The 70926-nt window shown below is 47.6% G+C and overlaps 2 protein-coding genes across 6 annotated transcripts; one reads left to right on the top strand and one right to left on the bottom strand.

Moving 5' to 3' along the window:
- Positions 1-484: 484 nt before the first annotated feature.
- On the top strand, positions 485-31443 carry CYS1 (cystin 1). 2 transcript variants are annotated; one of them, XM_025184939.2, is made up of 3 exons: positions 485-1645; positions 15936-15988; positions 29867-31443. In XM_025184939.2, exons 1-3 carry the CDS (start codon positions 1241-1243, stop codon positions 30078-30080), a joined length of 672 nt encoding a protein of 223 aa, XP_025040724.2. In that variant the 5' UTR covers positions 485-1240; the 3' UTR covers positions 30081-31443. The 2 variants fall into 2 exon arrangements, with proteins under 2 accessions (XP_025040724.2, XP_006123667.2); XM_006123605.4 differs by having other exon boundaries at positions 534-1645; positions 29896-31443.
- A 3323-nt stretch (positions 31444-34766) lies between these two features.
- Positions 34767-48480, bottom strand: KLF11 (KLF transcription factor 11). Of its 4 annotated transcripts, XR_012902520.1 has the most exons (5): positions 48323-48480; positions 45523-45783; positions 41817-42813; positions 39068-39490; positions 34767-35895 (listed from the first exon to the last, which is right to left on the bottom strand). XR_012902520.1 is itself a non-coding variant. In XM_075923507.1 (4 exons), the coding sequence occupies exons 1-4, from the start codon at positions 48353-48355 to the stop codon at positions 39186-39188; spliced, it is 1596 nt and encodes a 531-aa protein (XP_075779622.1). In that variant the 5' UTR covers positions 48356-48480; the 3' UTR covers positions 34767-39185. The 4 variants fall into 4 exon arrangements, 3 of the variants coding, with proteins under 3 accessions (XP_075779622.1, XP_025040723.1, XP_075779623.1); XM_075923507.1 differs by having other exon boundaries at positions 34767-39490; XM_025184938.2 differs by lacking the exon at positions 48323-48480 and adding an exon at positions 47225-47817 and having other exon boundaries at positions 34767-39490.
- Between the last annotated feature and the right edge of the window lie 22446 nt (positions 48481-70926).

The raw sequence follows: 70926 nt of genomic DNA on the forward strand, positions 1-70926 counted from the left end.
GATTAAACATTGTTTTGTGCAGTATATGCCATTTTTTTTATACCAGTTCAGGGGAGCTACCACTGAAAATCATTTTCCATAATAGTCAGTTTCTTACGGGTTTCCAGGCTTAAAAAGAATTTGTATGACTAGCCTGTACACTTCACATCTGGAGATCCAGAACAGCCACATGAAGCCAAAGTATGAGTTTTTGGCTACATTTCCTGCATCTGGGGTGTGAACTACAGCACATAATAAAAAGGACATAATATGAAGTAATGTATTGTCCCCTTGAGAAATGTGAACCAAGGATCAATGCATATTTTGATTTGTAATTTATACATTCTTTTCATGAGTTCCTGTGTGATCTTATTTTCTCAGCCTGTTTGGCTTTTTGGTAACTATCTGATGCATATTTTAGAAAGAGCAGTTTTGAAAGAACATTTCCTGTAGTCCAAAATCCATAATTATTCTGCATTTATTCTAATCAGGGCCTTAGTTATGTGCAAGAGTCCAAATATGTTGTATAAATAGCTTGACTGTTGTCCTGCCCTTAAATGAACTGAATTTGAATGTCACAGCATGAGAGAATATGAAAACATAGGGGGAGGAAGTGAGAGAGGAAAGGGCTGTATTTCTCTGGACTACGCTGAAGTTTGAATCTAAAGTTTTTGCTCTGAGTTCTTCTCTCCTTCCACTTTATAGTCCAGGCTCACAAAAAAAAAATCCATGTTTATTTGTCATAGTTTCCACCGACTAAACCCAACAGCAGATTAAAGTTGTGAGCACTGCTTCCTGGTATTTCCTTTTTTGAAGATTTTTTTTTTCCAGGCTACTTTTGAACTGGCTCCATGTTCACACACACACGCACTGACATTCACGGCGAGGTTACACCCAGCTGGTTCCTTCTCGAGGGTAAATTCTTGGGATTCGCAGCGTCCCAACAGCCGATTTCCCTTCCTTGCTGCTGGGGGAGGCAGGTTCGCTGGTTGCTGCCTTGGTGCTCACTGGCTGCCGCTGCTGGATCTTCCCCTGGAGGAGCCCGTCGCTTCTCTTCTAAAGCAAGTGCTTTTCTTTGGGCCCCGCGAGGCGAACAAGGCGAGGCAAGGAGGGGACATAGGGGATCCGGGATCAGCCTCTCCTGCCCCAGCAGCAGCCAGGATGCTCTGAGCCGGCGGCAGCAGCTGGGCCGAGGAATCCCGCCGGACTAGGCGCCCCGTGAGGAGGCCCCGCAGCGCCGCCCGGCAGTAGCAGTAGCAGTATGGGCAGCGGCAGCAGCAGGAGGAAGCGGGGCTGCAGCCCGGGCGCGCATCGCCCCGCAGGGGGCAGGGGCAGCAGCGCCCCCAGCGGCCAGGGCGGGGAGGCCAGTGGCGGCCCGGCGCCCGCCCCCACGAAGCTGCCTAGCAGCAGCCTGCGGCGGCCGGGCGCGGAGGCGGAGGCGGAGGACTCGGACTGGGAGCTGCTGGAGGCGGTGTTGGCTGAGTGCGAGGAGCCGGACGCGCTGCTCCCCACGGCCCGGGGCTCGGCTGCCCCCATCCAGGGCCCGCCCCCTCGAGGGCCCGCCGGGGACTCCTGGACCGGCCACGGCTGGGACTCGAGGGCGGCGGAAGCAGCAGCAGCAGCAGGGAGCGGCCCGGGCAGCGGGGCCGCTGGAGGGGACCTGCGGGTAAGTGACAAGGGCGGCGGGAGCAGAGCGGAGGCGAGGGAGGGGCCCAGCCAGCCCGGGGCCCAAGTAACGCTCCCCCTCCAGTCCCAGGGGCCAGCGCCCTGGGATCCAGCCAGCCCATCCTGCCCAGGACCCATTACTCTGGGATCCAGCCAGACCATCGTCCTGGGGCCCATCACCCTGAGATCCAGTCAGCCTGGCCCCAGCCAGCCCAGCTCCCTGGGACCTATGGCCTGGGATCCAGCCAGGGCTGCTGGAACAGATTTTATAGTGGGGGTGCTGATGATGGAATTTGGCATTTGTTTTTGGTGTTTATTACTACTGCTACAGGCCTGGGGGTGCCAAGCACCCTGAAAACCCTTAATTCCAGCACTGCTGGATCCAGCCAGCCTATCTGTCCAGGGCCTCAGCCAGCCCAGCCCTGGAGGCCCATCACCCTGAGATTAAACCAGCCTAGCCCAAGTAGCCCATCGCCATGGAACCCAACCAGTCTGGCTCCCCAGGGTTCATGTAACCTGTCCCTGGGACTCCATTACCCTAGGACCTACGCAGCCTATTCCTCTGAACCTCATGGCCCTGTGGTCCATGGTCCTGGGATCTAGCCATCCTATTCCCAAGGGCTCCAGCCAGCATATCCTCCCCAGTTTCTTCATCCCCCTATCCCTTCCAACCCATCTCTCTGGGCCCATTTAAATCGCTGGGCCTTGGGTCAACTGCCCCCTTTTCCCTGCCCCTGTTAGTGGCCCTGGGATTTATGACCCAGCGAGCCCGTTCCTACTGATACCCATTCCCTGCAAGCCCATCTCCCTGGGGTTCTTCCAGCACAATCCTCCCCCTCCCAACTCCATTCTACCCCATTGCCTGAGTGGAAAGCCAGCCCAGCCAGCCACCAAGGGCCCCAAGGCTGAAGATTCCAGTCAGCCCAGCCCTGCATACCCCTGGTGCCTCCTCTGGCCCATCCCCCCCCCCCAAATCCCCAGGAACCCATGCCTTTGGGTCTGCCCCATGAAAGTTCATCACCTAATAAGTCTTTAAAGTGCTTTTAAAGTGCCTATGACTGCTTTTGGGGGGATCCAGTGAGCCCTATCCCTCCAGGATCCCATCTAAGCCATTACCCTGAGGTCTGGCTCCCCAGGGTTCATGTAAGATTTCTCTGGGACCCCATTACCCTAGGACCCACACAGCCTATTCCTCTGAACCTCATGGCCCTGTGGCCCATGGTCCTGGGATCTAGCCATCCTATTCCAAAGGGCTCCAGCCAGCATTCCCCCCCCCCCCCCCCCAGTTTGGATTCCCACTCTACCCCAATTCCCTGGGATTCAGACAGCCTACCCTCTTTGGCACTTCCCTTGTAACCCCAGCTCTCTTATTTCCCTAGCAGGTCCCTATCTATTTGATCCCTTCTGGGAGTAGCCCATCTCCTTTGGGAGGGGGGTCCGAGCCAGCCCACTTCCTTAAATTCAATGCAGAATTGATTCCTGTAATGTCCAATGTTTTCTGCAGATCAGCCTTCCAAGCTATAGCCTCTTTCCTTTTGGTAAGGAAATTTGCATAGTTTAAATCTTTTAAATTCATCCTGTTACTCCTTGTTATGGTCCCTTCCCCATCTCTCTCCTTCAGCTAAACTTGTGGTGAGTACTTAGTTCCCTTTCCCGTGCAGGTTCTCAATTTAGGCACTGTGTACATTAGAAAGGCCTATCATTGTAATATCTATCAGTGTAGCTATTGGTTTTCCAAATCATATCATAGTTCTTTTTATCTTTCCTGATAAATCACTCCCTGCAGCCCTTTTATCATTTCTGTTGCTCTTCCCTGAATTCCTTATCGCTTTTAGAGGAAATATAATCATGAACGGATTATGCCAGTCTCAGTTTTCTGTGTTCCATTAAAAGTTTTTTCTTCCTTTGATTAATTCATTGTAAAAGTATCCTGGTATCATTAAATAAAACATAAAGCACAGCTCACATTTTTCCTTTGTTCGATCATGTAAGCAATAGTTTTGAACCTGACCATATCTATAAATACAGTACCTTTTAATGTTTGCCAGTCAACTGCAGTGAAAATAATAACTGAAAAAAGTCCCTCAATTCCTATTAAGCAACTACTGAATTTTCTTGTGAACACAACTAAAATTAACAGAGTTTTCTTCCTGTCCAACAAAGACAACATTATCTTCAATTTTTTATGTATGTATGTATGTATTTATTTAATTGTTTAATTAATTAAATATTTTTACCCCATATTTTAAAATATTCGAGGCAGCTTACAAAATTTTTTAAACACAATACAAATATATATATTAACATTTAAAATTCAAGACCCCAGAGTGACACAAAATCTGCTAAAAATATTGAGAAGAGGAACATACACATACAGACTCAAACACTCTTTATTATGATGCCAAGGTCACCAAAAAAATGATCTGTTTGTTAGATGCTTCCAGGGCCCACCCACAACATTTTGGCTCCTGAGGAAGGGAGCTCAAATGACGCCCCCATGTCCCCTCGTTTGGGCCAAAACTTTGAAAGGTCTCAATTCTGCCTTCTTCCTGTTCTACTCCTCTCATGGGACTGCTCTGCTACCTACATATGCACCAGCAGCAGACACAATTGTCTACACTCTGGGTCCTAGTGGCGCCCTCCCACAATCTGGCACCTGAGGCAGCTGCCTCAGTTCGCTTCATGGTAGGGCCAGCCCTGGATGCTTCTGTAGGAGGGACTATAACAATTGCGGGAATAAGCTAATCTTATTTTTTAATCTAACAAATATTTAGAATTCAGAAAACATTCCCCATCAAATGTCTAACAACTTTTAGGTTAGGCTAAATTGGCCTGACAGTCTCACTTTAAGATATTAACATTTTCATTACAAAACTCTGTTTTTCCAAGGGATAATTATATCTTTGATATAAATTTCTTAACAGCGTAATTCTTTTGTGAATAATCAGAATGGACACATGTACAGAAAAAAACCCTCAAAAAGGAATCTTCTTTATTCATTGTGAATTCTGGAAATGGAAAAAATAGAGGTCTAATATATTTTTCTTTGTTCTTATATCTCATATATACTCAATTTAAAATTTAGGTATGATCCTAGAACCCTTACTCACATAAGTAATTCTCACAAGCAATCTTACCCTTAAAGACTAAAGAATAAAGTTCTGCATTTTTGATCCAGCATGTGCTTGGTAGTGTTTTTAAAAATAAGACAGCTCAGTTGAAATTTGCTAGTATTTTAGCCTCTTACAAGCTCCTGCTGCTCTCGTTGCAGAATTTAGCTATGAAACATTGTACCTTTCTGCTCTTTCTAACTCAGTTTTGTCAGTACACGTATCCTTTACAGAAAGCATCAAGTAAGATTTATTTTAAAGTCTTTTTTTTATCTTTTCTGTTATTTATATAATTTTTATATCAAACCCTAGTGGCTATTCATGTCAATTGGATTTTCACTTAATTATTAATGAAGAATATTGACATATACACCAACATCATTAGGCTTCAGAGTTATCAATACACTGAGATGAATCAGGGTCAGTTCACAATTCTCAAAGCAATAGTTTCAAGCTAACTCTCTACAAACAAACTCACAGTAGGCAAGATTCTGATCCTCTGATTCATGACGATGACACCTTAAAAAGCAAGATAGTTCTCAGGATAGGAGAGGATGGCACTGTCTGGCTCTAAGGCAGGTCTGCATTGGTTCAAACTGAATACTTTTATAGCATACATTCTGCAGAAAGTGAGGAGCCACAAGAAACACCCCAGTGGGTTGGAGGCACCAATAGGCAGAGGCTTGTGCACCACTGGCTTGGAATAATGGGGAGCCTAGGATGAACCTGTGATTAGCTACCCTGACTTCAGAAGCGTCACTTGTGTCTACGAGGGGGGGAGGGAGGAGAGAGAAGGGTTTTCAGTTATGTTAACCTGACTCAATTGATCTAACACAATTGAGAAAACAACAAATAGTCTTGCAGCACCTTAGAGACCAACAGAAAATGTAGATCGTATCATGAGCTTTTGCTGGCATTTTTTGTTAGTCTCTAAGGTGCTGCAAGACTATTTGTCTTTTTTAAGTGTTTCCAGTTACAGACTGATAAGGCTACCCCTCTGAAACAATTGAGAAAAGTTCTCTCATCCCCTCCCAAGTCATTTGAAGAAAATCAAACAATTATGGGGGCTTTGCAAAGAGAATTAAATCGCTGGTTTGGTCAGGGTTTTCTGTTTGTTTTTGTTTTTCCTTTGCAATTTGGAGTGCTAAGCATTTTCATTTGAAAATTCCAAGCAGTTCTTGTACCTGGACTGGTATCATTCTGACTATACAGATAGGAAAACTGAGGCTAGTAGCAGCCTTAGGAATAGAACCCAAATTTCCTGATTCTTCCTCTTTTGGGACCCCTGGATACTGTGGACAGCAGTCACCATTGCTTTTTAAACTTCCATTTCATTTCAGCCACTCGCTCACTCGCCCATCTAGAGTCCAAGCGAGCACTCTTGTTTTTCTGTCTCACTTTTCTTTGCTCAACTCAAAAAGAATATTTGTGGTTTTACAAAGGCTGCCATAGTACAGTACATGGTGGCAGCTCTCTATGGAAACCAGAAAGAACTGTGATACCATGGCCTCATTCATCATGCTCCTGGCTTCCCACCATGGAAAAATGTGCAGGCAACGTTTTTTATAATAGCTTTCCTTGCAGCTTTATAGTACCTACTTTAGAGACATAAAATGATTACAGTACATTACAATGCTGCATAGGGAATGGAATAGTTAATGGTAAATATACAGTACTTGGTAGACATGGCTCAATGGATTATAATGTACTTTTAAAAACCTGATTTAATCAGAAAGGTAGTGTGTGCTATTTACATCCAGAGAAATGCCCTTTCCATAGATTTATGTGAAACAGTGTCACCTTGTGGCTAGATAGCTAAATCGTACTTATGCTCTGTATTTTGTATGGATAGTCCAAAGAGAAGCATTGCACGAGTGTGTACATGTGTACACAAACACACTTTTTATAATATTATATCAAGATCCTTTTACATTGGTGCTAAATAGTGTTCCTTTTCTTGTTGAGATACTTATTTTTAAAGTGGAAATAAGTAATGTCTTTTATTCAACACTATTAAATGTAGTTTTCGACATTTAAAAGTTACTGGTAGTGGTCAAAAGTGTCCTCAAATCAAGTCACTCACTCCATGACCAAAAGACTAAAAAACATATTGTAGAGAATAATCCTGCATTGGCAGGGGGATGGACTAGATGACCTAATAAATAGATCTTTTCCAGATCTAACATCTGTGATTCCATCAACTCCTGGCTACAGCTGGGGGAGTAGTGGAAAATCCAAACAAATTCAGAAGTTTTCAAACTGCACAACTCCCCTACTTAATATCCAGGGTTGGATCTTGATGATCCAGAACTGAACATTTCACTTTTTGTGTGTATGGATCACAAGCTACTAGTTTTAACAGAAATTTGCACTTTGGCCAATGGATGAGCAGACTGGTAATTGTGTTCAAAAGCTTCAGAGGCTAGCCAAGTTAGTCTGTAATTGGAAAAGCTTAATTTTTGGTAATTGTGTTATCTTAACTAAAAAGAATGCTGCTTTCAAAGGCTTTATCTACACTGCAGAGTTTTTGCTCAAGAAGCTTTTGCAAGAGATCCTCCGCAAAAACTTCTTGTGCAAAAGCACATCAACACCTCAAAAATGCATCGCAAAAGCTCTGTGGTTTTGCACAAGAGAGAGTCCACACTGCATGGACACTCTTGCACAAGAAAGCTCTGATGGCCATTCACAGAATGGCCATCAGAGCACCTGTACTTTTTCTGATACGCTCTTTTTGTGCAAGAAACCCCTGCGGAGCATCCACACATGCCATTTTGCGCAAGAGCAGTAGCACAAAAATGAGTTATTCCTTGTGGGGAGTAGAATAACTCTACTGGCAAAAGCCCTCTGTCCTATCTATTTACTGTATTTTTTTTTTGCACAAAAATGCGCTTGAGGTGTGGATGCGCCGTCAGTTTTTGCACAAAAATGGCTGTGTTTGTGCAAAAACTTTGTAGTGTAGACATAGCCAAAGAGCTAATCATGTCATCTCAGCAAAGCTGTGCTGCACTGTGGCCACTGGGATGCAGTGCTACACAATGGCCATTGGGATACAGATGTAGTTTTTCTATCAACATCACTCTCTGGTCTTTAAGAAGAGTTTGGTTCACTTAGCTGCTTCTGTCCCGTAAATGATTGCTGATCTAGAGCAAAAAAAATGAAGGGTGGGAAGGAGGGTGTTTACCAGAAAAAAATTCAAAGATCTGAAACATTTGACAGGAAGGTTTCTCTGTTTGGGAGCCCCCCACATTCCCTGAGCAGAGCACCTGCCAAGCATCTTTCATTACACTCCTGGGTTGGCTGCAGGATGCATCTGCAGACTGGTGAGATGTGCCCCTTTCCAGCCTTGAGTGCTCTCATTATTGCCTGGGATTGTCACATCTGGTTACATACTAGGCAAAATTCACCCTTACAGTAACTCTGACTTCAGTGGAGTTTCACTGATCTACCCAGTTCTAATGATTTGTATCCCAGCCAAACTCAACATCATGTGCCAAAACCTTTCCCACCTGGAAATAAAATGTAAAGAAAATAAGGAGGAGGGTATGGAAGAATTAGAAGGATGGCTGAAAGCTGCATTATGTGATGCTGACATGATTTAACTTTTTACTGTAATAGGAGAGGCACCAAACAACCCAGTAATTATTTGTTTAACTGCAGTACTGAGACCCACTAGTATTCAAGCCTTGTGCATCACATTAACCCACTTAAAACATTAGTGTAAGTTAGCTGCTGCATGCGCACCATAAAAATTACAACTAACATAAACACACCTGTTGGAGTTAGATTTCATTCTATGTCTATTTCATGCCTTACTTAGTGGAACTGCTGCTAAGATCATCTCCTTCTCCTGGTCACTCTGACCATGCTATTTTGCCCATCTGGGAAGAACTGAGAGCAGACAGAAGCATGAGCAAAGACATGAGGGTGTAGACTATACTTTACCTTCCTCTCTTTTAGTTTCCCAGGAGATTACATAGCAGTAGATACCTAAGAACTAGGGGGCACCAAATTAAACTAATGGGCAGCAGGTTTAAAACAAATAAAAGGAAGTTCTTCTTCACACAGCGCATAGTCAGTCTGTGGAACTCCTTGCCTGAGGAGGTTGTGAATGCTAGGACTATAACAAGATTTAAAAGAGAACTAGATAAATTCATGGAGGTTAAGTCCATAGATGGCTATTAACCAGTACGGGTAAGGAATGGTGTCACTAGCCTCTGTTTGTCAGAGTGTGGAGATGGATGGCAGGAGAGAGATCGCTTGATCATTACCTGTTCGATTCACTCCCTCTGGGACACCTGGCATTGGCCGCTGTTGGCAGACAGGGTACTGGTCTAGATGGACCTTTGGTCTGACTCAGTATGGCCATTCTTATGTTCTTACCTATGTATACTAATACATATTTCTCTTGGGAAACAAGTATTATTGCTGAAAGATCTTTACAGAAGGTAGGAGCTAATTTGGCATCATGAAGCAGGTTTTACTAACTCAAGACAATCCTGATGACTGACTAATTCTCTCTTCTGCCCACATAACATGTTCAGGGTGGGGGAGTTAGCTACGGGGGAAGATCTATTGTGTACACACACTTAAAACATCCTGCATCCTCCTGCCTAGAAAAGTGTTGGAAGCTGGGAATGTTGGCTACATTCTCCCAGATCAAAGAGCAGTCAAATGTGCCTAGAAGTGTGTTTTCCCATTCAGTGCTCATGATTAACACTATCATTGGAATGAAGAACTCATGACAGCTTAACAACTGGGGGGAGAGATTCATGCCTGCTTGTGCCAGGAGCTGCACCCTCTCTGTCCACCCAAGGAAGGGATTAGCCTGAGAGAGAGCAGACTATTTTTAGTACTGCCTTCTTACCGGGCTACTGCAAGGGATGCCAGGTCTGTGCTGTTGGAGGGCAAGTCACAGGGCCCTTCTGTTTCTCATCCAGGAACAATGTTACCTATTCTTTGGGTGCTTTTCTGGTCCTTTGTAGTGGAGGGGGTGATGTGATGCAAAGCACCCCTTTGGCAGATTGTCTTCCTCCTATGGCCTTGCACCTGGAGTTCAGCCGGAGGCTCTGGCCCTTTGTCTCTAATGAGAATCGCCTGCGTGCTAAGATGGTACATTCCAATGTTCCACAGCAGCAGAGACAGGAAAGGGAAGGTCTCTAACTTTCCCAGACAGACGGACAGACCAGAAGCCATTGCTGCAAGTGGTGTCTAGTTCATCCAGTCGGGAAAGTTAGCAACGCTAACAGGAACTCTGGTTCTCCATTCTGAGTAACAGCTTCCTGTCAGACCATAGACACTGACTCTAGGGGTGTTCCAGGGTGTTACACAATACGTCCACAGGGCATGTGTTTCACCAAGTTTATTGTTTTTATGCCCTTTACCCGCCCCCAGTGCACCCAATATCCCTTCCACTCGAATAAGCCGGCGCCCGCCCTCGTCCGAATGAGGTTGCCGTTAGTCTCTTTTATCAGGACCGGAGTGCCGTTAGCTACCCGTGCCATAGGGGCTGTGACTCTGGTTTACCTCCATGCCACTTAGAAAGGTTTAGTTGGGGGGGGAGGGGCAGGGTAGGGGGTCCCAGGCCCACCCTCAATCCCGCGTTCTGGCCCAGGGCCCTAAGGTGGGGATCCAATCTCCCCTATCTGGCTGACGGGGGAGTCGCCCCTAAACACGTCAGCCTGCGGGCTTCACAACCCCGCCCTGGGCCACTTCCTACCCACCTCCAGAGTTCTTTCTACCTCCGTTCCCGCTTCCTCCATCTATGTCCACCTCACCTCCTTGCTCATTCTCACCCCTCGCCCTTCACTCTCCCAGTTCCAGCTGTTTCCTCCCTTTTGAATTCCCCACCGACCGCAAGCCACCAGCGGCGGGGTTCCGGCGGATCAGCTGTTCCGCCGGCGCTCCCTCCTCGTGTGATGTCATCCTCCCACGCCACCTCCCGCAGGTTCCGTGCTCACACCGCTTCTCCTGCGGCCCTGGCTGACCCCACAGTGCCAGCTTAACGCCGGTCTGAGTGAAGGGCATGTTCGCTCCATGATCCCCCTTTGCTGGGGCCGAACAGGCGCTGCGCTGCCGCCACCTCTCCCACGCCCGTGGCTGGCCACACAGCGTCAGCAGTGCACTGGCCTGAGTGCGGGGTGCACTCTCCCCGTCACACAGGGCTCAAGCATCTTCCCCCAAAAAGAGGTGCTCAGCACCCATACAGACAGATTAATCTTCTTTGGGCCCTGGTGCCTGGACTGTGCACTCCCGCCACCCCCAGCTCTGCCCACACTCTGCCCTGAGGCTCAGCATCTTCCTCCCTCCCCACCCAAAGTCCTGACCTTGAGTTCCACCCCACTTGGCCTTTTTTATTCAAGACCTTACCTGCCACTCACACTGAGGGGGAGGAGGGAGTGGAGAGGAGAATCCACTGCCAAAAGCCAAAATCAGCAGCTAGATGACAGATTGCTCCGTAAAACATTACCACCAATACCTCATCCGTGTAGAGAGTCATGGGGAGCAGTTTTCTCTGTTCTTCCATAAAATGTGTAGATGGTGCCAAATTCTCAATTTCTCCATGCAGTCCCCATCGATGGGCCTCTACTTGTGCGACTGCTTCGTGTCAGGCTAGGAAGTCTTCTCAGGCCAAACAGCATTGCTAAAAAAAAAATGTGTAATTTTCCTGGTGGCCTGTGTGAAAGAAATTGGGAGTCAGATTTTTAAAGGTCCGTAGGCACTAAGCTGCATCTTTAGACACCTAAAGACCTTTAAAAATCTGGCTCCTAGTTACTAATGGGTCGACCAGTGCCCTTATCATCAAAGCCACTGTCACCCATTTGCCTATCTTTAGGCAGTCATAGCAGAGAGAGGCCAAGGATTTGTAAGGTCATGGGGACCTGACATCCATCCCAGCCTGGAGGCAATCAGTACTCACCATTTGTCTGCATACATATTTTTCACTAGTGTAACAAAATCAGTATTTAAAACAGCAATAGTGAAGTCAGTGAACACCCCTTATGTGGTCAAAAGCTGTACTCAAACAAACTACCTCCAGGCACCGGGGTTGCCCAGATCTAACTAAATTGGGGCCAAGGTCAATTTAATTAACTTGGTGCAAAATACTCCTGTATCTGGGCTGGAATTAAAACAGGTGACTAAGGGTGTATATAACTACACTGCCATCACAGTGCGTGAATGTATTTCAAATAGATAAAAGGCCAGCTCAGATAATCAATCTGCATTGGGTACCAGAGCAGCAGAAGCAGTGCCCGTTTCTATGTGGGTTAGTCCTGTAAGTAAATTACCTGGGCTTCTGGGTAGGTTTGTACAGCCCTTGTTTCTGTAGCTTCACAGTTCAGGTAGCCTAGCTAGCAAGATTAAGAGTATATCAGTACTACAAGGCTATGTCTAGACTGGCATGATTTTCCGCAAATGCTTTTAACTGAAAAGTTTTTCCGTTAAAAGCATTTGCGGAAAAGAGCGTCTAGATTGGCACAGATGCTTTTGCACAAAAGCACTTTTTGCGGAAAAGCATCCGTGCCAATCTAGACACGGTTTTGGGCAAGAAAGCCCCGATTGCCATTTTCACCATCAGGGCTTTTTTGCGCAAAACAGTCCTCCCCTGTCCTACACTGGCCCTCTTGCGCAAATACATTTGCGCAAGAGGGCTTATCCCTGAGTGGGAGCATCATAGTATTTGCACAAGAAGACTGACAATCTTACATTAGATCGTCAGTGTTCTTGCGCAAATTCAAGCAGCCAGTCTAGACGTAGCCCATGTGTTTTAGTGGCACAAAGTAGACACTACAGTGACAGAAAGGATGTTTCATCACTGTGGGAACTCCAGCTCCTTAGCAGTAGTAGCTAAGTCAATGGAAGACACTTGACCTAGCTGCATCTACAGTAGTGATGTAATAGTATAGTTGATTAGCCAATAAGCAAAAGTTTATCAGTTAATGCTATAGACTACACGCATTCCTCCCCCCCCATCCCCAGTAATTTTTTTTAGCAGGTTGGCCAGCAGCCCAGCTTAGTTCCGGCTTACACTAGGTCTGGGACTTACCCCTACTGAGGCCCTGCATTTAAAGTGCATTAGGAGTCGAGCAGACAGGCAGCCTGGCTCAGTTCCAGCTTGGGCCAGGTCCAGGAGCTCAGACACTCCCTACCCCTGGACAGGGGCTGCTGCCACCCCATGCTACCGTCTCTGTATCAGAGGCAGCAGTGTGGGGTGACAGGCAGCCGGTCTGCAAGGGGAGCTGGTTTTTAAACTGGTTCCCGTTGGGGATCAGCTCCTGCCCAACATGCCATGCTGCTACCTCTGATACAGAGGCAACAGCATGGAATGGCAGGGAGCAACTCTGGAGTGGGGCTGGAGTGCACTGGCTGCCGCCCACCCTCGGGGACTGTAGAATAGTTGAGTAACTGATAAGAATTCATGAGGTTAACTGAATATTCAATTAACCGATATTTAACATTCCTAATCTATAGGGGGGGTGAGTTGCCCAGTGCTGCACATAACATGACATTTTTCACATTCCTGAGCTATGTAGCTAGGTCAAGCTAACATTTTAGGTGTGCCCCAGGCCTAAAGCTATCTCAAGTATGTCACACCCAGTGTAGGCGTACCCTAATGTAAGGTGCTGCACCCCAGTAAGTATATTTCAAGCCATCTCAGCCTGAAAAGCCAAGCACAGCTAAATGACAGGCTATAAAGTGGAGAGGAGGCTTTAGTGTTATGCTATAATTGTTTTCCTTTGCCCTCTCATTTTTCCAGGGAAATCCTTTTCTTTTTCCTTCTCTGGAGACAAAGCTACTTTTTCATTTTCCTGAAAAGAAAATGAAAGCTGGGGCCAAAACCTTATGCAGGTTTGTCCATTTCACCTGAGCTGGACGCTTCCTCTGAATCAGGGTTGGCCAATTCAGGACTATTGTTCAAAAATTCAGATTGGCCTGGCTGGGTAAGACTCTTACTGGAAGCCACCCAGCCTTCTGTAAGAGCAAACAGACAGAAGGAATTGGGGGAAGAAAGATGAAAAGGAACATTCTAGCTTTGACATTGTTCTCAACAGTATAGCACATCTCCATGAGGCTGCTGAATTTTCATTTTATTTCAAATCCATGTCATTGGGCCTAAACAAATCCCAGGTCTGATCATGTCTGAGTAAGTTTTAACTAATTCAGATTTGGCTGACCTCAGACTCTGTGCTTTGAGAAATCCCATGATTCATACACTCTTCAATTCTGGGAACTTGGGACCTGGGTGTTGTATTCCCAGGAGCCGTGCACGGAAAGGCCCTTGTATGAAATAGTGTAGAGTCAGAGAGTTGTGTGGTAGCACTTTCCTGAACCTCAGAGATCTACATGGGAATATAGAGCAGGTGAGAGGACAGGGACAGGCCAATTAAGGTGAGTATTCATTGTCCCACTTGCCAGTCCTGCAGAGATCCACCCAGAAGGATGCTACACTCAGATCCACCCAGAAGGATGCCAGTCCAGTATTTCAGTGCCCACTCCCACCTCCTGTGTTGAGGCTTTCTCTTAAAGGCACCCTTCAAAGACCAGCTGCTAGTTCTGAAAACCCAATGCACTGAAGTGAGAAGGCACATGGGTAGGGGGTCACTAGAACCATGGACAGCTCAGAGGGACAGGCTCTCTGCTCAGTGGTGCTCGAATAATTTTTAGAGTAGGGGTGCTGAGCTGCACCCTTCTCTTTCCCGTGTCCTCACCCCTCCCTGCTCCAAGCTGGGGCCACAGCTGGAGTCTGCTGCAGAGCCCCAGGCCTAGGTCTGGCAGCTGGGATGGGCAGCAGTGGAGAAACCAGGACTGCAGGTATCTGAGCCCCCAGGCACTGGCTGGCGGCCAGGATCACGGAGCCGCTGAGCATAGACTGGCAGCTAGGTTCCTGATGCAGGACCAGTGGTGGAGACACTGGGCCCAAAATCTGGGGATGCTACAGCACCCCCACACATCCTGATTTCTGTGCCTATGTTTTTGCTTGGATGGTTTGACTCTCTCAGGATCCATGCAGATATCTGTGGATCCCAGGATGTAGGCATTGGCCCCACACATGTTCCACAGGGAGCAAATCACCCCCCCCCCCCCGAATAAAGGGGATCCTTGCAAAGATTTCTTACCTTCTGTCCTCCCTTGTATGTTTCCTGTGGAGGGTGGGGGCCCAGTCCATCTCTAATTAAAGAAAAGATGGACTGAGAACAGGAAACTCTTACCACATCAATTTTTCTCTTTTCTCACAGAAACCAGGAATATTCAAGGCAGCTTTCTTCCTTCAATCCCTGTTCAATATACGCTCCCTAACTCTAAACAGCAACACTGCAGAACCAGGAACATGGAAGGCAGTGCTTCCATTTTTAAAAAATAGAACTGCACGGTATTGCTGCAGCATTTCAGAGAGTGTTTCCTTCACTGCTTCTGCACTGCTTGCTTCCACCTGACTCTCCAGTCGCTCTTCGCAGTAACATCCCCAAAATGTGTATTAACTGGTGCTGGACAATCATGAGAAAAAACATTTGTAAATGGGATTTCCCCTCCCTTGCACCTGCTGTCCTTTTACATTGTTTTTCATAAACATTTGTGCAAGTCAAGTTTCATCCTTTAGCAGAAAATGAATGCTGGGCCTGGTCCAAGATGTGTAGGGTCACAGATTAAGTCAGCGCTCAGCGAGAGAGTTGATGCCAGTACTGCCTGTTCAGGGCATAGCAATACAACTGTAACTATAGGTGCCAGTTGTAGGAGCGATTCATGGTTTGTACCTGGCAGGAGGTGCTTCTCCTCAGGGACATGTTCAGACTAGTCAGAGAAGAATCAGAGCAGCTTTCTTTTTAACTTTTTCTTTAATCACATCACTACTCTGAGCCTCAATTTATCCATTTTTGAACTGGGCATTATAATGTTTACTTCCCTCAAGGAAATTAGGAGGTGTAATTAATTAATTAATGTTTAATGATTTCATATCCTCAGATCAAAGGCACCTACCCAGGCTCCTTAGATGCTGAAGGTGACCTAGTGAGGTTTTTATAACTAAAAGCCAACAGACCTGTTTCTCACACCTTGGGAATCTTAATTGCCTTCACTGAGATTGCACAGAATGCTAAAGCAGGGCCTGCGTGGCTCTTCACATGCTATATATTCGCAAACATTGTATTTCAATAGCATAACATTGCTCCATTTATTCTTTCCAAGGCCTCCCTAATAAGAAGCACACAGGACCCAGAGAACAACACCTCCACCAACGTGTAAGTAGCATGTCACTGTGACGTTTGGCAGAAAGGCACATCTTCCTTTCACGTTACAACTTTAGTACCGGGTGTGGCAGTAGCAAATCACTTCAGTAGCACATAGTGTGTGTCTCAGGGTAGAGAAGGTCCCTGCCTCATCTGCCCCATGACACGTCCCTTTGGACCACCCACATCTTCACTGCTACTTCCCACCAAGCTCTGAAGGAGCACAGATCTCAGCCTCAGAGGTTTAATGAAGGCCAAAGCTAAGTGGCACTGTGACTCCATTGGCTGGGTTACAATGTCTGGGGCAGTGCCCAGCCCCATGGGACAGGAGCTGAACCATTGTTGAGGGGCAAATGCGGTTGAAAAATGTCTGTGGCTGCCTGTTCCAAAGTCAGGAGGTATATTAGTAACCCATTCAATGGAATAGGCTGAGCTTAGACATTGGCTGGAAGCAGTTGCAATTGGTTGGAAGCAGTTACAGATCCTCAACTACCTGGCCCAATGGTACATTAGAGCAGCTGAGGACCCACTTTAACTTCTGTGCCTCTAGTTATAGTGATGCAAGATCAGGATAGTAGAGCTCTGCTTTAGCTGACCAGTCCCACCCAGGCGCTGGCCCCAAAATTCTCCTGATACCCCCCATCTCTTGCTTAACACTGGAACTGGCTGATACAGGAGCTGCCAGCTTTCTTCCACCCAAGAATTCTCTTAAGCAAGAGGAATTCTCTCCTGGTCATCTCTGGCTGTTTAAGCAGCACAAAGTGGCCTTAGCAGACCAGAGAACTCAGACTTTTATAGCAGAGTGTTTCATTTCTGCAGGACAGTATCCGTTTCATCCCTATTACATTCTAGAGAACATTTCCATGAGGGTTGCGGGAAAAAGAATAAAAGGCTATGGTGCTGTTTGCCTTTTTCCAGCCTTGCCCCAGTCCAGTGGGTCTCAAACTTGGTTTTTTTGGCAGACCACTTGAAAATTGCTGATGGTCTTGGCAGACCACTTTGCGATCTTTCTAAATGTTGTTTGTACCATTAGCTAACATTGTAAAGCTCTCTGATAAATACACCATATAAAAATCTTTTAGTAATTAATGCTTTTTTGTTCTATAAATAAAAGCACACAACTCAAACTTTCGTATCAGTAGGAGTCTCTCTCCCTCACCATGGGACCCCCCAACTGGAGGCTAGGAAGGAGGCTGTCTCTCCTTGGAAGCTGCACCCCTAAAGCTGAGGAAAATCGCCTTTCTTTGGCTGCCTCAGTCCTGCATGTCCCAAATTCCTCTCACTCCAACTACCTCCTATTTTCCCTATCTCAGCTCATTACTCACTCCCAACTATCCTCTATTCCCCTTACATGTGAGGGTCCAGGCATCTAATTAGTGGAACCACATCTCTGAGCCATTAATTAGGTGGGCAGCCCTTCGTTTTCTTATGTGGCTGCCCAGGTGCTCATCATAGAGAGAACTATCTGTGGACCACCTGAATAGAGCTCATGGACCACTGGTGGCCCCCGGACCACAGCTTGAGACACTCTGCCCAACCTATCAGTGTTATGCTCCATCCTGTTCAGTCATTCATGGATGATTGTTGAAAAAGAAAAATAGTTGGCAGCTGATGTGTTTTGCAGTGTGTTGGGCTTTTTATTTAGAGAGTTTCTCTCATCTAAAGGTCACAGTGAAGACTAAGGCCATATCTACATTACCACTTATGTCAGCAAAACTTATGTTGCTTAGGGGTGTTGAAAAACACATTCCTGAGTGAAAGAAGTTTTGCCAGCATAAGTGGAAACATGTACGGTACTGTGTTAGTGGGAAAGCTTCTACCATCACAACAGCTACTGCCACTTGTTGACATATCCTAAGTTATGGAAACACTAATAGAAACAACTAAATGTTTTGTAGGTCTCCAAGTGGAAACTTGGAAATTTAGCCAGGGGCTATTCTGTATTCATATTAACCTAGCAGAGCGCCATTCACTTGGTCTGTAATCAGTAAATCACATCCCAGCTGTGGGTTTAAGTCATATTTCTATGTTTCCCCTTTCTATTGCAAAGTATTTGGGCCAGGATTACTGCTAAATACCTCTTGTTGCCAGTAAAATTTGTAGTTGAAGAAATTATGCAAAGGAAATTAACAGCCTCTCTGGTAGGAAATTCACATGACCTGTCTGCCATGCCAGTTGGCTTGTTTGAAAAAATAAAGCTCTTGTTAACATCTGTAGCTCCTGACATTTCCACAGACCGATCAGCTTTGTAGGGAATTTTTTTCCAATGGACAACTAGACAGAGGAGAATGTTTTGTTTTATAAGGGTTGACATACAATCAGTGCAATGCAATGGACCAAATTGCTTCCGAGCAATTACTGTAGGGCTGTGATTGCCATCAGGTATATGCCCCTTTTGGGGACATCATGAATGTATTCTTGTACAGGGTGAAAAACTCTGGTCCACCAATGAAAGCTAATGATATACAAAAATATTTAATCTCTTAGGGTATGTCTACACTACAGAGTTTTTTCAGAAAGAAAATTAAAAGAATAGAGGGGTTTTTCTGGCATTGGTAATCCCCTTTCTACGAGGAAGAACCCTTTTTCCAAAAGAGCTCTTTCGGAAAAAGGTGTGTGTGGACCAGGAAGAGCAAGTTCTTTCAGAAGAGGAGGAAAGAGGAAAAAGTACAGGTGCCCTGGTGGCCACTCCGTCAATAGTAATCACAGTTCAAATGGGTCCATTCAATGTGGACACTATCTTTCAAAAAAGCAGATCATTTTTTCAATGCGCTTTAGCGGTGTGGATGCTCTCTTTTGGAAGAAGTTTTTTCAGAAGATCTCTTCCAGAAAAGCTTCTTCTGAAAGAAGCCTGCAGTCTAGATATAACCTTAGGCTGTGTCTGGACTGGCCAGTTTTTCCAGAAAATCAGCCGCTTTTCCGGAAAAACTCGCCAGCTGTCTACACTGGCCGCTTGAATTTCCGCAAAAGCACTGACTTCCTACTGTAAGAAATCAGTGCTTTTTGCGGAAATACTATGCTGCTCCCGTTCGGGCAAAAGTCCCTTTTGCGCAAAACTTTTGCGCAAAAGGGTCAGTGTAGACAGCTGAGATTTGTTTTCCACAAAAAAGCCCTGATCACAAAAATGGCGATCGGGGCTTTTTTGCACAAAAGCGCGTCTAGATTGGCCAGGGACGCTTTTCCGCAAAAAGTGCTTTTGCGGAAAATCATCCGTGCCAATCTAGACGCTCTTTTCCGAAAATGCTTTTAACGGAAAACTTTTCTGTTAAAAGCATTCCGGAAAATCATGCCAGTCTAGATGTAGCCTTAGAGAATACTTCTCAGGGGAGCCTCACTGCATTTCCAATTCAGTGTGTTCCAGATGCCTCTTACTGTCCAGCATGCAAACTATCTGTGATATGGTTTCATCTGAGAGACATGCCCTCAGTTTTCCTCTCCAAAAGGTGCTAGCAGTGGCTGCAATCCATTTGTCCCTGCTTTCACACCATTGACTTAGGTTTACCAGCAGTTCTGTGTGCTTAAATTTATAGACACTGGGGAGCAAGTCCCATTTGATGGAACATTGTTGGAGCCAAACTAGTTGATATGGAAAATCTTTCTGCCTGAGTACCATATACACAGGCTGTGATGGTCTCTTTTCTATTTGTTTTTCTTCCCCTTTGGACAAATACCAAAAATAAACCCACTTCCAGTCTCTGAGAAAGCACAGATTTGTTCAGTTTGGTGAAATTAAAGCCTCTTGAGGATTAACCTATTTTATCCTTGTAATGACTTTCATGTGTAGCACTGCACTAGCAGTAACTCAGGGGGCATAGAAGCATTCACTTGGTATAGTATTGCACAAACATGTATGAATTAATGTTCCCAGCACTGCTGGAGGTGAGGTACATATTGTCCCTCTTTCACAAACTGGGAAACTGAGGCATAGATGCAAATGGACTTGCGTGAGGCCACAGAGGGCAATAATGCAAGAATAAGGAATATAATACAGGATTTATTGAACAGTCCAGTATTGTTGATGTCAAAAGTTCAAAATCATGCAATATTTTTGTAGTCTACCACATGCACACTTGCCCTTTGAATCTCACAGTACCTCTGCATATCTAGGTCCCTCACAAGTGCCTGTCTGTAGCCTATTAGCAAGGTAGAGCTGCTGCTTTAGAGCCAAAGCTGGCCCTTGTCCCCCTTTACTTTCTGGGATAACAGGATACAGGGAGTGCAGGATTGTGCATCCTTAAGAGAACACAAGCCTAAAGCTCAGGGCCAGAGTCTTGTCCCTCCAACTCTATAGCTTCAGAAAAATGTAGATTTGTTGCCTGCCCAGAAGGCTGCTGTCTGCTCCATGGAGTGGTAAAAGAGGTTTGTTTACCTGATAGAGTTAACAGTGTATGGCAAGGGCCCCTCTTACCCAGGCCACTACTGGGCAGGCCTCTTGCTCCTAACCCCAAAGTTTGGGGTTTGCAGCAGGTCTCTGTGGTAGGAAGCCTGGCAATGCTGCCTCAGACTCCCTCCCTAGCTGCTTCTGCCTAATGCTGTTATGGATTGTTCTTTCTCTACTCTGTTGCTCGCTGCCTGTGCCTCTCCTCTACCACCTCTTTTCTGTCCTCTCCCTCTCATCAGCATCCAACTGCTGAGGCTTTTAAAGGCCCTCAGTCAGCCAGCAGAGGAGTCAGCTGGCCCCAATCTGCCTGAGCCAGCTCCCTCCCAGTTGCATCTAATTGGCCTGCAGCCCTCTGCTTCTAATTACAGGATTTTTCCCTTTTAGGGCTGCCTTTTTCCCCCTCTGCACTCGGGCTCCGTGGGTGCCATTCCCCTGCCCCACTGCAACTCCTGGGAAAGAGGAGGAGGAGGAGAGGCAGCAGGGTGCAGAAGCTGCTCTCCCCCTTCTCCCCCCGCCCCCGCCCCCGCTCCCGCTCCTGCTCCTGCACCAGCCGGAGCCCTCCCCACCCACCCAGCCGCCCTCCTGCCTGCTGAGGCCTGCTTCCCTGGACACTGCTCCAGCCACAGCTGCTGCTGCTGCTTCTCACCACCACTTGCTGCTGCTGCTGCTGCCGCCTGAGGGGAGAGGGGGGGCCTGCCGGCTGCCCTTCCTCTCCCCTCCTCCACTGCTCCGGAGAAGAAGGACCCCACCAGCACCCACCACCCGGAGGCCTGCCCCACCTGGCTGCTCCCCGCCTGCTGTTGCTGCTGCTGACTACCTGCACCCCACCGAGGAGGACAAGGACTGCCGGTTGGACTGTGGAGGGGGTTTGTTTGCAAGAACTGAGCTTTTTACCTGCTCCTGGGGTGGTGGTGGACAGAGACACCAGGAGGGGGGCTGGGGGAGAGGCGCAGAGCCCTCCCCCTAGTCCAGCTGCCCCCCCTCCCCCCCCCATACCACCTGCCCCACAACCCCCTCCACCAACCCCTACACCACCAAGGAAGCGCCCCTCGGTGGGGCTGGCTGTTCCCCCCTGTTTGTGCCACCTGGGACTGTCTTTGCTGCGGCAGTGGGCGAGGACTGAGCCTCCCACAAACGCTCGTGGGCGAGCTCCCCCCCCCCTCCCTTGGACTTGGCCCCCTTCCCTCAGCAGTGTTAGGTTGGGAGCCCCCCCCCTTACCTTGGTTCCCTTGCCCTGTTCCCCACTCTGTTAGCCAGTCCTGTTCCCTTCTCCCCTCCTCAGTTTGCTGACCAGCTCAGCTTTAGTTTGTTTTCACCTGCCCCGCCCACATTCAGCTAGTGCTCTGTCTCCCAGCCCCTACTGCCCTATCCTGCCCTGCTAACCCGATGCCCCTCCTCCCCCACCCCCCCAGAAGTCCTGTAGCCCCACCCAGAGCTCTGCCCCCTGCCCGAGCGCTTGTGCCTCCCTCCCCCCCTTTTTAGTTACCCTCCCTTCACATCACCCCTGCCGCTCAACAGCCCCATAGTCCTTCTTGTACCCCAGTGCAGCCGGAGGAGCCGGCCCCCGCCCTGCACCCATTACCTTGTTCATTGCCTGCCCTGCCAGCACCCTCCTCCTCTGCTTCCAGCCTTGCAGGGAGGACAGGTTGCTGGCCTCTTAGGTTTCCAGTCTACTACTCCTGGTAGAGCCCTCCCTCCCTGAAATCAGTTAGTGGGAGGGAGTGGTTGGTTCCCCCCCTCCCCCTCCTTCCCTCTCCCTCTCCTCCTCCCCAATTGTGTACCCCCCCTTTTCCCTCGCGTGCCCCCTCCCTTGCAATAGCGCCCTCCTCCTCTGCCCTAGTCTCAGCAGGGAGGAGTGGCTGCTAACCCTTCCCTTTTACGGTTGCCCTTCCTTGGACCCAGTGCCCCCCCCCTCCTTCCAACCCCCCCCCCCCCTTCCATTGATGCCCTCCGCCCCTGCCTGCTGTTTGGTGGGGAGGAGTGGTTAACCCCCGCCCCCCCCGCCCACAGTTTGCCATTTGCACCTCCCTCCACCCACTCCCCAGGATGGAGGAGACCCCCGTCCCTGATGGTCCCTCGGTCCCATCAGTGCCATCGGCCCAAGCAACTGCTGCGGCCGACCTCCCTACCCCCGACCCGAGCTCTGCTGCTGCCACGGCTGCTGCCCCCCCTGACAAGGGTGGATCCTCTGCCTCGGCCGGCAAGAAAAATCGGGGAGGGAAGAAAGGCAAGGGCCCGGCCCGGAAAGCCGACCCCTCCGTGGCCAAAACTGCCCCGCCCGCTGCAGCCCCGACACCGGCTGCAGCTCCCCCCCTCCCTGCTGTTCCCCCCACCGGCTCTGGGGGCGCTCCACCTCCAGCCCCCAGAGCGTACGCCCAGGTGGCCGCTGCCGCCCCCCCACGTGCCGGGTCATCCGCCCCGACTACTGCCTCCAGCTCCACCCCTGGCGGCCGGGGCCCCTTTCCCGCCATGACCAGGAGGCACGGCGTCCGCTGCCTCCTGGTCGCCGCCTCGCCCCACATGGAAACCTACGTGCGGGCGATGGCGAGGGTGGTGGGGGCCTCGGCCGTGGTGGCGGCCTCTAAGATGTACGGCAAGGCGGTGTTCTTCCTTGCCTCGGAGGCCGCCGCCCAGGAGGCGGTGGAGAGGGGCCTGGCGGTGGGGGGCGTGCACGTGCCCCTCGAACCTCTGGAGGACCTGGGCGTACGGGTGGTCCTTACCTCCGTCCCGCCCTTCCTCCCTAATGCCGCCCTGTTACCTTCCCTCTCCACTCTGGGGAAGCCCATCTCGACCATCAGCCCTCTCCCGCTGGGCTGCAAGGACCCCGCCCTCCGCCACGTCCTATCCTTCCGCCGGCAGGTACAGCTGCAACTGCCGCCGGCGGCGCGTGGCGGGGAGGCGCTCGAGGGGTCCTTTATGGTGCCCTACCAGGGGGCTCTCTATCGAGTCCACTACTCCTCGGGGGAGACCCGGTGCTTCCTCTGCCGGGCGACGGGGCACGCCCGGAGGGACTGTCCCTTGGCCCGGTCGGGGGAGGCGTCCGGGACCTCCGGGGTCCGTGAGGACAGTGGCCCCACCACCGCCAGTCCCCCTGGTAGTCTGGCCTCCGCGGCCGCCCCTCCTCCAACCGACGGCCCTGCTCGGGAGCCGGAGGCGCCCCCTCCGACGTGCCCGAGCGGGCAGGCGGGCCCCGCCTCTACTCAATCTGTCCCTGCGGGGCCCGAGGAGGAGAGGGTGGCGCGGTTGCCGCCGGGCAAGGGAGAGGGCCCTCCCCAGGTGGAGGTATCCCCCTCCTTCCCTCCTGTGCCACAACGCCCTCCCCGAAAATCAAACGTGCCCCCCAGCCTTGCCCCTGCTGACCAGCCCTCCACCTCCACCTCGGAGGACTGGACGCTCGTCCGGGGGAAGCGCAAAGCCCGCCGTTCGCGGGCTTCCTCTCCCCCCTCCGATGCGGAGGGCGGGAAGGCCCCCCGAAAGATCCCGAGGGGGGCCAGCGCTGTCAAAATCCCCCCCGGCGAGCGTCAGCAGGAGGCGCCGGCCGAGGAAGCCGTGGCAGCGAGGGGGGACAACCATGTCCCCCCTGAGGAGCCTATCCACGAGGAGGCCTCTGATGGAGCCCCCCCGGCCCTGGGTTCAACCGAGGCCCCCTCCGTCCCCGCCGAGGTAATTGGTGCCTTGGCGGCCGGAGGGGAAGGCTCCGGGGCCGAGGGGATGGAGTTGAGCTCCATCTTTGAGGAGATCGAGGCCCTGGGTCTGACCCCGCTCACCCAGGGGGAGGACGACCCTCCGCCAGCGGGCCTCGGTCTGGGCGGCGACTCCGTGGCGCCGCCCCCTCCTCTCCCCAACCCCGTGTCCCAGGTGGCCGACCCCATCCTCACGCTCGGGGCACCCCTGATACTGCCCACTGGCCCGGCCGACTCGAGCGCCGGAACGGATGCTGCCGAGCCCCCCGGGGCGACAGCTGGCGCCGAGCGACCGAGTCCAGGGGCTGAGGGTGCCCCCCCTCCAGTAACCGGGGTGGGGCGGTCATCCTCCCTTCCCGTTGGGGGCCCACCACAAGATACCATACTGGCCGACGCCGAGGCACTAATACTAGCTTTTCCATCTGAGCCCGGCGTCGGCGCGGACCCCCCCGTTCCTGTTCCTGATCCTGACCCCCAGGTCCCCATTCGAGAGACACCGCAGTCTGGTGGAACGGCCACGGGGGACCCCTTCCCAGACCCTGCCTGGGATTCCGATGCCCCCCCACGTCCCGATCCTCCCCCCACCTCTGTTCCTGCCCTTTACGAACCCATCTCCAGTACCGAACCCTCCCCTGTTCCCGATCCCTCTCCTACCCCTATGTCTGCCCCTTCCCCCAACCCTGACCCATCGTCCAGCCTAGAGCCCACCCTCCCCCCCACCCCTACCGTGGAAAACACCCTTCCGTTGCTGTCCCCCCACCCTTTTCCCATCCCGGTCCCAGTCGTGTCACCCGATTCATCCCTACCACCTCCCCAAATGTCCGCTAGTGCCACCCCCGCGAGGGCCGTCTCATTCCCGCTAGCTATGGGCGGCCCTCGGGGGGTTGTTTTTGTATCCCCAGTCCCCGATCTGTTAGGGGCTGCCGTGTTCCCTCCGCCGCCTCCTCCCTTGCCGGGGTCGGGGGCGGGCAGCTCGGCGCCAGCCGTGTCGGCGCAGCAGCGGGGATCGGACCCCTGTCTGCCCGCCTCCGCAGCCCGTGAGCTCCACCTGGGGGCCCGGACGGAGGAAAACCCCGGTTCCCCCTCGGCGCTGAGGAGCGAGCTGCGCCAATTCCTCGCGGACAACCGCGGGGCAAGAGGAAAGGTGCAGCTCGCCCTCCAGCGCTGGGGGGACTTTCACTCCATCCTTCAGGCCACTAGAGCCTTGTTGCAGCAGGGGAGAGGGGCCGATAGGCAGGACGACGCGGCCTTCCGCCGGGCCCGCAAGTTTCGAGACTCTCTCCTGACCTTCGGGTCGGGGAGCGGTCTGCTGCCGGGCCCGCGGGGGGCCGCCGACTCACCTGCCCGCAAGGATCCACCCCAGCCCTCAGTATGACTTACGCCACCATCGCGACACTGAACGCCCGGGGCTGTAGGGCGGGTCTCCGCAGGAGCCGGGTGCTCTCCTTCCTCCGGGAGGGGGGGTACTCGGTGGTTTTCCTGCAGGAGACCCACACGACTCCAGCCGTCGAGGCTGGCTGGCGGCTGGAGTGGGGGGACGGGGTGTATTTTAGCCACCTCAGCGCTCGCTCGGCCGGGGTGGTCACCCTGTTCTCCCCTGCCCTACGGCCCGAGGTGCTGGGGACCGCCGAGGTTGTCCCGGGCCGCCTGCTGCACGTCCGGGCCCGCGTGGAGGGGCAGACGTTGAACCTCGTCAACGTCTACGCCCCGAACGCGGGCCCGGACCAGGTCACCTTTTATCAGCAGGCGGCCACCTTCCTCGGCACTTTGGATCCTCGCGAGTGCCTGGTCCTGGGCGGGGACTTTAACACCATCCTCGATGACCGGGACCGTGTAGGACTCGCGAACTGCCAGGCCGCGGCGGACGTCCTCAGGGAGATCGTGGAACATCACTCCCTGGTGGACGTCTGGCGGGACCACCACCCGGACGACAGTACCACCTTCACTTACGTCCGGGTGGGGAACGAGCGGTCGAGCCACTCCCGGTTGGATCGCATCTACCTTTCGCGATTCCATCTGGCACGAGCCCACTCCTCCAGCGTCCGGCCGGCCCCGTTCACGGACCACCATTTGGTGGCCGTGAAAGCCTCTCTGACGGCGGAGAGGCTGGGGCCGGCCTACTGGCACTTCAACAATAGCCTGCTGGAGGATGCGGGCTTCGTGGCGTCCTTCCGGGAGTTCTGGCAGGCCTGGCGGGGGCAGCGGCCCGCCTTTCCCTCGGCGCGGCGCTGGTGGGACGTGGGGAAGGTGCGCGCCCGGCTCTTCTGCCGTGACTACTCCCGGGGCGCCAGCCGGCGGAGGGATGCGGCGATAGAGCAGTTGGAACGGGAGGTGTTGAAGCTGGAGGGGCGCCTGGCGTCCGCCCCCGAGGATCCACTCCTCCGCGAGGCGTACCGGGGGAAGCGGGAGGAGCTCCGGGCCCTGGAAGATCACAGAGCCCGGGGCGCTTTTGTTCGATCTCGCATCCACCTCCTTCGGGAGATGGATCGCGGCTCCCGTTTCTTCTATGCCCTGGAGAAAAGGAGGGGGGCTAAAAAGCACGTCACCTGCCTCTTGGCGGAGGACGGCACCCCCCTCACGGACCCGGCGGAGATGCGCGGAAGGGCCAGGGCCTTCTACGCCAGTTTGTTCTCCCCGGATCCGACCGAAGCCGACGCCTGCAGGGCGCTCTGGACCGAGCTCCCGACGGTCAGCGCGGGCGACCGAGACCGGCTGGAGCTGCCTCTCACTCTGGCCGAGTTCTCGGAAGCCCTCCGTCTCATGCCCAACAATAAAACCCCGGGCATGGACGGGCTGACCGTGGAGTTCTACCGCGTGTTCTGGGACGTCCTCGGCCCGGACCTCGTCACCGTCTGGGCCGAGTCCTTGGAGAGCGGGGTCCTCCCTCTGTCGTGCAGGCGAGCGGTGCTCGCCTTGCTGCCGAAGAAGGGGGACCTCCGCGACCTACGGAATTGGCGTCCCGTCTCGCTCCTCAGCACGGACTACAAGATCGTAGCGAAAGCCATCTCGCTGCGACTGCGGTCCGTGCTGGCGGACGTGATCCATCCCGACCAGACCTACACCGTCCCGGGCCGTAGTATATTCGATAACTTGTATTTGGTCCGGGATCTCTTGGAGCTCGGGCGTAGGGATGGCTTGTCGTTCGCCCTCCTGTCCCTGGACCAGGAGAAGGCGTTCGACAGGATGGACCACGGGTATCTCCTGGGCACCCTGCAGGCCTTCGGCTTCGGGCCCCGGTTTGTGGGTTTTCTCCGGGTGCTGTACGCCCTCGCGGAGTGTCTGGTCAGGCTCAACTGGACCCTGACCGAGCCGGTCAGCTTCGGGCGGGGGGTGCGTCAGGGGTGTCCGCTGTCGGGCCAGCTGTACGCTCTGGCGATCGAGCCCTTCCTCTGTCTCCTCCGTAGGAGGTTGACGGGGTTGGTGCTTCGGGAGCCGGAGCTGCGGCTGGTCCTGTCGGCGTACGCCGATGACGTGCTCCTCGTGGTCCGGGACCCGGGCGACCTGGCGCGGGTGGAGGCTTGCCAAGCCGTCTACTCGGCAGCCTCCTCCGCCCGGGTCAACTGGGTCAAGAGCTCTGGCCTGGTGGTCGGGGACGGGTGGCGGGCCGGCCCCCTCCCACCCGCGCTTCAGGCCATCAGGTGGAGCGCGGGTCCGCTGCTCTATCTGGGCGTCTATTTATCCGCCACGCATCCTTCTCCGCCGGAAAACTGGCAAGGTTTGGAGGCCAGGGTGGGTGAGCGGCTGCGGAGATGGACAGGACTGCTCCGGTGCCTCTCCCTTCGTGGGAGGGCGCTGGTGCTCAATCAGCTGGTCCTGTCCATGCTCTGGCACCGGCTCAACACCCTGCGCCCGCACCCGGAGGTCCCGGCCAAGCTCCAGAGGGCAGCTTTGGGGTTCCTTTGGCCGGGACTGCACTGGGTCTCTGCAGGGGTCTTGTCCCTCCCCCTGGAGGAGGGGGGCCAGGGCCTGGTCTGCGTGCGCAGCCAGGTCCGGACCTTCCGCCTCCAGGCCCTGCAGAGACTCCTCTTTAGTGCAGGTAGTCCGGCATGGAGCATTTTGGGGCACGCCTTCCTCCGCCGCCTCCGAGGGCTCCGATACGACCGGCAGCTCTTTTTTATCCACCCGAGGGGTCTTCCGCGAGACCTCTCAGAACTGCCGGAATTCTACCAGGACCTCCTCCAGACCTGGAAGCTCTTCTCGGCGACCAGGTCCGTTGTGGCCTCCGAGGGAGCAGACCTCCTCGCGGAGCCCCTGCTCCACAATCCAGCCTTGTGCGTGCAGGTGGCGGAGTCTCCCTCGGTGCGCCGAAGGCTGATCCTGGCAGAAACCACCATGGTCGGGGACCTCCTGGACTACGACAGGGGGGACTGGGTGGATCCCCGAGCGCTCGCTCAACGCATGGGGCTCTCCACCCTTCGAACCCCCCTGCGCCTACTCCAGGAGGTGAAGGCGGCTTTGTCGCAGCCCGCTCGCGATCTCCTACAGAGAGCCCTGCGAGAGGGAACGCTCCGCCCCTCCCCTCCTGCAAAGCCTCCGTCCCTCTTTATTGGGCCCCTGTCCCGCGGGCCCCCCCGGCCTCCCCACCCTTGGACCCCCAGCCGGCTGCAAAATCTGCAGCCGGTCTGTTTCCGGACCGCGCCCAGGGAACAGCTGTACACGCTCGTGCTCCACGCTTTGCATTTCCCCACCCTCGTGTCCCGCCCCGATACAAAGTGGCGGGACTACCTCAGACCTATAGAGGGTGGGGAACCCCGATGGGCCAGCGTTTATTCGACCTTAATTCCGCGGCCCGTCGGGGACATCAGTTGGCGGCTCCTCCACGGAGCCGTGAGCACGGGCGTGTACTTGGCGCGGTTCACCCCTATCCCAGACACCTGCCCCTTTTGCGGCGTGAGGGAGAACCTGGCGCACGCCTACCTTGAATGCGCCAGGTTGCAGCCCCTATTCCGGCTCCTCCAGAACCTCTTATTGAGGTTCTGGCTGCACTTTTCCCCTCACCTTTTTATTTATGCACACCCAATCCGTGGCCCCACAAAGTCGCGAGACCTCCTCGTCAACCTCCTCCTGGCCTTGGCGAAAGTTGCCATCTACAACAGCAGGAGGAGGATGCTAGACGAGGGGGTTCTCTGCGACTGTGGGGCCTATTTCCGCTCCTCCCTCGTGTCACGAATCCGGGCAGAGTTCCTCTGGGCGGCGTCCACTGGCTCCATCGACAGCTTTGAGGAGCAGTGGGCGCTGTCCGGGGTTCTCTGCTCGGTGTCCCCATCCGGCTCCCTTATTTTGAACCTCTAGCCCGCACTTCTTGATCCTTTAGTCATTATTTGTCCCAAGAAATCAATTGAACATGGGTCCAGTGTCCCTCCCATAAGGTTGGGGAGGGGCTTTTAGAAGGTGGGCGGGCTTCGCCCGCCCACCATCCCATGATTTCAAATAGGCCCCCTCTGCAGTAGCTCCCTGGCCTGACTCTGCCACATGTGTCTGTGGTAACTTTTGCAAAGTCAAAACCTCTCCACTGTTCTCCCACCCCTCCTAACCTAGGCACGAAAGAACAGGATTGAATTCTAAGATCGTCAGCATCCATAATATGAACATTCCATTTCTGATTATACCAGTGAAAGTCATTCCAGTTTCAAAGATCATTGTTTCTCATCTATCACTAATAAGATCTTTTGGGTCAGAAAACTATTTACCATTACAGAATTCATGGTGCAGTAAGATGAGTGGGTTTGTTTTGACTTTTTTCACACACAAATAAACACTGTTGCTCATTCCCTGTTACAGATAAAAGGCTTCCTGTGCTTCACAGAACTTGATTTTCTTTTACAGTAAAGATACTCCGTTGTGTCACTCTGCAGGTGTCCAGTCAGAAATAACAAGAAGTCCGAGATGCAATCCCCAATATCGTATGATTACTCTGAAGAAGAGCTCATGGCGACTATTGAACGAGAGTACTGCCGCTAAGAGCCAATGCTGTATGATTGCAGCTGACAGTGGCACATGTGAGCGAGGCTTCTGCAAACCAAATAACCGTGCAAAATAGTGAGATTGTTCTGAACACATGGAAAAGATGAAAATGAAAGGAGAGAAAATGTTACCACTCAGGAAGCTGTAGTATTGTAGGACTTCGTTAATCAGTGCTCTTGCTCAACACTTGCCAAAAAGGAGTTCTTCAAAGGAACCCTCATTGACCAGTGAACAAAAGCAATGTGGTAGAGGGGAAAATAAGTACTTATTGCATTCCTCATATGAATTAATATTTAAAAGCCAGTTTCTAAGTAGCACTTGTGTATGAAGGCTTAATGGTATTGTAGGGGTGAACTGTGCCATTTTGACAGAGTGATTTCAGTCAGAGAAGTGCAGCAAATCAGTCCAATAAATTTTTACTTGGTAGGCTAGATCCAAAATTTACCTCTCCTGACACTAAGCTATGGGTCAGATTCAGAGCTACTGTAAGCAGCTTGCAACTTTTTACACCAGGTATGAATTTCCCCCCACTTTTTAAAAAATATTCCACAATACAGATAAAGGGGAGGAAAGGAATCAATCCTTCCAAACTTAGGCTGCAGGATTTAAGAGTTCAAATCCCAGTTCTCTAGATGGGTGTCCCTCCACTATCGCAGAACACGTGTGGGGTTTGTTCTGGTTATGGACGTGACTCTGTAGCTCTCCTTTTCAAGAGAGGCAGGACACTGAAGTGGTCATGAGTCCTTTCTTCCTTAAAAAGACAAGATTATTGTCTAGTTTCTTACCTACTGGCTTACTGAAATGGAAGCTACAGAAAATCAGAAGGACAGAGTGACATGCACACACTGGACCAATGCAAAATGTTTGGCCTGTTGGGTCACCCACTTTGAAATGGGCTTTAAAATTATCGTAGAGCAATATTTCACAAATCAGCATGCTAGCACTGGGCGTTAGGTTTAAATTTACTGCTTCTCGCTTACACAGGCATTTTCATTAGTACTTAATTTAAAAAATAACACTATCATTTGTCACTGTAATATCACTATTATAGAAAAGTAAAACAAACCAAAAAAAATCTCCTTGTGAACCCACAGTCTCAGAGATTTTTAGTGTGACTGACAGTGAAGCCTTATACTTTTAAATTAAGGTTTCTGGCCCTGGTTTGTTTGGGTTTGGGTTTTTTTTTTAAAGCCTGATCTACTTGGAGTAGCTGCTTTATCATCAAAATTAGAAACAAAACTTTTCTGTTTCCTGGTGGAATATAGAACATATCACATGAAAGTTCAAGGGCAAACAGATGAGGTAGATGCTAATGAGAACAGTGGGATATACCTTTAAGATGTCAATGTTTGACTTTGTACTTTGGTATAGATTTGTTTCAATTTCACAAATATATATGTACCACATAATTCTCAATAAAAGGCAAATTGTCAGTTTGAGAGAGAATGAATGATCAATCTTCTGTGTGTCTATTATTTTTCATGGAGGTATCCAGTAGAGTATTTAAAATGTTATGACTGTGTATGATTTCTTTTTCCTAATGAGGCATCCACCAGTCAGAAGTTAATGGGACACTCAGAGCATATGGTTGCATCTCTGACTCTTTAGCTAATAGCCACCGATGGGCTTATCCTCCATTAACTTATCTAATTGTTTTTTGAACCCAGTTATATTTTTGGCCTTCACAATAGGGATGCAAGAGACTAGTTGACCAGTGATGTGACTAGTCACTTCCCCCTCCCTTGCTGCCTCTGTCAGAGAGAGGCAGCAAGGGGGGGGGGGGGGTAACAGGAGCCGGTGCTGGGGGGAACCAGCTTAAAAGCCGGTTCACCTCAGCACCATCTCCATGGGGGGCAAGGGAGGTAGAGACACAATGGAAACGGCATGAGCAGGGACTGAAGCAGTCTCCGCTTGCACCGCTTCTGCTGAGATTCTGCTTTTAAAGTGTAGGAGAGCCCCACTGGGGATTCCCCCGCTGGCCCTGCTCTCCCTGCCTGGCTTCCTTTTGAAATGTACAACAGCCCCACCAGAGTTCTTGTACATTTTAAAGGCTGAGGCCCTGTAGGGAGCGCAGGGCCAGAGGGGTCTCCCGGTGGTCTCACGCTCCCTCTGGGGATTCCTTTTGAAATGTATAGTATGTGGCTCTTGTACATTTCAAAAGGAAGCCTTGCGCTCTCTGCCGGGCTTCCGCTTTTGAACTGTAGCAAGAGCCCAGCAGGGCAAAGGCGCCCTTATAGACTAATCAAATAGTCGATGGAAATCCCATCAACTACTCAGTTAATTAATCTAAATTTAACATCTCAAATCAACTTCCTATCCATTTAATTGAGTTACCCCTGGTTCTTTTTATATAAAGGGGAATACAAACACTTCCTTGTTCACCTTCGCTACACTATTCATGATTTAATAGATAGCTATCATATTACAATTTCCTACTGCTTGTACAATCTTCCTCCCTCGCTACAGCTAGGGTTACCAGGTGGCTTAAAAAAAATACCAGACACACTTGATCTCTTCCGCAAAAAGCTTCTTGCGCAAAAAGCCTGCAGTGTAGCCGTAGTCTGAAGGTTTTACTATAGGGCTATGTCTACACTGGCAACTTCTTGAGCAAGAACAGCTGTTCTTGCACAAAAACTTGCCTGCTGTCTACACTGCACACATATTCTTGTGCGAGTAAATTTACAGTATAGCATTGTAAAACAGGGCTTATTCCAGAAGAGTTATTCCTCTCAGCATGAGAAATAAGCCCTGTTGCGCAAAAGCTCTTCCACAAGAGAGCAGTGTAGACAGGCAACATAAATTTCTTGCGCAAGAAGCCCCTATGGTTAAAATGGCCATCAGAGCTTTCTTGCGCAAGAGAGCATCCACACTGCCATGGATGCTCTTGCACAAAAACACATGACAGTGTAGACGCACTCTTGTAGAAGACTTTTTGCGCAAGAACTCTTCCGCAAAACAGTTCTTGCGCAAGAAGCTGCCAGTGTAGACGTAACCTTAGGAGGTTTCAGTGAAGAGCTAAATTTAGAACACTGCCTGTATTTCCTTGCTTTAAACTTACTTTGTGGATTTCTGTTTTCTTCTACTACATTATTGTTCTCTGGTTTAAGACAAAACCAGACTTTTTAAGTGACTCAGCTAGAAATAAGTGTTGCTTCAATTTGGTTGGTGGGAAGAACAGAGTAGAAAAATAGCAGAAAAATTCTTCCATGTCATTGGACTACTCTTGCTTCATCAACTACTAAAGAAGATAGGCCCAGATTCTGTTCAAAAGTGTCTTCACAGAATAAGTGTATAGAGGGAAGGAAAAACCAGTGACACTTCTATACCGCCTTGGAATACTGATTACTTTTCACTAGAGAAAATCCTAAGGAATATGACACTGAAGTCCCTCTATTGGTTTAAATATAAAAGTGAATGGCATCTGAATATTCTGGATGAAATTTAGATATTTGGACCTACAGCACTGATCTCATGTGGAATGGAGGTCCACAATTTTTGTGTCATTATAGATTATCAGCATGACTGACAAATACAAGGATAATGTATTTATAAAATCTAAGGGCTCCTGTTAAATGGATGTGGAGAGTCTTCCAAAACACAAGACACAACTGATTAGGAACTGCATACCTATATACCAAATACAAAAGAAGGGTTATGAAATTGTTTATAAATGGATAAAGCACTGGAAAGATCTAGAATAGGAAAAAAATCCTGCATTTGCAGAGAAATGCAGTAGATGAGCCAACATTTAATCTATTTTACTTTTACATGTTCTTGAACAAGCATTAAAAACCCACAAATTCCAAATATTTATGATTTAAAAATAAAGCCATATTACAGTTTTATTAAATAAGTTAAAAACAGTTTCAGTTGAAATATTTTAAATTTATTTAGAAATATATTTATAGGCTCACAGTAAAAAGATTGAACAAAATGACTCAGCATTAAAGTGCACTAGGACAGTTTACCAGGTCATGTTTAATCCACCAATAAGACTTAATTTTTCTGTTTCTATTACCTCATACTATGCAAGAAAGTTTCAAATTTTGGCATAATCATGAACGTTTTTAAAAGTATTTTGCTTTCTTGGGGCTCAGTGGTCTGAGTGCCATCAAATACCTCACAGAATATATTCAGCCCTAGTATGGGGTGAAAATTTTCATCAGAAACTTCACCAAAAATGCTTTTTTAGCACTTCAAAATCTATTCCCGAATTTGGGTGAAATTTTCACAGTTTCAGCCCAAATAACTTGAAATTTTTATGTAGAAAAAGTCAATGTCATTTCAACCAACCAGAAACATTTATTTCTTGCCATTTTGAAGCAAAATGGCATTTCATTATCAAATTTGGTCAATTTAAAAAAAATAACATTACAAAAAGGAGAAAAATACCCCAAAAGTGCCAAATTAAAAATAAATACTCAAAATGAATAGAAATATAAACAGATTATTTTGACTTAACCTGAAATGTTTCAGTCAATTTGAAATGAAAGTTTCTCAAGTTTCTTGGCATGATTAAAATTTTCAAAAAATTAGCTTGGTTTGCCTTAAAACTTTTAAACTCAGCCCCAAACCAAAAAAATCCATTATTTGTTCCACTCTAGTAAGCTCTTTGCAGGCTTAGGTTCCACAGATCATGGGTCTAATGCTCACACGCAGCTCCAGCTGACTTCTAATTGTCCATAATGCCTAATAAAGAGGAGATCGATTTATTGCAAATAGGATGCAGGGGCTTGTACATTTATAGGCAGATTTTTTTCCCCCCCCCCCCACTCTTCTGTGCATCTTTTTCTCCTGACAACCAAAAGAAAAAGACCATCTACAAAATTATTTACAGGGTGTTTCCAAAACTGTTTTGTGACTGGAAAATATCAAAGTAGTTTGACAAATTAAAAAAACAGTTTACCAAAATAGGTTTTTGAAGATATGGCATGTCTGGGTCAAGTAAAAGAATTAACTAAGTCACACTACAATCCACAGACAGATTTTTTTGCTCTTCTGTTGCCTAGAGCATAAAGAGCAGAGCTAATATTTTTTCCAATGGAATTAAGCTTGTTCCTTAAGTGCCAGTACTCAAAAAGCACAAGAGTAATAATCTAAGTATCCATGTTACCGAAAAGAGAAATTAGTGTAGCCCTGTGAAAAATATAAACATTTGCATACATATATCAATGCACATGATTACTTCTGGGGGAATTCTGCACCAAAAATCTTTAAAATTCTGCATATTTTGTCAAAATAACAATATAAATCACACCAGTTTCAATTATTTTGGTAATTTATTTCAAAATCAATGTCAGGAATTGTGTCTGTAACAATACAGACAACAAGGAATTTTTAACAGATTCCTTACTAGTCATATTAACACAGAACTTTGAGTAACAAGTAATTTAAATACAGAAACATATTTCCCCCCCCCCCCCCCCCTAGAAGAAAAATAATGGCTTGGGAAACTCAAGAATAACTGAGGAGTTGAGGGAAGGTAGTAATTGCAGGGAAGGAGCCTGTGTATGAACTTGGAAGGTTGTTGGGTGTGAATGGGAAAAGTGTGAAACTGGGCATTTTTGAGCAGAGAAGTATTATTAGGGAGTCTTCCCCATGCAGATGCTGGCTGACCCCTAGCTTCTCTCAGTCAGTCAGGGACATCTGCCTGCCCCCCATGTGTCTCTGCACCCTCCAACCCCCAAGTGTCCTTGCACTCCCTCCCCAAGCTCCATGTGACCCTGTCCACCACTCAGCCACCACCATCCCCATTGCATCCCCACTCCCATTCAGTCCTTGCCCCAGTCTGTGCCCACACAGGGTCTTCTGAACCCCACCCTGTGACCCTTCATCCAGCAGCTGTCCTTTCTCTTCTGCTGTTGCTTTCTGTTCTGGCCACATAATGTCTCCTAGTGGACAAAAAGAAAAGCTGCAGCACCTTTCCAGCAGAACATATTTTCCACAGTGATAAAAGGGTCTGCGCAGAACATAAATTCTGTGCATGTGCAGTGGCACAGAATTTCCCCAGGAATACATGACGGTCATCAATATCATATTAAATGTCAAATGAACGAAGATTGGACATTTTAAAGGATATGCATAAAAATCAGTACACTGAACACGTTTCAATTAAGTATAATCTTAAAATTACCAATAGCTATAACCAGAGGCATAAAAATGGAAAAATAGGAGCATATTCTGCTCTTACACATGTGCTTCACTGACTTCAGATGAGTTATTTCAGTGTGTTTGCACCAGTCCATAGGAGTGCAGAATCAGACTAACATACTGCACAACAAAACAAGGTTTTTAACCTAATGAAGAAGTGCAATATACAGCACATTCCGAATTATTGATTTTAAGTCATATGGAAATGTAGGTATCTTCTAAAAACTGAATACTGCTGACAGTTTCAATGTATTATTTGCTAGTATTAGGAAAATCCATTCATTTTGCTTCAAATAACTGAAATATTGGTCCACATGGACGCTAAGTGGGCTTTAAAAAGTGTAATAGACCAAACTTAATAAACAATTATTTTGCAAAAAGAAAACAAATACAACTCCTGCTCTATTAGTTATGTTGAGTTTGCCAAAGTCATAAGAGCAAAGGGTAGTAAAAATATACTTTGTCAGTAAACAGACAGATGCAATTGAATGCATAAACATGAAGCAGATGAGTATGAAAATGCCATTTTATATTACCTCGTTTCAGATCAGAGCCATGCTTTAAGGAGAAGGCAGCTCAAGATAGAGAATTTAGACTCAAAATAAATAAATCAGATGAAGGCAAAGTCCTTATATATATTATATAAAAAAGTTAATGTTAACAGATGTTTGCAATAGAAGTTGCCACATTGCACAAGGAATCAACCTATACAACAGAAATATTTGGACGTAGGAAGGCACCTGCTACGCAGAGAGCTATTTTTATTCTGTTCTAGAGCCAGTTATTCTAGGTACTAATGAAATGTCTGATGTTACAAGTCTGATCTCAGCACTACAGCAAGCATCTTTGCTTGTTAATGTGTGTGTTCTCTTCTTGACATGGATGTTGAGTGATCTAACTGAGCTACACACATTTAATTTTGTTAATCCTATTTTATGCTACTAAAGAAAGTTTCAACAGAGCAATCTTGCAAGTGGCAATTTTGCAGTTCATCTTAGCCACAACATATTTTGATGTAAAAGTCCATTACACAGGGAGAATATTTCAGTTAATAGGAATGAATGGTTCTGCACACAAAATAGTATGGAATATAAGGCCATAAGACTGTCTCAAACTTTTTGAACCATAGCTCACTCCACTCAATGCAGACCTTTCTGCAGACCACCAGCCAACCACCCATTATGACAACATGGGTAAAAGACAAAGTGGAGGTGTGGGATCTGGGTGGGAGGTTGGGTGTAGGATCGGTCTGAGTGTGGAGGGTCTAACCGGGAGACAGAGTGCAGGAGCAGGGTGGGGAATCTGGGCAGCAGGTGGGATGGTAGATCCAGGCAGGAGCAAGGGTACGAAAGCGGGATGAGGATGCGTGGTCTCAGCATCAGGGAGATGCAAGGTCTAGGCATGAGGGGGCATTTATCTGGCTCTGTCCTCCCATCACTCCCAGGCACCACCCCTCCTGCTTCCACTGGCCATGATTCCATCCAATGGAAGCAGCAGGGAAAGCCTCCAGGTGAGCGGTTTCCTAGGCTGCTGTTCCTCCAGATGGGGGAGAAGGAGAGCAGGAGTGCATGGAGTCACTTCCTCCCTCTGCAAGTCAGATCCAGCCACAAGGCTCACTCCTCTCGCCTCCACAAAGGGAAACTGGCTCTGGTGTTCCAACATCATGGGGAGGGCTGTGGGACTGGAGCATCAGCACAAGTTCCTTGCTGCGGGGGGGGAGGAGGGGGGGAGAGGAGCCTCAACTCCATGGCTCACCTGTAAGATGGTCATGGGCCACTAGTAGTCCATAGACCACACTTTGAGAACCATTGCTGTAAGAAGAGGCTCATCAGTTTAACCAAGTGGCTATATTTAAATTAGATTTTGGGGTATGATTTTGATACACAAACTGGTCTTGAATAATCCATTATTAGGTGTGCAAGAATTAAATGCTGTATAAAAACACCCTACAATTTTAAAAGCAGAGAACATACAAAGAGATATCCAGTTTACTACATAATCATTGTTTTGTCACCATCTACCAGTTTTGTGTTTTCAGTAATAGCAGTATATTAATGTCAGCAGGACTTATGTAAAAAAAATCGCTTACTGGTGGCAAAATTCTTCAGAAATAGTTGTACCTGTGCACCCAATTGAATAGTTTTGTTTTCCCAAACTTTGTTCAGTCAGATCAAAAACTAAATCAGGAGCTCACTCACTCGCTTTTAAGCTTCCACATCAAGTCACACACACGGCCTTTCCACATCAGAATTTATGAAACACATTCAATGCAATTTCTTTTTCCTTTGAGGATCCTAATTTAATTAATTTTTGTGGGTTTCAAGAAGCACATTTTTATTCCTAGAGACTTTTTTTGCAAATGGCAACAGGTTTCTAAGTCCCATTGCTGCAATCTCATCTGAATGAGGGTTCAACTGTACAAACTGATTGATGGATCAGGGTAAACTTCCAAAACATTCTGAGTTACCCAAGGGTTATATGTTTATAAAATGTTTTAAATTAAGTTTCTCGAGGATTAGTGAAAAGCAGTTTCTAAAAAAGGGCCTGATTTTGCACATCTTTCCTTATGCAGGTAATTTCAATGACTGCAGGCTGAGCCCTACCTGAATAAATACAAAGTGTATTTTGTATAGAAAATATTACTATATAAAACATTAAAAAAATCACCTTGTTTCACTTTGTATCAAATATGAATAGCAAGTGTTACTCAAGTGCGTGTTGGTTTTGTTTTTAATACTTTAGTACCTAATCTATTTCCAAAGAGTTCTGCTTTCCTGAAGTGCTGGTGAGTGTGGATGCCACCCAATTCTTGAATAAACTTGAAACCAAAGAAAAGAGACACACAATCGAGTTCATATGAATAGTTCAAATATCATATGAATAGAGCCTAAACTGAAGAAAATAATTACATACCTCTTTTCCACCCTATTGAGGCAAATATGAATAGAAATTAAGACACTGTCAATTCGGTTTTAACCACTGTAGCTCTTCCTGACTTCTAGAAAGTTCTGAGAGCAGATTCTTTGTCCAACTAGCTCACTTGGGCAGAGGCTGGCATGGGGATAATCATGCTCAATGCACCACCACTTTTACTTTTCTCGGCTGTAGCAATTCTGTTCAGTTTGCCAATTTCTGCCTGCCAACTGGGTATTTTCTTTGTAGTCATATGACGACGTGCATGTTTTGTCAAGTGATCACTGCGCATGAAACGACGGTCACACACAGGACAAGCGAACTTCTTCTCTCCTGTATGAGTTCTTCGGTGGCGAGAAAGTTCATCTGAACGGGCAAACTTTTTGTCACAGCCTTCCCAGTTACAGGTGAAAGGTTTTTCTCCTAATTGGATATGGGGAAAAGCAAAACAAAAGTTTATTTGTGCTGATAGAAACAGAGCATGGTTTTAAGAATTAATAATTCAAACTCTAGCCTTGCAGCCACTTATGTTCATATTTAACTTTATGCATGTGAGTAATTCCATAAGATTAAACATGTGCTTATGTAGCTGCTGTATTGTGGTTTTAGACCAATGGTTCTCAAACTTCTGTACTGATTACTTGTTTCACATAGCAAGCCTCTGAGTGCGACTCCCCTCCCTTATAAATTAAAAAGACTTTAATATTTAATACTATTGTAAATGCTGGATAAAATGCAGGGGTTGGAGGTGGAGGCAGAGAGTTTGCCAACCTCCCTGCCACGTAATAACTTATAACCTCCTGACAGATCATGACCTCCAATTTGAGAATCCCTGCTTAGACAATAATACATGTATTGCTTTTCTTAATTTTCTGATTCAACAACATTTAAAAAAAAATGTTACCAAACAATTCAGAGTTTAGAGGAAAATATTTGTTCATATATCTACAATATCTTTTTACCATAAATTTTGAGACATTAACCCCTCTAACAACACTATTGGAAATAAGAGGCCATGCCATATCATACAATAACCTAAAATAACATCTTGAATTTGATGCCAGTGTCATAATAAGATGCTCAATTCTTCAAAAGAACATAGCAATTCAATTTCTAACAACTATTAAGAACATAATTACTAATATTTTGCATCATTTGCTGAGCTATGTTTATCATTTGATTTGGGCAATTCATCAATTCCAAACACAGGTTACATGCCACACAAGGCATAAAATGTAACACAATTAATGCAAGGGATGATTCCTTTCACAATCTAAAATCCCCATTGGTTTCCATGATCATTTTGGGTGCTCAAGGAATGTATGTGCATGCTCAGAGTTTTAACATTACCATTGCTAGTTTCTTATTACTATCTAGGAGTTTAATAGTTACACAAGCACACAATTTTAGAGCTATTCTAATAGCAAGTGATCTATTACTCACTTTTGGCCAGAGATATAAGGTTTGATATCCAAAATACACTTACAGATAGATCTGAAAAATGTTTACACCATTCAAGAAGGAAGCACTAAAAAACATTTTTACATATTAAGGGCTCTCTCAAAGCAGGAGTAATGGGGAGCAGGAGAAGATCATCTATTGTTCCCCCTTGGCCTTCTGCTGGTTATTTTCTAGTCAAAGGTCATGGTTAGGCCAGTGTACACAAGCTCCTGAGACTCATGCTGCAGTCATCATCACACTACAGGGGATGTACAGTTTCTTTTCAAGCCAGCCAAAATATAAGCTTTAAAGCACACTGCCCTGATCCCTGGGCCAGCCTGAACTGCATCAGGATAGCTCAGGAACCCACTATACCAGTGGGGAGGGGTGTTTCTGCCTTAGCTATGGCAGCTCAATGCCAGAGCTAGCAGGCTGAGGCAGTACTCTGTGTGGCTGCTTTGAGCCTTTGCATGAGGCTTCTAAGGCAGTTGTGCAGTTGCTTGGCCATGCAGCTAAGGAGCTTAGGTCATAATGCAAAAAACTAGAAAAAAAATATACCATTCCCTGCTATCTTAACAGGTATATGAAGTAGAGTCTGTTATGAATAGCATGATGAAACAAAAATGACAGATACAAAAACAGCTTGTAGTATATGATGTGCCATAACTCACACCGCCCAAAAAAATTGGTTTATGTAATTCCTTCACATCATATTAAATGCAGAACACTTCGGCTACGGCTACATTGGCAAGATTTTGCGCAAATACTTTTAACGCAAGAGTTTTTACGTTAAAGTATTTGCGCAAGAGAGCGTCTACACTGGCATGTGCTTTTGCGCAAAAGCATCCGTGCCAGTGTAGACGCTCTCTTGTGCAAGAAAGCTCAGATGGCCATTTTAGCCACTGGGCTTTCTTGCACAAGAGGGTTTTTTCCTGAGCAGGAACATCATAGTTCTTGTGCAAGAAGCACTGATTTCACACATTAGAACATCAGTGTTCTTATGCAAGAATTCCCCGCCAATGTAGACACAGCCTTCAAGTTTAAAAAAATATTTTGGGCTAAGTTTTGTTTGAAATGGTACTATGAGCAATTCCACTTATGTCAATGAAGTTAATCTGTGGTCTAGGTTACAGGAAAAAAAATTGTCCCTTTTCTGTCTGTCTTTGAAGATTATCCTCTACTCTCCCACAACACATGGGAAGTTTTCCATGCCACCCACTTGCCCCTCTCAGAATCAAAATGCAGAACAACATTCTTCCAACCATACAATGTATTTTCTTGTAATAAAGCAGTTGCCCTTCATACGCACCAGTGTGAGTACGAAGATGGGCTTTGAGGTGGGAACTTTTGAAGTATGTTTTCCTGCAGCCTGGGAAGTTACAAACATAATTTCTCCTTCTTGAGAAGTCCATTTGAGGTGCACAGCTTTGACCAGAAGAGAGAAAAACTGGTGCAGGAGCAAGAGGCAATAGCTTGGTGTTTCCAACAGTCATTACAGTTTGTTGGCACTGTGGTGTCTGTGCAACAGCAGTCTGTGGAAGAACCAACATGACAGTACCCTGAGGCACAGAAGGTCCCATGAGAACAGGCTGAGAAACTGAGGCTGTTTGGGGTAAAATAGGCTGGACAGTAGTCGCGACAGTCTGCGTAGGGGGTTTTATAAAGGCAGAAATCATACTTCTTTGCCTGCTAAAAGGAATCATTTGGCAGATGACTTGGGGATTTGAAACAGGGGCAGGTAGCAGCTGAGTGGCTTTTTTTGGTAGGTAGTTGTCACAATTCTTTGGTAAAGAAGTCTGTGGTGAAACAGGTCGTATTGGCTGTTGCCCTTTATTAGTAGCATTGCAACTAGAGTTATGCAAATAAGGCTGAGGTACTGGTGAAGTATCAGTAATTAAACCATCAGCTGTAATCATGTCCTCAGAAAGTCTGGAATGTCTTTCGTCTTGTGCTTCACACCAGTCAGTTGAAGTACTGCAATTACCTGAAGTTACCTTTGTTTTAACCTGCACTGCAGGAATGTGGGGATAAGCGGAACTATAGCCTGTATGACGTATCACGCTGGTTGCCATTGCCCTGCAAGGTTGAGGAGCAGGTGGTTCAGATATTGCTGACTTCCGACTGGATTGCCTCTCCATGTTTATGACAGAAGATTTGGCTATTGCGGATGCACAGTTTGTAGGGGTGACTACACAAACAGGTGTATTTGTTGTGACTGTTCTTGGTTTGGAATAAGTAACTTGTGAAGAAAGGAGCATTGTAGTTGATGGCTCAACAAAATCAGGGCTGTGAGGGGGGGTCATACACTAGAAAAATAAAAGAAAAACAGTAATGTGTTTGTATACTAGTTATTAACCTTACTTTAAAAATAAAGAACACATGATGAAGATCTAGAGCCGTGGTGTCCAGCCAGTTACTGCTATAGCGAACTAGCCACACTCAACTGGACAAATAGCCACATTCAACCAGCCAAATAGCCACATGTGGCTAGTGGCCAGCATATTGGACACCACAAATCTAGAGTGTTATCAAGAGTCTAAAGACATCTTTTAGGAAGCTATGACCAAAACATTAACTTCTTATCGAGTAGCCCTTCTGGAAAGGGCAAAGCTTGCTAGCATCATGCGAACAGTGACACAGATGTCATCCTTCAATACTGCATGTGTCAGCTTTTTAGGTTCCAATGCCCATTTTCACTCCTCAGATAATGGACGCATCTATTTACATGCAGTTCACTGTTCTTAGAAAATAGGGCAGTGGTTCATAGTGACATTATCCCTGCTTAATTGCAGATTTGCACAGAGACCTAAACCTTTTATTAATTATTATTCTACCAGCTGGTAGCTCATCTTGGAATTGATGTGATTGGAACTGCTCTCCCCTCTCTTCTTCAGCCATTTCTCACTCTTCCCTCCCCTGTTGCAGCTACTGTTGGGAGATGGGAATATGACCTAAGATAGAGAGGGGGTGATGAATGCCCAATGGAGGAGGAAGACTGTCTTATCCAGTAAACTTTTATTCTACAAATGAACTAAGACCAAAGTCCTTAATACTCTGAAAGATTTAAGCAAATTGGCTTTTCTTCAGTTTTTTTTTTATATCAACTGCAACAATACCTACATAACAAACATAAGAACGGCCATACTGGGTCAGACCAAAGTTCCATCTAGATCAGTATCCCATTTCTGACAGTGGCCTCTGCCAGGTGCTTTAGAGGGAACAAGCAGAACAGATAACCATCAAGGGATCCATTCTCTGTCACCCATTAGAACATAAGAATGGCCACACTGGGTCAGATCAAAGGTCCATCTAGCCCAGTAGCCTGTCTGCCAACAGTGGCCAGCACCACGTGCCCCGGAGGGGGTTGACCAAAGACAATGATCAAGCGATTTGTCTCATGCCATCTGTCTCCAGCCACTGACAAACAGAGGCCAGGCACACCATTCCTACCCCCTGCCTAATAGCCTTTTATGGACCTAAACTCCATGAAATTATCTAGCTTCTCTTTAAATTTTGTTATAGTTCTAGCCTTCACAGCCTCCTCTATCAAGGAGTTCCACAGGTTGACTACACGCTGTCTGAAGAAGAACGTTCTTTTATTAGTTTTAAACCTGCTACCCATTAATTTCATTTGGTGTCCTCTAGTCCTTATATTATGGGAACTAATGAATAACTTTTCTTTATTCACCCTCTCCACACCACTCATGATTTTATATACCTCTATCATATCCCCCCTCAGTCTCCTCTTTTCCAAACTGAAAAGTCCCAGTCACTTTGGCCTCTCCTCATATGGGACATGTTCCAAACCCCTGGTCATTTTAGTTGCCATTTCCTGAACCCTTTCCAAGGCCAAAATATCTTTTTGAGGTGAGGAGACCACATCTGTACACAGTACTCAAGATGTGGGCGTACCATAGTTTTATACAGGGGCAGTAAGATATTCTGTGTCTCATTTTCTATCCCTTTCTTAATAATTCCTAACATTCTATTTGCCTTTTTGACCGCCGCTGCACACCGTGTGGAAGTTTTCAGAGAACTATCCACGATAACGCCATGATCTATTTCCTGATTTGTCATAGCCAAATTAGCCCCCATCATAATATATGTATAGTTGGGGTTATTATTTCCAGCATGCATTACTTTACACTTATCCACATTAAACTTCATTTGCCATTTTGTTGCCCAATCACTCAGTTTTGTGAGATCTTTTTGAAGTTCTTCACAGTCTGCTTCTGTCTTGAAGTTCTGCACAGTCTGCTTCTACTTCATTCCCAGCTACCTGAGAATCAACTGTCATCTGAAATGGACCAGAACTTTGAGAAATCATCAGCTGCATGTCCAAACACACAGGCCCAGGGAATGAAGTGGCAAGTTAAATTTCAACTTGTTTTTATGTTTTATCGTAGTGTCTAACATTTGTTCTTCAATCCAATAATTTTTTGTATTACCTTTGCAGGTAAATCAATACAGAGTCACTGAGCTTCACTATGCAATCCTCTTACTCAAAATACCCAGGAGAAACCTATAATAAACTATCCAAACAAGCTTTCCCAGGACATCAGTTAAAATGAACACCTGAACAAAATTTTTCTACTTGAGATTTAAATAGAAGATCAAAACATTTTGTTTGTATCATCATATCTATTGCCAAAGAGATGGTGGAATTATCCAAACTGAGAAATGCATACTTTAGATGCAAATAGTAATTACACAAGCAGACAAAAGCTTCAGAGGGGTAGCCAAGTTAGTCTGTAATAGGAAAAACTTTAAAAAACAACAAATAGTCTGGTAGCACTTTAAAGACTAACAAAGTATTACCAGACAATTTGTTGTTTCCATAAACAGAAAAGTTAGGCAGCTAAAATTACTTTTGACAGTAACCAATATTTAAAAAACAAAGATATTGCTCTCTCCCCAAATACAAAAAAGTTAACCAATATAATGAGGACAGATTAGTAATAATATAAACGTATCTGTAGCCATGCATATTCATTTTGAATTAGTTTTCTTCTTACCAGTGTAGACAAAAAGTGATAATCCTTTGGTAATTCAGAGGCAGCTTCAGCATGCATTGTGAAGTCACCTGAATCTGAGATGGGTGTCAGTGGCCTTATCTTTAATGGGTCACTTTTCTGTGATCTTTGACCCCAGGAGCTCATACAAACAAGTGCCTCCACTGCTTCTATGTCATTCTGCTCTAAGGTGCTACATGTAGATCTTTCGCTGTCATGACGCTGTCTTTCCCGTATAGATTCATATAGGTCCACAAAGTCAACCTAAAGACAATCAGATCATTAGCTGTTAGGATAAGTCGAAAACATAATTACCACAGCTCACATATTGTTTGTTTATAACAAAGGTCTCTTGAAACTCATCATATGTCCAATACAAGGGTTTTTTAAAAAACAACTCAGTTATTCAATATGCAAATCTTCCCCTCCTTCCCCAGACTACATCTTATCTTCCTCCTCTCCAACTCCAAATAGCTTTGCAGAAGAAGAATGACTCACTGCAAAGGAACTGACACAGGCAGCTCAAATGTCCAAACTAACTTTCTTGGATTATGTTGTTGTTCTGAATAAAGATGTTCAGCACACACAGATACAGACACACACAAAATGACTCCACTCCCTCTTTGTTTAGTGAGGGCCATTTTCTGGCTTTATTTGAGGGTTTTATTTATCATCACTCTAATATTTACTATACTTTAGAAACATGAGATAAGTACAGAGTCAAGGACTCCCAAATTCCAAACATAAGTCTGCTGCCAACTCAGGTTACATCCATACTACAGATTATGTGGACTTTATTACTGAGGGTGCGAATGAATCACCCACCTGAACGACATAAATTACACTAACGTAAGTACCAGAGTGGCACTTCTCCCACAGATACCTGCTTGCAGAGGGGATGGAGTTGTTAAGCTGAGAGCAGAATGCTTTCCTGTCAGCTAAGAGCCACTACATTAGAGAGTTTACAGCAACACAGCTGTTTGCGTCATTGCACTATACTGTATATGAGGCAGATATTATTAGGGAATTTTGGTATGGGAGAGTAACCCAAAAATAAACTTGTTTACATAAGCAAATACTGCATTATTGTACTGGGAGGGGGAAGGCTAAAAACCCTGACCTTTTCTTCACTGAAAATGGAAACAAGTTTTGCAAATGTTCACTGTGTGTGCTGTAATAACCCTAACAGCCACAAGTTGTTGCTCTAACACTTATATTCCCTTTCCCTCATATAAAATGAGTAATAACAAAAGGGTCCACTCCTCCAATTCTTGAACATCTAAAGCACTAAACAAAATCAACTAGAGCAGTGGTTGTGTGAGGAAAGCAGAATCAAGCCTTTAGATTATTAATTGTTAGGGACCATGTTTAGATACTGCAATGATAGTTCCTATTAATAAAAAAAAAACTTAAATCAGATTAGATGGCATTATATTGAAAGTCAATGAGACTTTGCCATTAATTTTACTAGGTCCCTAGTGCCATGCAGATATACAACTGTGTACATAATGCACAATGTTTACACAACGTGGGTGGCACAAACATTAAGTAGGAGGGATCTGAAAATCAGGCATTTATCAAATCTCTAGAATACTCATCCACCTGACAAATCATCTCGATTTAAAGGATGCCTCAAGGTTTTAAAAAAAATCCAGTTTAAGGAGTCCGTAAACAGCCAAACTGCTCTGAACATTAAATTTCCCACCGTGCTGGGCTCTGGGCAAACACATGCAGACACAGGAGACAGGCAGCTCCTTCAAAGTCACCACATTCTACCCAAGAAATAGCCTTCCAAAGCGCTGCAGCCACACCAGACACAAGGTTCCGGTGCTACACGAGAGCGATTTCCCGGAACCGGGCTGCGCTCGAGCAGTGAAAGTGGCGAGCCCGGGTGAAGCTCACAGCCGGCGCCGAGAGGAGCCCGAAAGCTTGTCCTGAAATCACCCCGCGGCGCGCACGCGCTGCAGAGGAAGTCGGCGCCTGCAAACAGCGGGCGAGCTGGCAGCGGCGCTTTTGGCGGAGCAGCAGCGCCACGAGACTGGAGGCTGCCCGGGGCCAGGCCGATGCTGCCCAGCCCCGTTGGCTCGCCCGACATGCGGGGGGGTCGCCGCCTGCTCGGCAGGACCGCGGCAGGAAGGGAAGCCCCACCCCCAGAGGGGCGGGAATGGGGATGGCGGGGCTTCTCCCCACCCGCGGGGCAGCCGCCACCGCCCACTCTAAATATAACTCGGAGGCAACGTGATGCATCAAAATAGCGCCGGGAATGCGAGCGGCGCACGGGCTCGGCAGCTAGCGCCAGGCTTGTGGCGGGCGCGTCTGAACCCGGGCTGGGGGCGCAATGCGCAGCCCTGCACTCCCCCGCCCCCCGCCGCTGGGGCAGCCCTGCCCCGCCCGCCCCCTCCAGCGCAGGGACAGCTCCGTGGCTCTGTCTGGGTCCGCGGCCCCTTCTCCCCACGCGGAGGCGCTGGGAAGGGGAGGCCGGGCTCACAACCAAACCCACGCGGGGATTCGCTCCGTGCCCCCCCCCCCCGGCCACTCCCGTGGCCAGCAGCAGCGGTCCCCAGGCTCGGCTGAGCGCCACTACCAGCAGGTGCTCCGACTTGCTGCGTGCAGCGCCCGACGGGGAGAGCCCCGCATCTCAGGCGGGCGCGACGCGCCCATCACTCTGGCGTCTGGGCAGGGGCAAGCCCTAGGGCAGAGCGCGGCCGCAAGGGTGAGAAGCCGGGCACCCCCGACGCCCCGCTTTCCGCCTGCAGCCGCCCCGCCCCACAAAACAGCCCGGGGCTGCCGGTCGGGTACTCACAGCGGGGGCATCTCCCCTCTCCGAGCCGGGCATGGCGAGGCTCCTGCAGGCAGCAGCGATGTGACAAAGGCAGCAGCCAGCGCCGCCTCCTCCTCCCCCGCCCGCGGGCCGGCTGTGAAGCAGCCCAGGCGCTGGTGGGGGTGGGGGGGAGAGACACGCCAGATACTCCGTGCACCAAGCAGCCGGGGGAGGAAGGAGCAGGCAGCTCCCCACCAATCGCAGCCCAGCCTGGCCGGCGCCGGACCAATGGGCGGCCTCGGCCGGCGTGATCGGGGCGTGCAGCCTGCCTGACAGCGGGGAGGACTCAGCGTGGGCATGTTCGCAGCGGCGGTGGCTGAGCCTCAGCCATCCGCTGGAAACTAGGGGAAAGGTCAGCACGGGAAAAGGGGGGCGGGGCTGCGTGTCACTGAGTGGCGGCCAGCCAGGGAATGCCTGTGCGTGGGGGTGTGTCTGAGGAGTGCGAGCTGCAAATCCCTCCCGTCCTCCAGTGAGGGAACCAGGCTGGAGCCTCAGCCAGAGGAGGGAGAGTTACGCCTGCCCGAGCCAGCGTAGCGTGCACGCACCAGATACGCACAACTCATTGCACCTTGTTTCCAATCCACCACAAAGTGCACCCCCAAATATCCGCGTTACATTGCTCCCTCCTCCCAGTCCAGCACACAGTGCACCCTCAAATAGCAGAGTTGTTGACTCGTGTCCCACAACTTGAACTCGAGTCGGACTTAAGTCGCCTAGGTGACTTGACTCTGGTTCATTGTTTGTGACTTGAGACTAGACTTGAGACGTGCTAATTTTGTTAAATCGACTTGGTGAAAAAATTGTCCGAAAATGCCGATATTGATGGCTTGTACAAAAGTGACTTGACATTTTTTAAATTAAAACTTGAGACTCGACTTGAACTGTAGTGACTTGAGACTTGACTTGGACTTGAAGACAACACTGTAAAATATACACAGCTCATTGCACCTTGTCTCCAATGCAGCACACAGTGCATCCCCCAAATGTACCCATCATATTGTGCACTCTCCCCAAATACAGACAACACATTGCACTTCACCCTGCAGTCCTGCACAGAATACATTACCCGAATACACAGCAAAATACGGATCTTGTCCCCTTCCCAAACCAGCAGAAAATGGACCCCCCTCCCAACCCAGCAATTTTCTAGAATGTATCTTCTAGCCCAGCGTTTTCCAAAATATGGGCCGCAGCCTGGTATGGGAAAAAAATACCGGACCTTAGCGTGGCTGCCAGGAGGGGAGCAGAGCGGGGCGGGCTGGAAGGAGGTGTTTGTGTGGGGGAAACCTGCTGCTGGGAAGCAGGGTTGGGGGCAGCAGGGCTGTCCTGCGGAGATGTGGGGGGAGGGGAGGTGGGCAGCGGTGGAAGCAGGGTTAAGGGCAGTGGGGCTGTCCGGCGTAGATCGGGGAGGGCAGGCAGCGGAATTAGGTCTGGTCGCAGGCGGGGGGTTGGCCAGGGGAGATCAGGAGGAAGAGGACAGGAGACCCAGCTGCCAGAAGCAGGGCTGGACGGGGGCAGCGGGGCTGGTCGGGGGAGATCAGGACTGACCCGGGCACATGCAGATCCTGGCACACGAGCGAGTCCAGCCCCGGGGATTCCATTTTGCCCCCCCACACACACATACCCTCCCTCAAGTAGTTGCGAACTGCCTGGCTGGTAGACACACTCACGCAGTATGAGCACATCTACCAGCCAGGCAGTTTGCATGTAAGGACTGATACACCTAATTATAATAAAACTTACCTAATTAGAAAATACCAGGCATTTTATATGTCTGGTAATTTCTCAATTTGTTTCCTGGACAAAACCCTCAAATACCAGACTGTCTGGTACAAAACTGGACACCTGGCAACCCTACGCTTCCTTGCACCCTCCCTCTTAGCCAGATACCCTACCCCCAATCTGCTCCTGCTCCCACCTCCAGGAGTGCCCATGTGGCGCTGGGTCCTCCAAACCCTGGCCCAGGCTGGGCGGAGGATGCAGCCAGGTGAAACACTGAAAATGTATTCATTTTTCATTCTTTTTTTATATGCATTTATATTTTTGGACTGCAAAAAACAGTACTGAAAAAAAACCGGGTTCCAACTAAAGAAAAAGTTTGGGAAACCCTAATCTAGTCAGCTTTCTATCCATCTTACAGTCCATTTATCCAATCCATATTCCCTTATCTTGCTGGCAAGAATATTGTAGGTGACTGTATCAAAAGCTTTGCTAACGCTGGCACTGGGGGCTTTGAGAGGACCAGAAACAACTTATCTGAATATTCATCATTTGCTTAATGAATATGCAAATACGCAAATGACTGTTACCAGTCCTTCAAAAGCTCGTGAATGGATTTACTGGTCCCTGTGTCAAAAAGTTTGGAAACCCCTGTTCTAGCCTCTTCTCTCAACTCCTGAAGAGTAGAAATTCCATGTAGGAAAGAATACACAATAGAGCCCTGCATTAGTTGCGAGTCTGCTGGTGCTACTATAATAAAAATAACAATGTGAAAAATGCATATACTATTTAGGGCATACTGCTTATCTAGACCAGTTGCCATCTAGAAAAGAACCCCTAAAACATGCATTCAACTTAGCAATTGTCAAACTGGGCCAGACTATGCTCAATCAATGACCCACTTCTTTTTTTACATTCTCTCTCTCTCTCTCTCTTTTTTTTTTTTTTTTTTTTTTGGTACCATCTTGTTCTTTAGAGTTTTTGCTTTTGATTTTCTAAACAATGAGTTCACACCGCCAAGCCCATTCTGCTAATTTTAAAGGCTGTTAAAATTGATTTCAGAACTCTTTCTTTTCAGAGGAGTAATGATAAATTCGACCTTGCATGATCTGCTTTAGGGTAGTGCAGATGCAACCTGTGACAGTCTATGTTCTTGGCCTCTGGAAAGTGTCCCACCGTGCCCCGCTGTGACCGCTCTGGCCAGGACTTTCAAATCTGGTGCTCTCCAGGTGCACAGGAAAAGCCCCATGAAAATTTAATTTAATTTCCTGTTTGGCTAGTGTAGCCAACAGACCTTAGAACAAGCAGCAGACCTCAGCAGCACACCTGACCATGAATGCCTAGGGTCACAAATGAGCTCCAGTATGGAGCATGCAGGAGATCTTAGACTGAATCTGATTGCTGTGTGGGGAGAGGAATCTGTTCAGGCAGAATTATGAAGCAGCAAGTGAAACCCTCATATCTATGCCAAGATCACATATAGGCATAGTGGAAAAAGGATATGCCAGAGATGCCCTGCAGTACTGTGTGAAAATAAAGCTCAGGCAAGCATACCAGAAGAGGCAAACGCATGGTCTGGGACAGCAATGAAAACATGGTTTCTGGGGAGGCCTGCCTTATTCTGTCCTCCATGGTAGAATACTTTTCCACACCAAGTCAGCAGTAAGTGGTCTGACATCACTGCAATACAAAGCATTGCAGCATAAAGTCCAGGATTCCAGCCACATTCACTCAGCATCTGCTCCCTATCACTCTGTGTGATGTGGAGAAGACTGATGTTGAGCATGGCAACCTGGATGAAGCAGAGGAAGCTACTGTAACTGATACCACAGCAGTAGACCTTCATTTGCTCATCCTCAGCAAAGTATGATTTGAGTCCCTGCCCTGCTACCACGCCTGAACACTTACACATGAGCGGTCCAAGGCGGGCTGCGGCAGCTGGTGCCCCAGGCGGAAGCACGATCGGTGCCCCCGCCTGCACAGCCGTCAATGGCCATGACGTAATCACGGGGCACCTGGGCGCCTCATGACATCATCATCAGGCGCCCGGGCTGGCGGCGCCTTAGGCAACCACCTAGTCTGCCGAGGCTCAAGGGCCTCTCCTGCATGCGTGCGCGCGCACACACACACACACACAGAGCCTGCAGGCTCCTCAGTGTCCGTGTGAGCCCCTGCCCTTCTGCCACACCCAGACTCCATTCCCTTCCCACCCACAGGCTCCTGTGGTAAGGCAAAGTTGCACTCTCCAGTCAAACAGGGAGAGGAGTGGGGTGCCAAACACATGAGCCAGAGCCCAATCCACAGAGTTCTGGTCTAACGTGAAGATAAGGGCCAGTGTGGGCACATCTCTGAGGGTTAATTAAGATAGATCCCAAAGGACCACTTTGCCTTCCCATTCCTTAAATGTTCATGAGCCCATGTCCTGCCCTGCTGCCATGCCACCCTGGCCTCCTTTGCAAATGTAGATACTTGCCTAACTGCAGGGACCGCTATTTGCAAATTCTGTGTCACACATTCTTCCAAAGTGGAAGCAAAAGAGTGAGCTTTGACCTGTCCCTTACTGTGGTTGCCACCAAACTGAGTCCAGTTGCCCCCTTAAGACCTCTATAGTGAGTGCTTAGAAGCATAACTTTGGCCTTGTATATAATACATGCCTATTGACAAACATTCCTTTATGCCAGTGGTTCCCATCGGTACTGCAGGGGGTCCGTAGAAAGTTTAAAAATAAGGATTGTGAGCCCAATCCTTACTTTTCTTGTACTTTTCTTTTTCTCCCCCCAGGTGGGCCATGACATTTTAATAGATTGATAAGGGGTCCATATGCTCAAAAAGGTTGTGAACCAGTGCTTTATTCTAAGAGATTAGATTCTATGCTCCACAATGTATCTCCTGTAAAATCTGCCCTTCACTTTTTGTTACAGCAGGTGCAACAGCAAGCCTGCTGCATACTCCCCTGTATCCAGCTCCTCCAGGTGTTTATCTGTCATGGATCTGGAGGTGAAAAAGTAGTAGGGATGTATGTTCAATGAGCAATATGAGTAGTATGTTCAATGAGCAAATGCAATCCACCTGCGTGGATGGGGTACAATTAAATGAGTGGAGGAAAATACTACTGCAGGAGCTGCAAACAAAATATGAGGACAGAAACGTGAGCAGGGAATGTGAACTGAAGTTTATTAATGAGAAAGTCATGCAAGACTATATCAAATTCCTTACTAAAGTCTAGATATACCACATTTACCACTTTCCCTTTAACCACGAGGCTTATTATCCTGTCAAAGAAAGTTATCAGTTTGGTTTGCTATGGTGTGTTCTTTAAAAATCCATGCTGGCTGTTACTTTTCATCTATATCATCTAATTATTTTCTAGATGTTTGCAAATTGATATTTTAATTGATTTGCTCTATTATCTTTCGGTACAGAAGTTAAACTGACTGGTCTATAATTCCCTGAGTTGTCCTTATTTTTCTTTTTATACATGGGCACTATATTTGTCCTCTTTAAGTCTTCTGAATTTCTCCCATATTTCACAACTTTTCAAAGATAATAGCTAATGGCTCAGATATCTCATTTAGCTCTTTGAGTATTCTAGGATGCATTTAATCAGGCCATGGTGACTTTAAGACATCTAACTTGTCCAAGTATTTTTTAACTTGTTCTTTCCCTATTTTAGCTTCTGAATCTACTCCATTTTCCCTGGCATTCACTATGTTAGGCTTCCAATCACCACCAAACTTCTTGGTGAAAATTGAAACAATGAAGTCATTAAGCACCTCTTCTATGTTTACGTTTTCTGTTATTTGTTTTCCCCCTTCATTGAATAATAGGCCTGCCCTGTCCTTGGTCTTCATCTTGCTTTTAATATATTTGTAAAGTGTTTTCTTATTACCCTATGTCAGTGGTTCTCCAACTTTTTGGGCTCTGGAGCCCTTTACATGCGCAAAAATTTATGTGAAGCCCCAGCAGTCCACTGATTGTATGTGTTGTACCTATTGATGTTTCCAGTTTGTCAACCTCGCAGAGCCCTCTAGAGATGTCTCGCGGAGCCATGGGGCTCCGCGGAGCACAGTTTGAGAAACATTGCCCTATGTGTTTCTAGCTAGCATGCGCTTGTTTCGTGCCTTGGCCTTTCTAATTTTTCCCCTACATACATGTGCTATTTGTTTATATTCATCCTTTGTAATTTGACCTAGTTTTTACTTCTTGTAGGACTCCTTTTTGATATGCAAGATCTCCTGGTTAAGGCAGGATGATCTCTTGCCATATTGCCTATCTTTCCCAGGCAGTGGAATAGTTTGCTCTTGTGCCCTTAATAATATCTCTTTGAAAAACTGCCAACTATCTTCAATTGTTTTTACTCTTAGACTTGCTTCCTATGGGATCTTAATTACCAGCTCCCTGAATTTGGTAAAGTCTGCCTTGTTGAAATCCATTGTCTTTATTTTGCTGTTCTCCCTCTTACCATACCTTGCAATCATGAATGCTACCATTTCATGATCACTTTTCCCCAAGATGTCTTCCACTTTCAAATTCTCAACCAGTTCCTCCCTATTTGTTAAAATCAAATATAGAACAAGCCTCCTCACAACACACCTGAAAGGTAAGGAAGAATTATTATATTGATTGTATAGCTGGGGAAACTGAGGCACCAAGTGATTAGGTCATTTGCTGAAAATCAAACAGGAAGTCGGTGACAGAGCTAGCAACTAAATTCAGATAGGCTCAATTCAGTGCCTAACCACAGCATCACTTTACAATTACCTGTATCACTTCATCCCAATCTTCCTTCCAAGCTATATTAAGACAAATATTAAATATCATTAATCTAATCTTGTTTCTCTTTACTTCTGCTATTGCCTACCAGTTTTCACATTAGTATCAACCAATAAATTCAGTGCTAAGCATCTTACAACATTCCTTAAATTCAGGGGTTTCTCTGAATGACAGATAATTCTGCCCTGGAGATAGAACTGGAGAAGTAAGAAAAAAATCAAATGATTTCCAAACCAGGCATTGATGCAATCTTTTGCTGTCAATCTTCATTTCACTCAAATTCTTGGTAAATATTTGGAAGAATAGCTCTCTTTGTTCAAGATAGGCAGTTTATCTTTGTTTAGAAATATAATTTCTCTCTACATATAAAAGAGTTTTTCCTGCTGGGTGACAGAATTACATCATCATGTTTTCATACCAGAGTAACTTCATCAAGCTCTCCCCACAAGCACCGGATTTGCCTGCCCTACCCCCACACTGAGGGTGAAGGGGGCAGGGCAGGAGCCAATACATGTGGGGAGCTAGCTTTCAAGCAGACTCCCCATGCATGCCATCTCTGCGGACCTGCCTGCCCCCCTTTTGCCTTCCCATTCCTTAACTGTTCTTCTGTTTACATACCCTATTTCACACAGCAACATGCCAGAGAAAGGGAAATGCCATACAAGTGCTGAAAGAGATAAATGGAGCAGCTGACGATATATAAGTAAGGAAAGGAATTCAGACAATGTACAATCCACCCTCATTGTCCTGACATTTTTGGGAACTCAACTGAAAGGGAGCCCTTATTTATCATTTTGCAATATCAGATAACATAGTCAATGTTTTTGAATCCCAAATCTGTCCCCAGACCATTAAATCCCACCCTTTGTAAGAAATATGCATGCATACATGCATCTTTCTTAAATTTCTTTGGATTATATTGATACTACTTTTGATTATCCTAGCCAAAGCCTGAGCATATTTTACCCTGTATGCTGTATTAAATCTTAAACAAGCAACACTGACAGATTTTCTCTCTCTTTTTGGTTGTCTCAGGACTTGCTAGGCATGTTTCATGCTACATACAGACTCAAATTCAGCCCAATTTGTCCTTCATTGCTTACCACCAATTGCACTTTTAGGTAGTGTTGGAATTGTGTCCTATGTCACTGGGGCTGAATCCAGGTACAAGGGTTGCCATTAAAACTTTACATCTCTGAAGTGATTCTGGAAATACAAAGGCTCTTATCTGAAACATAAGAAGATACCAGGGTTACAGGCAGTCCACGACTTACGCGGATCCGACTTATGTCGGATCCGCACTTACAAACGGGGCTTTCTCGCCCCGGAGGTCGGGGCGAGAAAGCCCCGTTCGTAAGCTGCTCCGGTGCCCCTGGTCTGCTGGAGACCGTCTCCAGCAGACCAGGGGCACCGGGCGGGTTCCCGCACCTCTGAGGCTTTGCCAGAGCAAAGCCTCAGAGGCGTGGGGAACCGCTGCTGCTGCCGCTTCAGTCCGGGAGCCTGTGGCCAGAGCAAAGCCTCAGAGGCGCGGGACCCCCCCCCGCGGCTGCGGCTTCAGTCCGGGAGCCTGTGGTCTGCTGGGGACCGTCCCCAGCAGACCACAGGCACCCAGAGTGAAGCGGCAGCAGCGGCGGTTCCCCGCGCCTCTGAGGCTTTGCCAGAGCAAAGCCTCAGAGGCGCGGGACCCCCCCGCGGCTGCGGCTTCAGTCCGGGAGCCTGTGGTCTGCTGGGGACCGTCCCCACAGCGGGGGCCAGAGCAAAGCCTCAGAGGCGCGGCACCCCGCTGCTGCTGCGGCTCTGCTCCCCGTGTCCCTGGTCTGCTGGGGGGGGGGGGGGCGCAGCTAGTGTGCTCCTTCCCCCCTCCCCCCCCAGCAGACCGGGCTTTTGTTCTGGACTCTGGGGCAGAGCAGCTGGGGCGCTGCCGATTGGTCCTGCAGTGCCGGCTCTGGGCACTACTGGACCAACCCGGCAGCACCCCAGCTGCTCTGCCCCAGGTCCTGATTCAGCCGCTGCTGGTCAGTTTCAGCAGTGGCTGAATCAGGACTCCTTGGGCAGAGCAGATGGGGTGCTGCTGGGTTGGTCCAGTAGCACCGAGGAGCGGCGCTACTGGAGCAACCCAGCAGCACCCCAGCTGCTCTGCCCCAGGCGTCCCCAAGTCAGCTTCTGCTGAAACTGACCAGCGCTGACTACAGGAAGCCCCAGGCAGAGTTGCTCTGCCCCGGGCTTCCTGGAATCAGCTGCTGATCAGTTTCAGCAGCAGCTGACTTGGGGACGCCTGGGGTTCTTAAGTTGATTCTGTATGTAAGTCAGAACTGGCGGTCAGTTTCAGCAGTGTCTGAATCTGGATGCCAGTTCTGACTTACATACAGATTCAACTTAAGAACAAACCTACACTCCCTATCTTGTACGTAACCCGGGGACTGCCTGTACTGCAGACTGCTGGGGCAGTGAAGGTTGAGTTAAATGTTCCTGCTGCCCCCATTACTCCTAGTCTACAACTACCTGCTGGTCATGAGACACCTTCCACAGTCATTCCATCCCTTCCCTCAACAGAAAGGCATCAGATCTGTTTTTAGGAGCCTGGGATCAAATCAATGACACTCAGCCTCTTTCATGCAGAGAACTAGTGCTACAACCGAAACAAATTCCCTCCCCCACTACTTCTCTTCCCCAACTGACATCAACCTGCAAAGAAAAGGAGACAGTGAGAAATCATGGATTAGGTCATCTCCTTTTTCCACAGAATCCAAGTTACCACTTTTCCATTGAGGGAGGGAATGTTCTTCTGATTCCCTTTGAATACAACTTCCATTCACCACTGACAGCAGGGCTAGCTAGTGAGACATGCAGGTGTGTGTTAGGGGGAGAATGTGTGTATAAAGATCACACCCTGTGCCGATAGCACGTCATCAATAAAAGCATTGTCATAGAGACTGAATGGCTCAGGTCACTGGTATATCTCAAATGGTAGTTCATAACCCCCACTTAGATCAGTAGTGGCTGAAAACAGTCACCCTCTGACCATTGTTTGGTGGCAGCTGTGAAATGAGTTAGTGAGCTGAGTTCTCAGGGAAACAGTCATTTCCCAAAAGTCATCACCCAAGCCAGGGTTACCACTTGGCAGCTGTGTCATTAGAAAGGATGTAGACGGCTGTGTAGGCTAACCTCCCTCAGCACCAGTGCAATGTTGAGTCACACTAGTACAGCAGGGTTGCTCCTGCCAGTTTCATACAGGCAAGGGCTTACAGGCAGTCCCCGGGTTACATCAATCCGACTTACGTCAGATCCCTAGTTACAAATGGGGGGGATGCACCTAGTGCGGGGTGCCTCTCCCACTGTCATCGCCTCTGGCGGCGTGGGGGGCACTTCCCCCCAGCAGACTAGGGAGATGCAGAGCTAGCGCCCCCACCCCCGAGCAGACCAGGGAGATGCGGAGCGGCTTTTCTCGCCGCGGAGGACACAGGTCTGCTGGGGGGAACAAGACACCAGCCAAAAGGGGGCACCCCAGAGCGGAAAAATTAATTTCCTAGGAAACAGCAGGAGCAGCAGGTAGTGAAACCCATTGTGTTACAGTCCCCACCTTGGGAGCAACAGCTCTTTCCCTCTTCTGCACTAGAGCTGCAAGTATCTTGTTAGCGTCACATGAAATTAACAAGTCCCTTCCAGCCTGGCAGAGGTGAAGCTGAAAAATTACCCAGTGGTGTGGGTGGGCAAGAATGGGGAGGAGCAGGACAGAAGGGAAGAGGGGATAAGCCCCAACCCCACACCCTGGCTGGAGCGGAGCAGGGTAAGCCCCGAGCGGATGGGTCTGGCTGCAAAGTGGATGAGTGGACAATGAGGACCCACCTATGGCTAAACTCCTGTTCCCAACACAGAATTGTTCTTTAAAATTAATCCCGTGGATAAATTCACACACACACACTTCACAGGAAGGGATTTCCATTTTCTGCTCAGCAGGATACAACAACAGCTTTGATTGTATCAATATTTCACTGTGCTCTCCAATGACTATTGATTACTCTTAATACCCATTTCACTGAACCATCTCTAGCAAATTCTATTTGGAACAGAAATATGCATTGAATAAACTTTTTTGGGTTATAAAAAACAAAGATTCTGACTATTAAATGAATAACTGGGATCTTTCAGGTACCCCAAAAGGAAGATTTGGATATAGCATGAAACACTGAAACTTATGATCAATTTTTAATTAAAATATCAACCAAAAAAACCTTCATATCAAAACAGTATGTGTTTTTCTTAGAATAAGGAAGTTGTATGAGAATCAGGGTCTTTTCCACCTAACTCCAGCTCCCCGTCCCCCCTCCCCCAAAATATGTACCAGTTCCGACTTACATACAAATTCAGCTTAAGAACAAACCTACAGTCCCTATCTTGTACGTAACCCGGGGACTGCCTGTATCTGGAGGCTAAGGATACACAGAGATACCCCACTGCTTCTGCAACAGGTTCCAGGTTACTTTGGCTCTCATTTAATTAAGTGACTGTTGACGGATGCCAATCCAAACACCGCAGGGCCAAAATCATCCTTGGGGTAAAAGGGTGCAACTCTGCCAAGAACACCTGCTTATCAAAGGGCTGAGTTTGCTCTCTCATCTTGTTTAGTCTGTTTGTCTGTCACTGAGCTCCTCACATGCATCTGACGAAGTGGGTCCTTGCCCACGAAAGCTTATGCTCCTACACTTCAGTTAGTCTATAAGGTGCCACAGGACTCCTCGTCGCTTTTGCAGATTCAGACTAACACGGCTACCCCTCTGATACTGAGCTCCTGGCTATCTAAAATATGGGTGTGTTTGTTCCCAGGTTCTTATCTGGCTGGGTTTTTTGTTGTTGTTTAGCTGTCTTTGGCCTGTTCCTTGGTCAAGGTTCATGTGTGCTTACATAGCAAGGCAAGTCATCCTTCCCATATGAGTTATTGCAAGGACACTTTACACTGGCCATTTATTTTGACACTCAGTTTAGTTTGTTCAAAATCCCAGCAAGGCCTGCTCCCTCCCATTATACAGAATGCCTGTGAATCACTACTTGGTGGGCTCAGTACCCAAGCTCTGTGCCCAGGTAAACAACACACAGTGTTCTCCCCCCTTGCCAGTTTTTCCCACATTAGACAGCCAAAGATGATGGTAGTGAATGCACTCAGAGAAATCGCCCCAACATCCCTCCTTAGCAATGGCCTCTTCTTGGCTGATCAAGGAGTCCACTCAACCTGTTCCAAGAACTACAATGGAAAAATGTCTTCTTGTTCTTTTGAGTCAGGTCGTGACACCCAGACCATTTTAAGAACTTGTGTGTCTCTCTCTCCATCTCTCACAATCGGCTGGGCGATGCTTAGTTACCTATTACCCCACTGGTATTCTGATCCTGCTGTCTGCCCATGCCACCTGTCTAATGACTCCTTCCTTCCTCTCCTCCTGTCCACGAACACCCTAGCCTCCCTCTTGCTTTCCTTCTTCTCCCCACAAAGCCCTAGTCAACTTGCTCTCCTCTAGTTCCACTTCCCCATCCCTCAAGCTTCTCATCATTCTCCTTCTCTTTTGCTCTCCTCATTCTGTGGGGGTAGAGAAATTAACATCGTTCTTCCACTGCTCCCCCCAATCCTAAGAATATTCCCCCTCCATCTCAGTTTTCAAGTAGCAGAAACTTGAAGATAAGTAGGAGCCATACTAAAATTAGTCATCTTCCACAGAAGCTGAAAAGGACAAAATGAAGGAAGCTGAAAAACCCCAAGGAGCCCTCTGCCAAGGAAGTTCCTTTGGAGAATGTGAGTACAAAGCCTATGCTGAAAGTGGGTGGAGGGACAGGAAAAACTCTGTCCTCAGATCATGATAAATATCAACACTAATAAGTGGTCTCCCACTCCAAGCAGATCTTCCTTCCATTGGGATGAGAACGTGTGTAAGATCTACAGCTGCAGGAAGAGCACACTGTTGAAGCTAAGATCTGCCATGTGGCTCTAAAGCAGAATTGTGTTTAGTGTTTATTAAAAAGGCCTTGGGTCCATTTGAGCTTGTGATGATTAAGTCACTCCTGTTGTGAACAAGACAGTGGTGAATATAAGATGATTTGGTCCCTTTCACAATGAAAAAAAACACAAATTGTTCATTGCACAGGAGAATTTTTCTGTGTAGATGGTCCTTAAACTCTGTGAACATTAACTAAGCTTCAATTTCTTGTTTTACTAACAATTAAACTTGACTGCTAGCACTTGTGCTACAATTTTAAAATAATAAACTCCATGACTATACTTCTGGTGCTTGGTTGCATTAATTTCTAAGTCCCTTTGGATAGTATTGAGCCTACTCCTGCCTCTACAACAGTGGGGGCAACCTGTGGCTCATGGACCCCGTCTGCCCCTCTCCCCCACTGCCTCTCATGCACTGGAGACCCACACTCCCTTTTGTTAGAGAAAAGAAACTGCCCCCCCAGTAAAAAAGTTTGGCCAGGCTGCTCTGGCTATAGTGGGCTGCAGTACTCCTTGGGAGAAACCAGCCGCATCCTTCCTGCATACCATTGCCTTTAGAAAAAGGGAAGGTGTGAAAAGGGGAAAATAGCCTCAGACTCTCCCATCCGTCACCTTGGCATGAGAACTGCGGGGCTTACCTGGTCGCATGAAACCTGCACAGTTTCGGCCCAACCCCTGGGACACAGACCCCCCACTTGGTGACCGTTGGACCATATGTGGTAATATGCAAGCGCGGGAAAGCGATGTGCAGATTTGGGGATAAATACCCATCGCACAGTTCGCTCGAGGAGGTCTTCGCAACACACGTACCACCGTGCGTGTGCCTTCTCGTATACTTCAAAGCGCTGCCGGCCTGATCAACTGACCGGCCACCTCCCCCGTCTCTCGGGCGTGATCAAGGCCTTTGCAACCGAACCAATATCTGTGAAATGTTCCGTGTGCTGTGTAAGTTGGTATGTATGATTTGATTTTTTTCTTGTTGTATAAGCTTAGTGTTGTAGTTGTTTTGGGTAAGACATAGAGTTTGTAGTTATCACTGTTATTTAATGAGTGTAGCTGGATATTTTAAGATTAGAGACTATTCCCCTTGCCATTCTCATCCTTATATCTGACACGTTTAACTAGAAATCATAGAATAAAAATAATAAATACTGTAAATTCATTATTAACACGGTCTATTAAAAATCTTAGAATAAATACTATCAATTCACCACTGTCATAAATAAATATTTTTTATTTGATAAAACTGTCCACCTGGTTCTGTCCTTCCCCCCTTGGGTATGCATCATCGGACCTGTGATTCTCGCGACACCTCTCAGTACTTTTGGAACAGCTGTTCAAGCTCTGGGAGGGGAGGAGCGGGAGCTGAGCAAAAATCACGCGATTCATAGCATTCCAAAAGTGCTGGGAGGGAGGGGAAGGAGTAGGACGTGTGGGGCTTTGGTGCCCCAGTGCTTGAGAGGGGAGCAGACAAGAGGGCCATGGGGCCACAAGTGGAACCCCATTGGGCTGCAGGCTGCTGCAGCCCGCTGAGATAAAGAAAGGCCATTCATGTGGCCCACTCCCTATTTTTAGTTACCCACCCACCACTGCTCTACAACCTGCTCCCTCGGCACATTTACTTGATTGTTAAATCTCCAATAAACTACTCTGCCAGATTTTTCTTAGGACTGCTCGCTGGGGAAAAGCCGGATGTGATTTATCCCAGTTCAAACTTCACATTTACTACATCATAGTATTGCTCTAGTCTTTCCAAATTCATAATACACCCAACTATTTCACCCAGCTTGTTCAAAACCTAGGGTTCAGATTGTAATGCTAGAGGGTGGGTATCCACACTGCCCCATTGAAGCTACTGGGTATGAGAGATACCTTCCATTCAGGCTATAGTGAAGGATGCCCCCAAACCACCATCTAAGGACTAAAGCACACGCAAGCCTGGTAATGACATTTCCAAGGAATCTGGTAAAAATATAGATGCCAGGGATTTGATTTGGTTGCAGGTGTAAGTGTGTGAGAGAGAAAGAGAGCAGAAGAAGAAGACCACAAAAGCACACACAGGCAACTCAAGGAAGCCTGACACACAATCAGAGCAGCTCTTCTAATGTGAGCCAGAGAAAAAGCTATGAGAGAGAGGAACACTTTTGGAAAGAGTGCTGACTGGAAAGAGATGTGGAACTCTGAGCAAAAAAACCTGTCTCCTGTTTGAGTCCTACTGTGTTCAGGTAAACAAGACTTTATGTACATTCTTTGTAAATAAAAAAGATTGCATCAAAGACATGCTTATCTACATCATCATTTTGTCCTTTTAAAAGATACAACCCACAAGACCACAAATTTTGGCTATCCACACAGGTAAAGGGGTGATGATGTCTTCATATGAACCAAAAAATCCACTTCAGCTTGGTTCTCACAAACCTCAGTGAAGAGATGGCAAAATTCTTCTTATTGCCTGAAAACACTGGGCCTGGACCATTTATAAAGGGGGTCAGTACATACCGAAAAAATGAAAGTGGTGCTTTTTGTACTACTTTCTGGTATAGCACCGTTTTTATGTGCACTCACTTATGATAGACCAGTGGTCCCCAATGCGGTGTCCATGGGTGACATGGCGCCCGCCAGGGTATTTATGTGTGCCCACCGAGTAATCAGGGCCGGCCCAAACCATTCTTGCACCCCAGGCCCTGGGCGCGCAGCACATGTGTGGCCCCCGCCCCGGGCACACGGTGCATGTGCGGCCCCGTCCCCGGATGTGCGGCACATGAGCGGCCCCATCTCCGGGTGCCTGGCAGCCCCAAAAGGTTGGGGATCACTGTGATAGACAGAGATTCTGACAGATTTCCCAACTTCTGCATCCAGACCAGCACCCTGGCAAGTGTTGGTTACGTGAAAATGTGAGATGAGGACAGTATTACAAATAGACACATTTAAAGAAAAACAAAAACAATGCAGTTTAATATGCTGGCTTACATCCACCTCACTTATAGCTGTGCTGTTTCTTTCCTCTGCCTGGGAACAAGACTTGATATATTTAAGCACTGTGTCTCCCTTTATTATGTACAGTTCCCTCTGCTTTAATTTCTCATTCTTCCATCCTTTTGTGTGGTTGTGTTTCCCACACACAGTTTTCAAGTGAGAATGTAATCATGGTTGAATTTACAGTAAACCACCCAACAGATTGCCAGAATAGTAAAGGCAGCAACTGAGCAGAGTATCTCTTTTATCAGAAAAGCGTCTATAAACTACGTGGACCAGAATCTGATATTCTTACTCATAGCAGTGATGTAAACTCTTGTTTACTCAGTTAACCAGTTAAACATTATGCTTAACCAGTTAACCACCTAACCCAGATCCTGTGGCCCCCAGTCTGTGGCCTGACATGCCCAGCTGGACTGAAGTGCTTGCAGCCCATGGTGCAGCACGGTAGACCTGACTGGGCTGGAACAGCTTCTTCCTCCATCATCTGCATCAAGCAATGTGCTGCTCCAGCCTTGACAAGCCACCGGTTAACCCATTACCAGTAAGCATCACCAGGTAAGGGTGATACTTAGTGATTAATCGGTTATATCCCCAACTTGTACTAGTGGCTTGTTGTCAATGAGAGTGGAGTAAGGTGTTTCTAATGTGAGTGACATCAGAAGCAGGCTTTCAGCTTCGGACTAGGCTACAGCTAGCAGGAAGAGCCCACTTTGAAGAATGAAACTACGTAGGAGTACTCTGTGGACCGCAGTTTGAGAACCCCTGCTGCAGGTCATACGATGTCTTTCTACTCATGTCGGTGAGAATAAGACATAGGAACCACTGAGTGAAATGTATAGCCTGTGTTATGCAGGTGTGTCATCCCCCATAATCTTAATGGTCCCTTCTGGCCAAGGTGGAATGTGGCCTCTGAGTCACAAGATGAGCTACTATTTGACAGCCCAAAACAGCTTTCAAAATAGCCCAGAAGAAACAATAAAAAATAATGACTGGGGTGGAGTGTATCTGAGAATAATGGGACTTGACACGACACCATTGACTCTTTGTTTTTTCTTCCACCGTGACATGGCTAATGTTTTCTCCAGGACCTTCTCCTTCTCCTTGGAATCAGGGCCTCTAGTAATGCTTTGGAGAAATGTGCTCGAAACATGGCTTCTCCTTAGTGCAGCTCAGTCATCTTCATTACATTGCACAATTGGTAGATGCTGAGCTTTTGGTCAGGATGGGATTGTTCATGACATCATCCATTCATTGACAACACAACCTGATGTCATCAACTGTGTTTTTTGCAGGGTCCCTCCAGCACTTCTCATGTGAGGTGTATGTAGGGTTGCACATCACCTCTGAAAATAAAACGCAGACATTAATCCAGATCATATAGTATGTGGTAGCCTTTCTCTTACCAGTGCAAAGAATTGTGCCTTACATTCCTTAGACTCTGTGTTCAGTTTCTTTTAACGAGAAGCTGATTGCAGCTGATTGCACCCAGGTGACTCACAGATCTGCCAACAAATAGCTTATCATTATATTGCTATTAAGAACTTTCTGATTTAGCTGCTTCTGAATGTGTGAGGATTCATATGGCAGGCCTGCTTTTGACTAAACACATAGTAATAGGCATAGAATATGAGAACTGGAAGGGACCTCTAGAGATCATAGAGTCCAGTTCCCTGCCCTCATGGTAGGACCAAGCATCATCTAGATCATCCCTAAGAGACAATATATCTGTAAGCTTCTGAAGGACTGACGTCTAAAGTTATCAGAACGAGATGTGTCCCATATTGACATCAGTGGAAGTTATGTCTGATGAACATATTTCACTATACTACTGTCATGAGATGCAAGCTTGCATTAATTAGTCAAAACTCTGCTATTCTCATGAATTATTTTACTTTTGTGAAAAATGAGCAAATAGCTTTACCCAATGATGCTTCATTGAAATCACTGCTCTGGGTGCGGCTAGTGATGGGGGGTTCGGCATAAGCATGTTAAGTAGTGGAAGCATACGAAAGGGGCAGCGCCACATGCTGTGCAACTCGATTAATTTCAGTGGCGTTATTCCTGATGAATACTAGTAGAAGTGCTATTTCAGTTGAGCTCCTAAGTTTCTCTGGAGAGAATTATACCTTTAAAACATCATCATATTACAAATAAAAATCTGATTGCACGTGGCACATTTCTGTAATCTGTTATACTGAACAGCAGTTAGTGCAGTATTTATTACCTTGGCTCGACTTCACATTTTGCTTGGTGATTTAAACTTACTTCCCAAAACTAACAAGCAGCATATTCAAGAATGACCCTACTATTATCATAACATAGGCACAGAAAACATGGAATATATTACTCTGCAGGCTGAAATAGGAAAAGTAAACTGGGTGGCAGGTCTGTTGGATAGCTCAGGCACACTCCCAGCTCATGTTTCCAGATGCAGAGACAGGAGAGAGTTACAAATAACGGGGTCACAGGTCACATGTGACTCCTGTGAATGCTATCAAAGCAAACATAGGGAGTCTACAGCTTGAAAGTAGGGGAAAGGTCAAAGCAAAGCTGAGTGGACATGCTGCCTCAATAGCTGCCCAGTAGAAATGAACCCCGGGGGGAGGGAAGGCTGTCTCTTAACAAAGGAAAGGTGGCTTTGATTAACGAGGGGGCTTTTGGAAGCAAAGTGAACAAGCTCATTTTTGTTCTCAGCCCTGCATACACGTGTTGTACATTCTATGCAGTGTTGTCCTGAAAAGAGATCAAACATACAGCTCAGCGTTTGGTTGCTTAGTGTAAACATAACCCAGGATACATTCTGCTCTGCTGGGGCAAGAGTAATTATCTCCTGCAGCACCCGGACTCAAGTGACATGAACAGAACAGGAACTTAATTTTTCCATCACCACCACTCAGAAAGGGGGTTTGGTTCCAAAAGGCCTGTTTGTTCCATCTGATTGCAGGGGTATTATTTCTCATTCCACGTAAGCACTATGCGCATACCTGATGTCACCTGGGGATGTGAGCTAGAGTGGGGATTTTCTGCTGTTTAGAAACTGGAACTGTAGGGTTTTATGTCTGATGCAGTAGGCAGACTTTCCCACACAATAATGGTGAGTCCTGGCTTTGTGCCCTTGTGCCCCACCAAAACATACCTCCCATTCAGTGAACAATCCAATCCACAGCAAAGCACAAACTGATCCCAGGCTGGTGCAACTCAGCTCTCAGGCAGGCCAGTAAACTCTTACAAACTGGATCTGTTCATCACCCCATTGACTGCAGTAGCACTATGTCACTTTACACCAGCTTGGATCCAGTCCATTCAATTCAGTGGAGCTATGTCAATGTGTGCTGATTTGAGATCTGGCAAGTAGATTCAGCAGAGAGGCAGCACATATTATGAATTGTGCATGGGACTAGGTACCACAAAGAGAGACAGCCCCTTCTGAGGAGTCTTAAGCACCCTTGCCAGCCAAAGCCCCAAACCCTCCCCCACATACGCCTTCCTAAAGAATCTCATTCCCAGGCCAATTGCAGTCATGCCATGCCCCTCCCCAGACTCCAAGCCACCTGGGAAAAAGCATCTCCCTGGTCGAGAAGCTTTTGCTATGCCTCATGCAGGTTTCAGGGTGGCTGAGGAGTCCAGAGAAATTATTGGTGAACCCAGGGAGCTGAATAACACATACAGCCTCCTCAGCCTCCCCAGAACTTGCCTGGGACATCACAAATCAAACACTTCCCCAAAACACCACAGTCAGGAGGCTGGCTTCCCATGGCCTATGATACTTGCCAGCCATAGTAGGAATCAGAAACCAAGCAGGGCTTAGGAGTCAGGTGAGAACACAGCCATGAATTCAGTTATCTGTTGCTCAAACAACTTCCCGTGCCTTCTTCTGGGTTAGCGAGTCTGAGCCAACTGAAGAGGCAAGATGTCTCCTTCATCTGGGAGCTGTGTGGGCATTACCTATAGTGAGTTAGGACCACCAGCCTAGAGAGTACACTTGTCTTGTTTGGGAAGGATACCAAACTGGGAGAAGTTGCAAGGGCTTTGAAGGATAGCATTGAAGTTCAAAATGCTCTGGACAAACTGGAGAAATGGTGTGAGGTAAAGATATCCAATCAGAACAAAAGCAAAGTACTCCACTTTGGAAGGAACAATCAATTGCACACATACAAAATGGGAAATGCCAGAAGCAGTATTCAAATGGCTACGTGACCAGGTCTGTAGCCATTGGTGCCAGATTTGTATAATTTTTGATGGTGTCCAGAATGGATCCAAAGAGAGCCATCCCATCCATAGCATGGACCAGGGCAACTGCTCCAGGTCCCATGCCTGGGGAGGCGGGGATGCAGCAGTGAGTGACTAAGCCCCAGCCCACCCTACTTTTCTCTGCTCTGCCCCAACAGCTCCTGGCATCGCTCAGGGGAGGGCACAGAAGCTGGAAAGAGCTGGGGTGGGTGCTTGGGGGGAAGAGGTGGACTGGATATGGGGAAGGGCCAGAGCAAGGATGGGAAGAGGCAGGGGGAGGGGGAGCAGCAGCCGTGGAGGCCAGGGTGGGGGTTTGGGAGAGGGGTAGAGTGGGGCAGAATGTAGTAGGCTGGGGCTGGGTTGTTCACTGCTGCTGGTGCCAAGTTGCCAGGCCATCCTGGACCCTGCATCCCCCAGAAGAGCGGGGGCCCCCAAAGTGCCCAGGATGGTTATCTGAAATTTTGAGCCCAAACATTAGTGGAATTATTCAGTTCCTGAATATTGGTGGAGCATGGGCACCATGGACCCATATAACTCACCCCTTAAAGTCCTGACTGTGTTCCACCCTCTCCCTTTTCCCTAAGCCAGCCCAAAACTAACTGACACACCCAGCCACTGGTCTCAGCCCTTTAGGCAGCCACACCTCCTCCTTTGTTCAGATTCCTGGGCCCAAAGGGTACATCTAAACTACATGCCTCTGTCGGCAGAGGCATGTAGATTTGTTGTTTTGGCAAAGGCAAATGAAGCCGCGATTTAAATGATTGCAGCTTCATTTACATTTACATGGCTGCCGCGCTGAGCCGACAAACAGCTGATCAGCTGTTTGTCCGCTCAGCGCGCTAGTCTGGACGCTCCCCTGTCGACATCAGAGCCCTTTGTTGGCAGCCCCGGTAAACCTCGTCCCACGAGGAATAACGGGGCTGCCGACAAAGGGCTTTGATGTCGACAGGGGAGCATCCAGACTAGCGCACTGAGCGGACAAACAGCTGATCAGCTGTTTGTCGGCTCAGCATGGCAGCCATGTAAATTTAAATGAAGCCGTGATCATTTAAATCGCGGCTTCATTTGACTTTGCCTATGTGTCTAATCTACATGCCTCTGACGACAGAGGCATGTAGTCTAGACACAGCCAAAGTGTTATCTCTATCACTGGTTGTATTTTCCCCTAGGATCAGGTGACGGGAGGCCTAGGCCATTCCCTACGTGCCTTCCCTCGGGAGTCCTCACCTAAAGATCCCATCCCCCGCCGGGCACTACATACACACAGAGTCACTACCGAACAGCAAAGGACAGTAGAATCATATACAATGCAACAAAGAAACCAGAGTGAATACACTCTCCACTACGTCACAGAAGGAAACTCTCTTTTCATTTATACCCCTTCAGTGCCATTAACGTCAACAGAGAGCTGCACTGACTGGTGTAATTAGGGGGCACATGCTCTGTAAGGCTATGTCTAGATTGCAAGCCTCTTTCGAAAGAGCCTCTTTCGAAAGATACTTTCAAAAGAGCCTCTTTCGAAAGAGAGCGTCTAGACTGCACGTTGAACTTTCGAAAAAGCGGCTTGCTTTTTCGAAAGAAAGCATCCAGTGAGTCTGGATGCTCTCTTTCGAAGAAGCCCTATTTACATTGAAGAACGCCTTCTTTCGAAAGAGGAACTATCGAAAGAAGGCGTTCTTCCTTGTGAAATGAGGTTTACCGCCATCGAAAGAAAAGCCGCGTTCTTTCGATTTAATTTTGAAAGAACGCGGCTTGAGTCTGGACGCAGGTGAAGTTTTTTTCGAAAAAAGGCTACTTTTTTCGAAAAAACCCCTGAGTCTGGACACAGCCTAAGTGATAAGAAAAGCGAGAGAAGGACTAACAAAGAGTGATGCCTTCTGCGATATGCCCATTCCCCAGGCTAAACGGTACCCAGAGCGTGGAGTTCTCAGTGAAGGCTGAGTTTGTCTGGGATGTGGTTTATGTTAAATTAAGTTGGTTTGATTTTACAGGTGCTACTATAAAGCGTCCTGGGAGCAAGTTGAAGCTTTCTGCAGCTGTTGGAAATTTTTTGTTTGTTGAGGAAGGGCGTGGAAATTGTGAGGGGTTTTTTGTTTTTTTACAGCCTGGGGCATTACAAAATGCCTGGCATGGCAGCACCCAGGCAGAACCTCAAGGCTGCCAGTGAGGCTCAGTACATACATGAGTCTGTTTGTGTGATAAACATTGCACAATTGGAGTCTATGTCAAGTACAAGAACTCCGCAGAATCAATAATATAGAATTCCTCTTATTAAAGCCCAATTTTCTGGTACTTTGGCTTCCTTGGGGTATGTTTTCTTCATAGCAAAATGTGACTGCTCTGTTCTCATTACAAAAATACAATCTCCCAGCAATATGTCCAATATCCTCCTTACTATATGTTGCATGAAATGCTTTCTAATTACTTTGGTATTCAGCCATGAGAAAAGTCAATAGTTTGAACGAGTGCCCAGTAGTGAAATAAGCTGTTTTCCACCAGATGGTTTTCCCTAGTCACATACTATTACTTGGTCTGCTTCTCACTCCATGGTTGTTTTCTTTCCCCTAGTTTATTTGATTTGGTTTTAATCAAATCTGTAAGTAAAACCAGTTGATACAATATTAAAACTGTCACTTTCTTTCTTGGCACTTTGTGTTTCTGTCTGATACATAGAAATTAGGAAGTGGAAAAAAACGCTAAAGACAGGCCCAAATTAAAAACCGTAAATCCAAATTCTCTGGGACTTTGGAACCAGACTTTGTGGCTTGGACTAATTTCTAGATAGTTTCCAGTGTGGTTGGAGCAGTGGGATTTTTTCAGAGTTCATGGACAGATGGCTCAGCCCTGAAAGCTGAGGAGGAAACATGTTATATTCTTCCACAGTGAATCCTCTGGCTGAGTA

This window comes from Pelodiscus sinensis, chromosome 3 (genome assembly GCF_049634645.1).
Source record: "Pelodiscus sinensis isolate JC-2024 chromosome 3, ASM4963464v1, whole genome shotgun sequence".
NCBI lineage: Eukaryota > Metazoa > Chordata > Testudines > Trionychidae > Pelodiscus > Pelodiscus sinensis.

What these genes read in the sequence shown, in the direction of transcription:
- CYS1 (XM_025184939.2), top strand. Translation starts at nt 1,241, where the DNA reads ATGGGCAGCGGCAGCAGCAGGAGGAAGCGGGGCTGCAGCCCGGGCGCG. An exon ending in CCGCTGGAGGGGACCTGCGG is followed by an intron (nt 1,646 to 15,935) that starts GTAAGTGACAAG and finishes ATTCTTTCCAAG; the next exon opens with GCCTCCCTAATAAGAAGCAC. An exon ending in AACAACACCTCCACCAACGT is followed by an intron (nt 15,989 to 29,866) that starts GTAAGTAGCATG and finishes TTTCTTTTACAG; the next exon opens with TAAAGATACTCCGTTGTGTC.
- KLF11 (XM_075923507.1), bottom strand. Translation starts at nt 48,355, where the DNA reads ATGCCCGGCTCGGAGAGGGGAGATGCCCCCGCT. An exon ending in ATCACTTTTTGTCTACACTG is followed by an intron (nt 42,814 to 45,522) that starts GTAAGAAGAAAA and finishes TTATTTTTCTAG; the next exon opens with TGTATGACCCCCCCTCACAG. An exon ending in CCATCTTCGTACTCACACTG is followed by an intron (nt 39,491 to 41,816) that starts GTGCGTATGAAG and finishes ATATCCAATTAG; the next exon opens with GAGAAAAACCTTTCACCTGT.